At 46.9% G+C, this 72,089-nt stretch overlaps 1 protein-coding gene and 1 long non-coding RNA gene across 2 annotated transcripts; both read left to right on the top strand.

The window, feature by feature from the left end:
• Positions 1-27,802: 27,802 nt before the first annotated feature.
• Positions 27,803-62,356, top strand: LOC135374543 (uncharacterized). Its single transcript, XR_010416952.1, has 3 exons — positions 27,803-27,951; positions 32,608-32,733; positions 62,033-62,356. It is a non-coding gene; the product is annotated as an uncharacterized LOC135374543 (long non-coding RNA).
• A 3,738-nt stretch (positions 62,357-66,094) lies between these two features.
• Positions 66,095-70,021, top strand: LOC135392722 (uncharacterized protein K02A2.6-like). The gene has a single exon (XM_064623445.1). It carries the CDS (start codon positions 66,095-66,097, stop codon positions 70,019-70,021), a length of 3,927 nt encoding a protein of 1,308 aa, XP_064479515.1.
• The last annotated feature ends 2,068 nt before the right edge of the window (positions 70,022-72,089 follow it).

Here is a 72,089-nt window from a genome sequence, read left to right as displayed (position 1 = left end):
AAAATCCGACGCGAATTAGTAGAGTTGCTTCTGTGCAATTTGACGTTACGCATGGCAACAGCAGACAACGGATGTTGAGAGGATTTCGGAATGCCCTGTATGTAAACGTCACTTGGACAAGGCCAATCAGTAAGCAGTAGAGAGACCTTGGCGCCCGACTGCCGCGCGTGAGTGATAGCGTCTGTAGGTCGCGGAGAAGTCTGAGATCGGCTCGTGGACTGTTGTTTCTGGTTAGTGTTCTACGTGTTCGTACAGCCAAGAGCGTAACACCGTGTTTCACGGAACGTGGTCACGTCAGTTGACAGTCACACTGGTAAGCAAAAGCCGGCGTATTTACCGATGTCTTTTCACTTATTATATTGCGGCCCGAACTCGAAGCAGACGACTTCGGAGACAATCCCTTGCGCTGCGCTCCCATTCGTGTGCCCGGGTTACGTCATTCTGACTTAGCTGCAGAAGGAGTACGAATCTTTAGAACTCGTATACAGGGTGTCTTTTTTTTTGGGGGGGGGGGGGCGATACAGATTTTTCATTTAAAAAAAACTATAAGGGCTATAGACATGCTGTTTTCACTTCTACCATCTCTGGGGCGGCGGACGTTCTTGGCCATATGTTGCTCGACCGTCAAATGACTAATTACCTAAAATTCATTAATTAACTTTTGAATTATAAAAGCTACGAAGTTGTTCCAATGAGAACATCTGTTCCTTTAGATGACCGGATATCGTAGCCGTTTTCGGAACAAAAATCCGTTTGGTAGATCGTCCGCAAAACATTCGTGAAGGAACCCCATTTTTTTCTTTATTTTGTTCATTGCGCATCTTCCGAGACGCGTCTTTTCTTCATCCTCAATGTGATATGGTGAAGGAGCCTCATGCGTCGAAGGTGCCGCCACAGTGTCGCCTCATGCGTCGAAGATGAGCTTTAATTCGCGGAAACAAAACAAAAACACGTGTATCGGGTGATGCTATCGGAACTGCCCTTATCTTGTATTGTATTTTCTGTTAATCTTTTTCCAGGGCGCAAGAGGTGACAGTGTGCTCTTTCACCCTCTCCACATCGGGGGCAAAGGAAAGACGGGTCTCTGAAGATGCGCAATGAACAAAATAAAGAAAAAAATTCTGTTCGTTCACGAATTTTTTGCGGACAATCTACGGAACGGGTTTTTGTTCTGAAAACGGCTACGATACCATGTCATCGAAATGAACAGATGTTCTCATTGGGACAACTTCGTAGCTTTTATAATTAAAAAGTTAATTAACGATTTTTAGGTAATTAGTCATTTGACGGTCGAGCAACATATGGCCAAGAATGTCCGCCGGCCCAGAGATGATAGAAGTGAAAACAGCATGTCTATAGCCCTTATAGTTTTTTTTTTTAAATGAGAAATCTGTATCGCCTGAAAAAAGGACACCCTGTATTTAATATGTAAGCTGTTTTCGGAAGAGAAACGTGGCCAAGTGTACTGTGAAACCATGCCGAACATTGCCATGTCGGTCTCATACGCCCCTTTCGAGATGCGATATTCCCTTTAAGGTGCCTGAGGAAAACCGAATGGTCGTCCTTTACCTCCATTCGTTCTCTTTATATCGGCTGCAGTAATGATGCTCCATTTCATTGAAGGCAGGACCTTCACTATCCTGACGGATCACAAGCCTCTCACTTCCGCTCCACCAGTAGCCGCTATTCACTCCGTGAAATAATAATAATAATAACAATAATAATGCTTTATTCACAATGTCAAGGGGAGAAGAGCAAAAAGCCACAAAATGTGGCTTAACGAGACTCCACCCCTACAACAGTGCAGCAGCGATGCATTATCAATATTACTCATTAAACATCATCTGTACCATTAAGTAAAAAAAAAGAAGAAATGGGGTAAGATAACAGTAATAGCAAGGGGAAAAGTAAGTGAGCTAATAGCACATTATTCACATTTTCAATGACAAGCTAGTAGCAGGTTACAATTCCGTGAGGAAGTGGCTCAAAATTTTTTGAATACTGTCATACAAAACATCCATATTCATCTTTTCCATATCATTTATAAGCTTTGACATTGCAAACATCATCGTGTGACTGCCGTAACTGGTGCGGAGTTTGGGAAGGACCCATCTAGTCCTAGGGCGGCGAAAGTAACACGAAACCGACGGAACAAGTTTAAATAACGAAAGAAATGCAATTTTATTTGTTTTAACTGCTGTTCGGTACGATGTAGCTAATCTGTAGTCATACAAATTCAGAGTGTTAATGATCTTGTATTTCTCAAAGAGTCCTTGTGTAGTGTGACAGTGTGGAAGCGAATCTAATATACGAAGTACTTTTTTCTGTGCAACCAGAAGGCTACTGAGGTCGCTTCCCCTTCCCCACACCAGTAATTAAGTCGTGACTTTATTAGAGTATTGTATTTGATCGTGATTGTACTTGGTGTGAGTAGATACATACTACTGTGTAGAACACCAGTGACATTTGATATTTTCAATCTAACTTGCTCTACATGATATGACCATGACATCGGATCTGACAAATACACACCCAGTGTTTTAAATACATTGCACAATTCAGTAGTATTGGTAATACCAATTTTAATCTCGGCTGTTAAGACGGTCTTTTTGTTTCTCGGCTTAAATAACACAGCCTCAGTTTTCCGCGAGTTAATGTTTAATTTTTAAGCAATTTACTTTTGTCCAGAACAATATCTTCTCTAACAGTACATTGGCAGCCCTAATAAGATCATCACAATCAGTGCCGGAGAGGAGTACACTGGTGTCATCCGCGTACATAATAAAGTCTGCATTCGAATCTATATTAACGATATCATTTATGTAAACATTAAAAAGAAGTGGCACCAATATACTCCCCCCTGCGGCACCCCACACTTAGTTTTCTTTGGTCCAGACGTTATGTCGTACATTATGACCACGTGCTGATAACGGTTGTTTAAATATGAACAAAATAGTGAAAGTGGAACTCCTCTAACACCATAGCAGCTTAACTTGAGCTCCAATATTTTATGATCGAGGGAATCAAAGGCCTTGGTAAGATCCAAGAAAGTGCCAAGTGTAAGGCGTTTGATTTCAAAATTATCTAATATAATTTGTTTTTGCTTCAACAAGGCTAATTCCGTAGAACGTTGTTTTCTAAAACCGAATTGAGCGTCCGTGAGAATAGAGTGTTAATTTAAAAACGACAGTAACCGATTATGCATAACCTTCTCAAAGCATTTTGAGAATACCGGTAGTACCGATACTGGTCTATAATTTGAAACCTCGTCTCTCTCTCCACCTTTAAAGATAACAGGCACTTTGACTACTTGAAGCTTTTTTGGAAAATGTCCAGTTAAGAAGCATTGATTAATTATATATGCAAGAGGACCAAGTATGTAGCCGAGAACTCTTTTCACGGGGATTATCTGCATGCTATATATATCTAAACTCTTTGCATTATTTAATGTTAGGACAACAGAACGAATTTCATTTTCATCGACAGAGTTTAAGAACATCGTGCTTCTTACATTTACTCGCGACGTGACATCAAAGCCCACAGGTATTTCCTCTTTATCGGTACCACATGCATTTATAAAGTACGTATTGAAGTGCTCTACTAAGTCTCCGTTTTTAAGTACTTTGTTGTCGACATTAATTTGCTCAGGTGCAAGGGCCTTTGGTTTCCTGCCTAGAACAGTATTTAAATTATTCCAATACAACCTAGAATTCTGCTTTATATTAGTGTTAAATAAATCTGCAAAATACCTTGTCTTCGCACGCCTCAGTATATTTGTAACATTATTCCGAAAACGTTTATATATTGGTAAGTTGTCGCTACTTCTTTGCATCAAGAAATTTTTTGTACAGGTTGTTCCTCTTACGCACAAGCTTTATCATATCCTTTGTTATCCAAGGCCTGTGATTACCATTGGGAGGCTCGAATTTTTTCATGGGAAAGTGAGCTTTATATATGTTCAGAAACGTCTCGAAAAAATGGTTATAAGCCGTTTCAGCATCATCATAATGATGTACGAAATGATAATGTACGAAATCCCAGCTTATCTGCGAAATTTCCTTTTCAAATGCAACCAACGCTTTTTCAGTTCCAGACTGAGATAAAATATGTAGCTTTTGTTCCGATTTTTGTATTGGGTTACCATAAAAGCAGGTAGATGATCGCTAATACCTGTTCTCAGGGCGCCCGATATTTTAGCCTCAGACCAGTAATTTGTAATTACGAGATCTAACAGCGTGGACGATGATAACGTTATTCGTGTAGGCACATTTATGATGTTCCGAAAATCATAATCATAATCATTATGTGTAACATGTCCTTGTAGACCACTTGGGTAGAAGCATTCACTCATCATTTACATTTCTTACAAATTGAAATAACTACGCCATCTGATCAAGATCAGAAACAGAGCACACACGGATGGCTTTCTCTCCTGTTTTCCTTCTGACATAGATTGCACCGTATTTCGTCCAAACAAAGAGATACCCGTTTTCCTTCGTCTTCATTCTAGCTTGATAGTGCAGGTACTTATTTGTTGCCGTCAGATTTTCGTTAAAATAAATTATTTGTCCTTGAAACTTATTAGCCAGTTCCTTCGTTTTAGCCATCCAAGCGTCTCTTGTCCTTCTGTTTACAAATTTAACGATAATCGGCGGTATCGCATCTGGCCTTGATGACAGTCTGTGCACAGCCTCTATCGTTTCTGCCGTTCGTTTGGGCAACTCAAGTGCATGCGCAAGTTCCTCCAGCTTGGATTCCAAATTCTCCTTCTTTTCTTTGACCAGACCATACCCAAGCAGCAAAATGTACCGAAAGTCGAGTGCAATAGGGGTGGACGGGTAGGTGGAATGCCTTGAACAGACTCCTGAAACTAAAGAACATTGATAAGACATATACCGTCCACCCCTATTGCACTCGACTTTCAGTACATTGTGCTGCTTGGGTAGATTTCTATGGTATCGCGCCTGCCATACTGATCAAGATTGTTGATCTGTTTTTGAACTTGATATAGCTCAGCCGGGCTTATTTACTTTCTTCTACGTTTCGCATTCTCTTCTTTAATTCCTTAATATCGGAATCTTGTGCTGCTAAACGTGCCAACAGTTCATCGTACTTGTCGTACATGTGTTGAGCTGAAAGTTCAAGCCCAAGCAGCACAATGTACTGAAAGTCGAGTGCAATAGGGGTAGACGGGTTGGTGGAAGGCCTTGAACAGAATTCTGAAACAAAAGAACATTGATAAGACACATACCGGCCACCCCTATTGCATTCGACTTTCAGTACATTGTGCTGCTTGGGAGATTTTGGACACTACTCTTAACAGTAAGCAGATCATCAATTTTTGACTGAATGGACATCAAATTGCTTAACATAGTGCTAATCTCATCAACTTTAGTACTGAGGGTTTGATCGCCTGTTGACTCCGTTGGTTTCTGCCCAGTTCTTTGAACATGTAATCTACATGTGGGACACTTCCAGTTCGGTCTTTTGGTACGTGTTTCGCAACAATAGCCAAGGTGATAAGTATTTCTACATTCGGTACATGACATAACGCTATCGCCCTGTGAAACAGTCTTATATGGCATGCAAAACATATCTTCATTCACTTCGAAAAGGAATACGGCAGTCAGCAGCAAATATGTATAGAACAATGAGAGGCAGATATTTTTATCCTACCTGCGGGGAGCACAAACGATAATGCAAAAACAGTCGTGATGCTTTCGCTGCTGACTGCGAAGTTCGCACTAGTAGAAGCACTTTTTATATCCAGCGCAGTGTTGCCGTAGCCATTTCATTGGTAGATGGGAAGATAGAGGATCTTTTGGCTGACGTAGTTCAGAAAGAGGCGTTGCATGTGTCCTTGCGAAAGTTCCAAGACACGCGGCTTTGCCATGCCTGTTCCTCACAACCAGATTCCTGTGGGAAGCACAAAAGATAATGCAAAAATAGTCGTGATGCTTTCGCTGCTGACTGCGACAGCTGTCCTACCTGGCCGAGGTCTCCACGGACGAGGTCTCCTGCGACAGCTGAATACGACAACTGTCCTACCTGGCCGAGGTCTCCACAGACGTTCAGCATGTCAAGGGAACTCAAAACGGTCCTGCTGAAGCCTTAAGTCGCGTCGTATCATTGTCTGCCCTTATCCCGTCTGTTTCCCATGAGACGCTCGCGTCTTCTCAAACCTGCGACGATGACCTCAAGCGGTTCCGTGAGCGCCCGTCATCCTTACTCCGCTTAGAGTATTTCCCCGTTCCTGACTATACTCTTAAGATCTGTTATGTCTACCGGGCACCCCAGGCCCTTTGTCCCGTTGGTGGGTCGACGCGACGTTTTCTCTGCCCTGCATGACCTGGCCCATCCTGTCACCCAGGCTACACAGAAGCGAGTTGCTAACCATTATATTTGGCCTTCAGTGAACACCGATGTCCGCAAATGGGCGATGAACTGCGTAGCCTGCCAGCGTTTTAAGATTCACCGTCACACTATCACCCTGCTCGGCAAGTTCAACACGTCCGATGCTCGTTTTCGTATCGTTCATCTAGACATTTTCGGACCCCTTCGTCCCTCGTCCGGCGGCCGCTACCTCCTAACGGCTGTTGATAGGTTCACCCGCTGGCCCCAAGGAGGATTCAACCGCAAATACTGTCGCTGCCACGTTCCTTGCGACGTGGGTCGCCTGCTTCGGCGTGCCATTGCAAATCCCCACGGACCGGGGCCCGCAGTTCGACAGCCGTCCCTTCCACGCGTTTACAGCCCGTGGCACTTCCTTGGCACTTCCCGGTTAAGAACGACCTCGTACCATCCTGCATCTAATGGAATCGTTGGGCGTCTGCATCGTCATCTCAAAGCCGCCCTAATTACCTACCATGGCTGAAATCACTGGACAGGTCGCCTTTCTGTGGTCCTCCTCGGTATCCGCGCAGCTCTCAAACCTGACCACGGGCGCAGCGCAGCCGATCTCATCTATGGATGTGTTCTTCTACTGCCGGCTGAGTTCTTCCTGCCCTGTGACCACACTGATCTCCCTTCGCAGCTACTGGACTGTCCCCACCGTTCCTCCACCGGTCCCTACCCGCGCCATGTCTTCCCACAAGCCCCTTATTCCGCTGGACCTCAGCACGGAAACTCATGTCTTCCTGCGAACAGGCGGCGTCAAAAAGGCCCTCTGCCCACCTTACTCCGGTCCGCACCTGGTTCTGCAGCGATCTGACAAGCCCTTCCGCATCTTGATCAACGGTAGAAAGGACACAGTAGAACGCGCAGCGACAGACGCTCTAGCGCCAATCGAGAGGATCGGCGCGTGCTGCTCCAATCATTATCAGAGTTATTCCTCGGCATTTCTGTGGATTAAAACTACATTGTATTCTTTAAGCCTTCACGTCGTAGCACCTAACTTCACTCGGAAAACAGGGGGGAACAAAGAGTGAACCCTGAAAAACCGGTCAAGTCCACCGCAACTGTCGCTCCCGCTCTAGCTCTTTTGGCTGACCGACGGCAAATGCGCCAATATATGCACTATTTATTCATGAATTTTTGTCGAAAATATGAATTTGTATGCGAAATATGCCGTAACGTGCAGTTAATGCATTTATATGCAACATAAAATCACTGTAATCGGCTTCGAACAAGGAACAAAAGCATGTTTGGATGCCCACGTGCAGGACGACATCATATTTGCATGATATTTGCCCTCGCGCTAGATATCATATACAGCTTGTTAGACTCAACGTGAAAAAAATTGTATTAACAATCTACTTGTCTGAACACTATGTGGTCAACGCTATCTCGGGGATTTTGCCTTGACTTCTGAGCACTTTTACCAAATATAATTTGCGAGAAATTGAATTTTCCCAGTTGAACTTCGAAATTTGCCAAGTCGACCTCGCGTGTTTTTTATACAGGGTGCCCCAGAAACCGTGTCATTGAATTATAATAAAAAAACTACACCACCTAGAGTCATGCGGTCAACGGCATTTGTTCTTACTAGGTTTTTGCCACCTCATGATGTGAATGTCGTGTAACGTCAGTTTAATTATGTAAATTTTTGCGAGCTTAAGTCGGAAATTTGCCTAGTAAATGTCACTTTTTTACCTCACCAATGTGAAGAGCGTGTCTAATTTACTCAAATTAATGATAATTGACAGGGATATTCAGGAGCTATCCCATCGGAAAAAATAGCCGAACATCAGGCTCTACGGAGGTCGCACAGAATAGCGCACGGTGAATTTTTCAGCGCAATCTTTGTCAGTCCGACGAAAGGAGGTTGGAAATCCAGCTCGCCCCGGCATGGCAGAAAGAGATAACACAGGCACGGCTTATCACGTCCGACTTTCGTCCGATCCAGGGGCGTGACGTTATGGAAAGAGTGCTCGTGCCTTTTGTTGTTGCATACCTGCCCTTTCGCTTTCCCTTTTCGTAGCTTCCGCTGATAACGGCAGCACGGTTGCAACGCAAAATTATCTGCAAGAAGAGCGAGAAGGAAGCAGGAAGGGGCGGGTGACCATTTTTCTTCCGCCACATCTTGCCCCCCCCCCCCCCCCATTAACCGTTTCCTTACAGCGCACATAAATCGTCGATCACAGGTGATCGACGGATTTCATTCGGCGCTACTCGGCCTCCAAAGCAGATATGGGCAAATGGTTACGTTTGGTGGGTACTCTAGACACTACAGACTGAGTTTCGTTTTCAGTTTTTAGCTTTTCCTCGTGGTGGTGATTTATGAAGCTGGCTGTGCGCCAAGGAGGCAGTCTGGAGATTTTATCTTGGCGGCCGCTTGCATTCCCGCGGAGTACCTCCAGGGAAATGAACGTGTAGTATATTTCTATTGTCGGGAAAAACTCACGTGACCTCAGACGTCGGGCCAATCGTTGGGCCTCGGTAGAGTAGTTTTTTGCTTTGTTTTATTTTGTCTCCATGGGTGACGCGTGACGTAAAGCGACGCTGCCGAGGGGTTCTCTTTCCCTTTCCCCTCTGTTCTCTCCCCGCTTTGGCGGTTCTGGATTTTCGTTTGCATCCAGTGAAATAAATAAAGCGCGGAAGCGTTGGCTCTTTCTGTTGCACAAGGTGCTTTATTTTTCGGGATTGGTATTTCCAAATCACACATATGCAGTCTTCTGTATGTGCGCCAAACACGAACTTGACATGAACATTGTTTCTGAAGTTCGAGTAATATGCCGAAGCAACTTCAATTCACTGTTAGCTGATGTCTCAAGTGGAAGACTTCACAGTAGATCAGTAAATTCACTGCACAGGCACACACATTCACAAATCCAGCATGACAGGAAACATGTCCATATCCCTTTGCTGCATGTGTAGTGTCACATGTCAAGGCTGACCCGTCACAAAGGAACCTGTGCAGCTGCTAAGCCAAAAGATGATGTTCCAACCACTCAGAGTGGCATATCCATTCTATTGCGTCCATGCCGATGCTTTTCTGAAGCAGATATGAGTTGAGCAGTACCTAGTTGATACCTGGGCAAGAAAGACCAGAACAGGGATCAGAAAACGTGAAAAATAAAAATTCTACCGGCCGAAATGCTGAGTATATGCCACAGGTGCGGTGCTATGCTATGCTACGCTAAGCGGCAGAATGGAATAGGAACTGACTTACCTGCCATCGAGTGGGAAAACACAGTATTGATCCTCCTTGAATCGTTGTCGCGCCAAGCAAGCGAAGCAGACCTGCGCCTTCCACTTATCTATCACTGAATTTACTTGCAGAAGTATCCAAGAGGATTCGAGTTTTGCAGAGTCGGTATCGACGGGTACTAAAAGCCATCCAAAGCGGTACCGGCAAAGATGCTTTGCGTGCGTCCCTGCTGCACCATATTTCGAAACTTTACGGCGAACTGCTCCGGCACCCCAGACACGGCGGTGCCCGCTTTCCCGCGCCACGGAAAGGTTATAATTTCAAACCGACCAATGAGCGCTCGCATACCAGGGGAGCGGCCGCAGGAGCCAATGGGATGCTCTCGGTAGAGAACTCGCGCTTCCACGTAAAAATTTTGACGTTTGATGACGCGAAAGGCTCGCAGCGCCTCACTTTAGTCCGCAAAGGAACTCGCGAGTTTCATCCCCTTGGTACCTCTTTCGCAAATGGGCAATACTCGCATTTGAAGCATATTTGGGTTCAATTTCGTTTATTAGAATACAAATAACGACTCTGAAGGTTTTAGATAATCAGATTTTTGTTCTGAATGTGTGAATACGTATAACTTGCACTATTGTTATTCTTCCTTTGTCAAAACTAACCGGAAGGAGTTGAAAAGCGGTGAAATAGCAAAATGTGGCAGAAGAACAGGGAAGTTGAGTAAGAAACGAATGTTTTGTTGGAAATTATGATCTTCAGTTCTGTTTTACTCCTTCAATGAACTCGATCAATCAGTTCCATAGACAACATGAGTGTTATCGTTATTTTCCACAAGTCATGAACTTGGTCTAGAGTATTGATATCTGCTGATATTATTTGTGACAAAATTTGCCACATTTTGTGTATTCTGGAAATTCTGGATCGATATTTTTGTTCACGACACAGACGTACCTTCATGAGGTTTCTGCTGTTTGCACCAATTTTTGTGTGTTCCAAAATCAATTTTGGACAGCTTTGTTTCTGAAACTTACATGATTCATTCGATACGGCGTTCTTTTGGCTACATATTCCTATATAGCAACATATTTCGAAGTGATACTGTCAGCCACAAATAATATATTTGTCAAACAACCCAGGAATGGCCATCTTGGCGACGTTAAGAGTTAATTTGACAGAGGACCGAGCTCGGCCGACAATTTGTACGCCTCGTCGGAAAAATTCAGCTATTACAAAGGCAGTAGAGCTTTTTTTTTATGCAATGCAGTGGCGTGAATCCAACGTGCGCTTTCTTTTTCTGTGCAGAAAAAACACGTGAGGCTGACTCGACAATTGGCATTTGAATTGGTTGGAGATCTCACGCGAATTAAACTTCATAAAAGTGCTCAAAACCTCCCCCGAGATAAATAGGATAGACACATAGTATTCAGAGAAGTAGATTTTTAATTTTAATATTTTCGCATTAGGTGAATATAACAACGTTGATGTTGATGTTGGCGAAAAAATAATAGGGAGAAAAATGTTATTCTATTCCTCACTATTTCCTTGCAGCAATGACGCCCGCCGCATTGCCAAGCGAAGCCCTCTACAGTGCGTCTTAGGTACGTGCGCTAACAATAATTTGGCACATCAACTGAATGAACTTTTCAAACACCAAGCCAAGCCTGTGTCTGGTGGAACAGGCGCCCATAGCTTCGGCCGGCGAAGAAGATCTGTCCCTGATAGAAAGCAGCTTCTACGCCGCTTGAGTAACAGTGCAAGACACCAATGAAAGTGGAACCATCGGGCCATATCATAAGACGAGTCATCAAGACAAAGAGGTTGAACCTATTACTTTGCCACTTCCCGTACATTAAGAATAAATATCTTACAGTATTGTGAGAACACACTTTCTTATCCTTGGAATTTTATGGGAGGATGACTTCATCAAATTACCAACCCGTTACACTTTCTCGTAAAAACGGCTGGAAACAAATTCCTGCAAAAATTCCATGCAGATTGCAATTTCAAACACGGTTACATTGACGAGCTGCTCCTGGACATTCTCTGAAGATAGACAGCAGAAGACTGTGGAGACTGAAGTAGCTGATGTACTTGACAACCACTAGCTTGTCTATGCCCCTGACAAAGGAAAAAAATTAACACTTCCCGACACGGGTTGTGGGAATTTTATCGTCGAACCAGTTGTCCTGGAGCCTCAGTAGTGAAGTCTCCTCTGACAACCATGGGCATGCTGTGTTCCATCAAGCTTTCAGAGTAATTGAAGAGTTTGGCTGGAAGGAAGCTATTAAGGATGCACTATGTTGCAAAAATATTTCTTCGCGACATGAAAGATTCCGTCATCATTTGAGTAATGCAAAAGGAAAGAGGTTCACCCGTTGCGCCGTTTGTAATTAAAAGATGAATAAAGTTGCCAGTTTGGAGGTTCCTCTTTCCTTCCTCCAAATTCGCGCAGAACGTCAAGGATACGTCACCCCCAGCGCATCTAATTATCACAGCAAACATATTGCGGAAACTGCCCCTTCTTGCATTTCTTTGTCCTATCAACGCGGTGCCAGGGAAGCTCCGACTTGGCTGTGAAGTTTAGCCGGCGCGCATCTGTAGTAGCGGAAGCTTTACCGCCACACAACAAGGTAACAGGCACAGAATCAATCATGGTTCATGCGGGGCAACTTTTTTACGCAATTGTGCTGTCAGTCGGCCGAAACCGGGAACCTCTAGCAACCCGAGTTGCTCGGCACCGTTCCCCGAGTGAAACTTTGAGAAGTTGGTCGTGCACCTGCCATTCAGTGACGGGACCACTGCCACGTGAGTCCCGATAGCGTAATGTGATTTCGTTCGTGGGTTCACGGGTTCAAATCCTGTCGACTCAGCTGAGAAACATTTTTTTACTAATGCCACACGAACGTGTCAATAGCTATTTATTAAATATAATGATGATCTTTTGATGCACACACACACAAAAAAAACAACTAAGATTTCGTAAACAGCAGGTAAAAAAGATTCCACCAGTTAAATTCGAACCCACATTTTCCGATCGTCGTAAGCATGCTTTTAGGTGGAGCAGTGGGCGTAGCTACCGAGTCGCACGTGCGGACGCGATCTTGGAGTGACATGTGGGACGTTTCGTCATTACCACGTATCCATTCTTGGGCTCAAGATCGCGAGTTGAATCCCGGCCGAGGACGGTAGCAATGTCGTAGAGCCAAACATTGCTCCCCCCCCCCCCCACTGTGTGTCGAAGATTTCCGGCGCACGTCAAAAGAACCCAGGGTGGTCGAAATTCCTACAGCACGTGCAACATGTCGCCACACTGAGCAGACAAACCTTACGAGAGAGAACTGATGTTAACCATTATTATTATTATTATTCATTCGTCATTTTGACATGAAACTCCCCACAACACACACCTCACAATTAGCGTGCATTGCGAAATAGCGCGCACTTGTTATTCTTCGTAAGTCGCATTGCGAGTGTATTCAAAATAATGAACATTGAGTACGGAATATACCTGCTTCGAGTTGCAGATGAGACGCACAAACGCCAACCCCTTTGTTCATGTTCTTATAGGCACCCTGACGGCTGGGTTGGGTTCGTCTGTTTGTGTCCCAGCCTCAGAACAGTTACTTTTCAGGCAGTTGTCATGTGTTTGTGTTTCGTCTGTGTGTTAGCTGTGTGGTAAAATGTTCGACAGTAACCAAATAGCCCATCCTGCAGTTCTCGTTAGGTAATCCCGTTGTAATGTACACCAGTACGATAAAGATCCGGCACCCACGTAGTCCACCTCTATGACGCGCAGCTAATCATACTGGCATGTTACGGTGGTACAGACAGCATCCCAGTGAAGGCTATTGAGGGCTCATCGTGTGTTTCCTGTGGCCAGTGGATCACCGCTACTCCCCGATTAGCAGAGGAAGAGGGACCGCACACCGCTTCCTCACCTGTACCACCATTATCTTTCCCCTATCTCTTTCACCCTTCCTTCTTCTCCGTCCCCTGGGTGCACCTGGCCTCCACCCCCGAGCAGGCTGATCGTACCTTTCAAACATTATCCCCCCACCCTTCCTTTCGTCTCGTCTCCCTTCTGTTTAGCCATCAGAAGCTGAGTCTCTCTTTATTGACAACAGGAACAGGGCGGGTCCCAGAACTGGTGACTAGCATGTAATTCTGGTATACGAACAGGCTGTTCTTTCTGCAATGAAGGTGGAAGGAAACTAGGACTGCAGGGGCTCCTGTCGGAAGAAAAAGAGGAATGCGCCACTGCGGGAGATGAACATATTTTGGTTGGCTGCTTCCTGTGACCACTGAACAAAAGCGTCACGATATTTTGTTTTGGGAACTGGAGTATTCTCATTAAAGTCCTGAACTTAAAAGAGAATAATATCCAACATCAGAAATGAAATATTTACATAGGAGACGTTTCATCTCCTATGCCTGAGACATCATCAGTGCACGCCTAGGTCAGAAAGGGAGCACACCAACTAGCCTCGCCGGTCTTGATGCTTAACGACTTATGGATGCAAGAGAAGAGAGGTTCTGAAAGTGGGCCACGATGGGAATTGCAGACGATTTAAATATGCTTCTCTAGCTTTAACAACAGTATTATGTCATAAAGGACTGCAGCCACTGCATCACTCCAGATGTTTCACAATTTCTGGTGTACGATCCTTGTCCTGTACTTTTAGAGCGTGCTCTCTCAAACGATCGTTTAAACTTCTCTTACTCTGACCAATAACATAACACGCAAGCCAACGGAATTTCCTACACAATATCTGACTGGCAAGTGACAAAATTATGTCTCTAGCACAAGGTCTGAGGCTTTTCAAAAGTGGTGAGGTTGTGTAAGCAGAAATCATTCTTGAACACAGTTTTTATGGCCGGTGTCACGTCAGTTCAAGCACGGACGTCCCATCGACTTCCTGGATTTTCATTATTTTTTCATATTTAGAAGCTCATCGTACATGATGACCAAGAGCGGTAAAATGAATAATTTCTATGGAAGAGTTTTCGAGCAAAAATATCGAGAAAATCCGGTCCTGAATTCGAGTGTTTCAGTTTTGCCGTGTTTGCACGCGTATATCTCCCGAGTCTTAAAAGTTACTGCAGAGAATTTTTTTTATGCTTTAGTATGCCTGCAGGCCAGCAGTCCGAGCGCAGTGCGAGGAGACCGTCGTTCTATTCTGCGACGAGTCGTGACACCCCTGGCTTCCCACAAATGGACAACCGACATTCTCCCACTCCATCTCTGCTGAGCAGAGTTGATCCAACGATCGCTTTTCGCATGCCACGAAACGCCTCTCGTCAAGATACTGCATTAATTCATCAAATGCGTCTCTTAGTCAAAATGTCTATTAGTCAGCTGAACTCTCGCACCTTCTCTCTATCAAAATTGCTTGGTCCCTGGCTCAATCCAGCCCACCAATGCGCTGTGCTCAAAGCTCTTTTTACCTTATTTGACACAATATGACTTTGATCCTTGTTGCAAAGGGGCTCATTATTTCATTCCCCACATCAGCACCAGCAATGCGATAGAGTATCGCCCCTGGCGATGAAACTCCCTGCTGATAATCTTAAAATGAAGTTCTTCCTGCTACCTAACAGCAAAAACAACTTTATTATAGGATAACATCATTTATAAACACAGTGATCAATAAAGCAATATTTACATGCTTTGATGTCTGTAGAATGTATTTTACTGTGTAGTGGCTGTCTGGTTACTCCAAAAGGGTATACGGCATACCTCTATTGTGCATTTGTGATCAAGCAGACCAAACCATTCGTGTACATCTGTAAAGATACGTACCAGGCATTCAAAGCTGCCTACAAGCACCTGCAAAAAAGTGAGAGCTCAGTGAAAGCGAATAAACATACAGATGGTCAGACAGCACCTGCTGCATCACACCTCAAAAAGGCAAAAACCTTTGTATGCATCACAAGGAAAGTTATCTCTTTTGGCATGTACAGTACATGCTTTGAAAACTTTTGTGCAGGGCTTTCCTAATGGTCCCCAGAGCCACCTGGTAAACTGTTTGTAGGCAACATACCGAAGCTTCCTGCATGTAGCATGGGCAGTGTAAAATTATGATATGTAACTTTACTGATAACAAACTGAAGGCGCATGTGAATGAGCTCACTTGTTCGCTTTGGTGTCCCTCATAAGGGTGTAGTCGTCGCTTTCTCTCACGTACCAGTAGGACTCCTGGAGCGCTTCAGTCTCCAGCCACAGTCACAGTATTTCAAAGTACAGATTTCTTGAAATGCAGCCGCTGCTCTGCTTCAGTAGCATCTCATTTCGGGGCAACAAAGGCACTCGTCTGCCACCGGCATCGGCACGCATTTGCCGCAAGGACACCTGAACCGAAGGAGCAATACCATATTCCCGCTGTGAGGCTCTCAACATTTTCATTACACGCAAAGACTATTTCCCAAGCGGCCAGGGTGACGGCGATGACGGCAATTCATCCTCTGTCGGCGATTCTGCGGAGGAAATCGAGTCACCCGGCGTGTCTCCGGCGTGCCCTCGTACGAACAAAAGTTGTTGCCGGCGTGACTGCTGGACTATCAGAAGCTGGAGTGCATTCAGGTTTGGTATATTTATCAATTTATTACAACTACAAATTACAGTTTTGCTACAGACCCGTGAAAGGCAAGACTAGTCATAGCCAACACGAGCCAACCCAGTGTTGCTGCTGAGGGGGTACTCAGCTTTGTGCTCAAATGCAACCTTTGGAATTCGATTACTCAAAGAAAAAAGGGATTCCAAAAGAAATACTTCGTAACTGAGATGTACTCTTCCTAGGCTTTCATAAAATCATAAGGTTACCCTGGGTTGGAATTCACTTTCCAGTTCCTTTAAGGGGCGGAGCCCAGCCAGCTCGTTAGCGTAAACGGCTGAAGCTACAGTCGACCAATCATCAATCAATAGGATTAGCTTGGACTAATCAGTGTGAATGGGCGGAGCCAAGCCTGTTCATTCGCATAAAGGGGGAGCTACGGTCGACCAACCAGATGGTTAGAATTGGCTTGTGTTGGATTAGAACTTGGTTGTGTTGGACTAGAATTGGATTAGAATTTTTTTGGGGGAAAAGAAAAAGTGGCTAATGTGTGCGATGGCTCAATACTACTGGCGCTGGGAACCTACGCTATGTCGCAGCATCGGCCCCCTCATCACGTCTCCAGGTGCTACCAACTCTCGGTCATTGGGTTGGGCGGGCCCTGGGTTCCATCCGCAGTAGCCCTCCCCCTCTTAATGGCCGTGTGTGTACCAGTAGCCTGTTCAGTACTACATATTGAGAGATGCGCAGGATACAGAAGGTGCTGAAATCCCACACAATGTTCACAATAAATGGGACGAGGCATATATATATCCCTTATGTCACAATGGGAAGCAATGTAATACCTCAGTGACTTTGAATTAAAATTAATGTTGAATGAACTACCACTCCATAACATATGATGGAAGTAGCAAACAATGTGTATCTGATCAGGATAAACCCAGTTAGAAACCGCATAACAAATCACAAAGTAACCTACAATGATAATCGCTTTTCTGTTGCTAACAGCCACGGAATCACTCTCTATACCAGCCTTTCTTTTCATTCTTTGGTGACAGAATACCTCCACTTGTTTGGGTCACAGAGCACTCCTTCAGCTACTAAGTGACTGTCAGTCTTTGTTTCGAAAACCTCGAGCCTACATGTTTGTTACAGCAAGTGCAATTCTCAAAGTCTGTCTCACTTCATCGTGTCGATTGGTTGCGTAGTGCAGATGGTGTTCCTCTACAGGAGTCCTGACTGGCGGTGATGCAAAGTCCCCAGCGGACAGATGTTCGTGCCCCACGCTAGGATGGTGCCGGCAGAGGTGACGGGCTAGCGCGCTAACGCGTGGCAGCAGGGGCTCGTTACCGAACACTGTGCGAGTTTGCAAGCTCGCGATGCTCCGCTCATCGTCGGCGCTGCGCAGGTGGCATTCACACGATCAGTAAAGACCCAACCGCAAGAGCTACTTGTCCAGCGTTTTATCCAGCGTCCTACAGCGGCGTTGGGCGAGCTGTAGCCAGAGTGGCGTCGAACAACAGAAACGCGACGCTCCCTGAGAAGTACGAGGCGAATAGATATTCGGCGTTGGGCGATGGAAGAAGCAGATACGACGCGCCCACGTGGCAATCAAAGATTAGCCTCAGGTTAGGCCTATCCGGTCGCGGCAGTTTTCGGGAGCGCCCATAAATGGCGGCAGGCGAAATCGCTCAGGCTGCTCGAGTGGATCGCGTTCTGCAAAAGAACAGAACACTGTCCCCGATGTTAAAAACAACATTCTTGTGTGAGCGTCGGCTTGATGAAGATATGTCAACCGAAATGTTGCGTCCGGTCCGCGTATTTGGGTGCGTTGTAAATAGCGGGACCGGCATCCACTACAAATGGCTTCGTGAGTGCGCATTGCTGCAGTCTCTTGCTCGTTATAACATGTTCTCACTTAAAAGCAAATGTGTTTTAAATTCTTTCACATGTAATAAAAGTGTTTATCAAGTTACGTCAAGTTTCTTTCTTTGAGAGAGTACGGAAACGTTCGCATGGGACGCCACTCATCCGCCATTGTAGAAACGCTGCGTGCGGTTGGCTTTGGGCTTTTTCCGATAGCCTCGTTCGCCGCTGAGTAAAGCTCCCCCGACCAAAGGTGCCTTTCTTAAAGGAGCATGAAAGTGACATTTAACATGACATTAACAAAACCCTGCTTCTTTTGTGAAGCTGTCCACAAGGAGTCACCGTGCCAAATAGTTTCGCTCCGCGGCGTATTGTCACTGCGCAATAAAATTTAAAAGACAGTGGGTGAAAGCACTCGCGGAGACACGAGCCGCGCGTGAGGTAGAAACTGCGCGGACCCTTTTTCTTTGTTATTTCTTCTCTGCTCACGCGCCCCTTGTACATGCTTGACCTGTGCCGTTGGACGTCACTGGTCACGTGTCGGAGTCCGTGATAAGTCATGACGTCTTCTGCTTCGCCGATGCGCTCTTTTGATGTGGAGAGGGTGTTTCAAAGGTATGCGGAACAGAGGCGCGTTGCTCTGTAGGTTACCTGCGTTCATCGTTCTTTCGCAGGAGCTCATTTTGTTCGCTGCAGAAGACGTCACAGCGAAAAACAAAAAATATTTTTGGGGTCACTTTCATGCTCCTTTAATAGCAATAAAATAACAACAAGTTGAAATAAACTGTAAATGCGGTATAATTTTGTTCACATGAACAATAAATTGTGAATATATCTCGTAAGAGCATTCATTTCAATGGTTTGTCCTCCTCCGCAATTTAACCAATGCGAGAACATTGTATTGTTGTCTGCTAAAAGAAAGCCCTGAGATTCATAGCGAGAAAGCGGAGGCTGCTAAACTGCCTCGTGAGTATGAAACTATCCTTAGAATCATTTACATATGCTATCGCACAGTTGTGTACGACCTCGTGTAAGTTTATATCAAGACAAAACGTAGTGTAAACTGAATATGTAGTTTCTGGTTAGATTTCAAAGAGAGTCCGCATGGAACACCTTGCTGTTATGATGAGCTTTTCGCATAGAATTTTTCCCACTGAGTTGCATCATGTCGTGTGAGACGCGTAGTGACGACGTCACTATTGCTGTAGAGTTGCAGGTCAAACGTTTAAGTGCGTGGCGAGGCAATTTCGTTACTCTCGGTACGTGACACATACGACATGGGTGGTTAAACCCGCCTGAATTCTTTTTCAAGTGTCAGAAGGCGTGATTTAGGCTTGATTTAACATGAACCAGAAGCAGCATCGATGGTGAAACATTGGGACATGTAGAGACAACAAACGTTCAAACCATGAGTTAAAAGCAGGATGACTCTATTATTTACCAATGTCCAATCCTTCCTCCCGGGAGTAGTTGACAAAGATGTGAAGTAATGTCATTCACACTGCTGTTGATAAAAAGCATGTGTTACAACTGCTGCTGCATCAATGGATATACAAGGAATATTTCCATCTGTCTTCATTCACGTGCTCGCAACGTATTTACTGTCGCGTGCAAACAAAATAAACACATCATTTTATCAATCATGTGGCACACTCTAAGTCGTTTTACACCTTAAAGGGTGTAAATCAAAATGTTCATGGCGCACACCTTTTAAGGTGTATTTTAACGCCCTTTTGGCAATTGGGGTGTGAAGGGTCTAACGCCGAGTAAAACTGTTTGGTTTGTGGCAATATGCTGGTAACTGTGTTTTCACAATTACCAGCATATTGCGTATAATCACATTGAGGTCCATATATGTATGCACATCAAGGTGACTAAATATGTGTGTAAACATGCACAGCCGACATACAGACAATCATGTATGGCGTGGCAGCTGTGCATGGCAATGAAGCATGGCAGCTGTATATAGCTTTTCGCGAAACTGTAGACCTTCTCATGAGCAGGCACCTCCCCCATATGCATGTTCATTACTTAGAACGCTGCATTTATTCGCTGCATATTTCTTCAAGGCTTTGCAGTGTTTTACCCACAAGTATCTAACCCCTGTAAAACGCATTACGTTGTTCATTATCCGCGACTCATCAGGATGTTTGGTCCTTTCCTTTCTGTATGGTTGTACGCGTTTCGAAGGGAAACACCAGCATTTTAAAGATGTTGCTAGAAAAAATCGACATTTTAAGAACATAACCCTTTTATTAGCAGGAAGACATCAATTTTATCAAATGTATGTGTGGTCGCAGCCCTTCATGAGAAATGCCACATCTACTGATAGTTCCAAGGAGATACTACTTCAACATGCCCCAAAAGCAATTCAGAGTTACATTCATGACCGTGATATTCACGCAGAATCCATAGTCTATGTGAAAAGTGCAGTTGATAATGATAACACATTTGCTGTTGGCTTGCCAAATAATCTTCCGAGGAGGACTTACCCGTGTTCATTGAGACCGCCGGCATACATGTTATTAACTCTGATACCATTTTTCTCATACAAACATTAACTACAGTTGAGTATGATGAGCACTATACGGTATTTGTTCTGTCTTGCAATGAGGAGCAACGTGTTTTAAGAAATTTAAGCACTATCTCAACAGATCTTCTAAATCTGCATGCATTACAGATGGTAGACGTGTTGTAAATCCAGGGCATGCACTTTTGTAATGTAAGTTCCTGCTCCCTGTTGTTGTATATATTTACTTTTGTTCCTGTGAACGAAAACAAACGTACTCCCTTTCTACACCCAGGCGACACACTATCACCATATATTTCACCTGAGGGTGTAGTACACCTTTGTTACACCCTCAGGAACTTCCAAAACAAAGTTGTAGGGTGTGAAAGGGGTGTGATCTTTGTTAATACACCTATTTTACACCTTTAAAGGTGTGAAACGATTTAGAGTGCACTCCAAATTTTACATGTGTGATTGGACAATGTAAATCTTCCTTCTCTCCTCCCTTATTACATTTACATCGTTTTATCATTTACGTTTATATTATATTTACATCATTTACATCACGTACATTACATTTATATCACTACATTACACTTATATTATTTTCATTATTTATCGTCATTCCATCATTAAAACAAAATTACGTCATTTACATCATATCATCAATCATGTGGCAATAGAAATTTGACATGCATGAATGGACAATGTAAATCTTCTTCCTCTCCTCCCTTCGTACCTTGACACACATGGCAACGGATGGGCAAAGAATGAACTGCTCTTGCTACCTCTGGAGGAAGGAACAACCGGACCTCCCTCCGAGGTGAGAGAGCAGCCGATCGGCACACCAAGTGGGACCAGATTGCTGCACCCTGAATGGTGTTGGGTCATTCAGTAAAGACGGCAAAGTGCGGCTGCAGCACTCGAAAGACTGGTGCTATAGATTTCGCAACCGTGCACGCGAAATGACTTGCTGTTCCTGGCGCAAGTTGCTGGCGACGGGCAGAGCCAGTGGGTATGACGTAGTCTGTCATGGGGCAACTCTAATGGACACTGCTTCCCACCTGTCTAGGCTGGAGCCGTGGGTTGAGACCGCCACCAAGGATGAGACACTTTCTGTCGCTGCTCTAAGTCATCTACAGTCATCTTAGCCACACATGAATACTGAGGTATTTTGAAACTGCACCAGTGAATGCCGCACTTCATATTCCATCTTGTGGGAACACGGGTTTCCACAACTGAACCGAACGTGTTAATCGGAACCTTAAAATGATGTTGATTGCTTTTACTAGTCAGCACCACCGTGATTGGGATCTTCGCCTTGCTGAACTGGCGTTCGCTACACGGACAACAGTAAATAGATCTACAGGCTTCACCCCGGCGTTCCTGAACTTGGGACGAGAGGCACCTTTTTCCAGTGGAGAATGCTCTACGCCTCCGGGATGGCAGTACCCAGCCTCCTTATTCAAGGTTTGCTGAGGACCTCCGGAGTCGACTGGACGTTGCAGCTCGGGAGAATCTGGGCCTCGCAAGGTTGGACAGGGACAATTTTGTGGGAACTTCTCTACCTTCTGTCCCTCAAAGGACGGTAGTCCCACTCTGGGGGTCGTCTCCGACCCGTTCACCCTCCCGGAGGAAGCACAGACAACATCGTAAGGAACAAAGAAATTGTTTATTTTACCATTCGATGCAAACCGCAGGCTGGCTCGGCTCCGTTCAGTGACCCAGCTCCTCCCGGGAATGTCCCCGCGGTTTCTTCTCCAGTCTTTTTAACGCGTCAATCGCGCCACTCCAGCGTCCTCACCCTGGGACGTGTGTGGCCCCCCTCCGATTGCGAGCGACTTCTCCGAGCGTGCCGAGCAGCCGACGCGGCGTCAGGTAGCGGTAGCGCGTGCACTGCGGACGCTAAGCTGTGCGGAGTTGTGGATGGACCGAGGCGCCTTCTCAACTCCTGGCAGCAGCACACGTGGCACGAGACGTATCTTCGTCTTGGGGGCTCGGTCAAGAGCAGAGAGCAGCTCCTAGACGCTCAGAGAGCGGACGGCCTTTGTCAGTGGGTGTCTCAATGGCTAGCTGAGCAGGACTCGGCAGGCACCGGAACGACTGACGGCCGGCACGACTCCTATCTGCTGGGCGAGGATGGCATCCTGTTCAGATACATACCCCAGGCGGATGACGATGACAGCTCATCCCCATTCGGAGTCGTGGTCCACGGAAGTTCCGTAAGTCTTTCATACGTTACTTTCATGATTCGGCCTTGGCAGGTCACAGTAGTGGCAGGAAAACTTATGAAAAGTTGTGTCGTGTTGCGACATAGCCAGGAATGAGGCAGGATGTAACTAAGTATGTTCGTACTTGTCCCGTATGCCAGAGAGCAAAACCTCGTGCTGGTTTACCCCCTGGGCGCTTACAGCCTGTTCAGAGCAATAGGCCCTGGCAAATAGTTGCTTGTGATGTGATGGAACCGTTTCCTCGTAGTCCTGGAGGTAACCAGTATTTATTTGTGGTTACGGATCATTTCACGAAATGGGTTGAGCTGTTTCCTCTCAGGACGCTGACTTCCCAGAGAGTGTGGGAAAAACTACTCGACATCTTTTGCTGGTTCGGGTTCCCTGCTCAGCTCATCACAGATAACGCTACCTACTTTACAAGTAAGGTGTTCTCAGATTATTGCGCTGTCTTAGGAATTCAGCACAAGAAGACTTATCAGACGACCGTATCACCCTCAGGCTAACATTACCGAACGTGTTAATCGGAACCTGAAAATGATGTTGGTTGCTTTTACTAGCCAGCACCACCGTGATTGGGATCTTCGCTTGGCTGAACTGGCGTTCGCTACACGGACGGGCTGACGCCCTGACGTTGTGGAAACACTGGTTTCCACAATGTTTACGGCTTTCAAGAACAGTAACCTGTTGTGCTGTTTTCTTTTTGTGTTTTTTGTTTGTTTTTAAGAATGAGGTAGAACTAGTGCCGTCCAGTTCAGACGGTCCTGTTGCTGTTGAAGAGCGAACTCGAACGGTAACGTTATTCTAGTGAAGACTGTCTTGCAGCAATTCCACAGCCCTGTGATTATACAGCTTACAGGAGCCTACACTGACACAAGCATTGATGATCTCGTAGCAAAGTGGACCGTATGGTACCCCAGGAGGCACCGGAATCGCATCTTCAACACCCCGAAGCACTGTTCAATGCGCACGCAGGTGCTGCTGCGACCATGATTGTAGTTGTTTTTTTCTTCTTCTGATGTCGTAGGTGAGCGTACTGGTGTCAGAAACCAAGGTTGGAGGGGGCAGACACTGTCACCTGTATATAGATGTAAAATTCTCCTCATTATCTTAACAATGCGCATAGAGGTCCATAAAAGTATTTGTATTGTGGCCTCTTATGTCTCCGTGTTCTCGCGTCATAACCCGCATCATGCCTTCCAAATGAGGCAAGGTCGACCATTCACGTTACCGCATGGGGGCGCCAAATTCCTTGGGTCGGAACCACTACTATAGTCAGAGCAGTGACAGCCACTGCCTCCCTCGTAGGCGTACACTGCTGTGCGCTGTCTCCGAGTGTGAGACGCCGCCGATTATAATCTACACCCTACATGTAGGAGGATGGCGTCATGACCGATACGGCGGATATCGCATCCAGATAACTCTCATCATCCTAATAATTTAGCGGCAGCATTGTGGCCTGCGAAGAGGACGATATGGTTGGTCATGCCCTCTCGGTGTAGTTAGTAGTGTTAGTGAGTGTGTATCCTGGCAAAGATCTGTCCGATTATCTTCAACGTGCTTTCAAAACGATACTACTTTATGGATCGCTGGCTCTAAGAAACTCCGAGGCGTTGGCTCCATTAAACAGTTGCATGGCGTCAATCTTAATATGATATATTTCCACGCCAAAGAAGTGTATTCTTCCATCAAATACGTCGCTGCTTCTTCAACGTATGTCTAACCTTACCTTATCGTACCTTACGTATCTCTGGGTACCTTACACCTGAATATGTACCAACAGACCCAAATATTTCTTCTTTTCTAACCTAATTGAGGATTTGTTATTTAGTTGGCATGCCGACAGATGACTTTTTGACTATCTTTCAGTCTTACCTGGAATCCACGGTGGGAGAACGGTGGATAGGAGAACAAGTCTTTCATTCAAGGCACCGATGCCTGCATTTATTCGTCAGTGCCTCCCAGTTTAGCTTATTTTTACTTGAATACGCCTGGCAACGCATTCAGGGGTTTCATGTCTCGTTTTGCGAATTCGGTTTTCCTTCTCCGTAGATACGCTCGCGTTTATAATATCCATGGAAGTAGGGAACTAAGGAGAACTAAGGAGATGCTCTATAAGCGATTCTCCCAATGCAAGCGGGCGTGCTCTGGCCCGCGCAATGCATTGTGGTTAGTTGAACACACACGTGACCTATAAACGTCACGGCAATACGTCATAAAACATGGCGTCCTCCACGCCTGGGGCGTATCTTATCTGAATACGGAAACGAGCTGCGGCCGAATAACTTGCGTCTGCATTCATAACATCTTTGGAGTTATCATACCCGTTGAAACACAAAATAGACAAGTGTGGAAGCAATGGGTCATTAACTCTCTAGAAGACATACGTGCGTCGTCGGTACATTGCCTGACTTGTCCTTTTTTTTGCTAAACTTTTGCTGTGATTTATCACGCGCCAAATGTTGAAACACCTCATAACCTTCAAAGTATTGCGCAAATGGGCTCCTTGAAGGTAAGAGGTTTGCTGAGGATGAGGTCTGCTAAACTTCCAAGCCTCCGCGCAGACCGCCATAACAACGAAACATGTGGGGATCACGTGACCGGACAACTAGATGGGCGTGGTACTGCCAGGAGCGACCGCAGGAGGAGTCCCACGGCCCTCCGTGCTTATAGCCCTCTCTCTAGTTTCTTACCTCCATGATAATATCATTGTAATCGTTCGTCTTCCCACTGTACCGCCTCAGGGCTCGGTTAATACCCTCACTTCATTTATATCTGAACGAAATTTTCATTCGAATATCATTCGTGTAATATTTGTAGATTTCACCATTCAGCCTCAGAACGGCTTATGTTGGTATTATGGAAAGGACGAAGCCAAATCTCTTGTACCCTATTCTAGTTCACGCTCGAAAATTGTCAAGTTTCGAATTTATTCCTCTGTACTTACTGCCTCAATATCAAAAGGTTGTGTTCACTTCGTTAGCTCTGGTCTGTCAAGCCAGTGTATCAGATTGCTTTCAACAGGTTATAACAAGCGTCTCATTGCTACTAAAGCCTTTCTGTTGCTTCGGAACTCATGCTGCCAAGGCCCTCTTAAGGCAGCTCAGAAAGCACTTCAATCACTACCATATTTTCAAGCCAATCTATTTGCTTGCCTATTGGATTGGACGATGATTCAATATTTCAGGATTTATTAAACGGGCTTGCAACTAGGATATTTTCTCAATCTGCTATCTCGCTTTTGCGCAAAATCCCCAAATCAAAAGGCAATTAGTGAATTGTAGGTACTTAGTCATCTTGTAGTTGCACGCTATCTTTGAGAGAATGTCCGCCTTGCCGTAGAACTCAAAAAAACACATCTATGCTGCTCTTCATAGCTTTTTCATTAAAAAATTCTCTAAAGGCTAAAAAACACCCTGTGCCTTTATTGCATCTCCATCGAACGATTCCCATCGTCATCGTCATCTTTGCGAGTTTTACCAATATTGTCTACTACCCCACCCACCGTTATCGTTGGGTTATGAGGCCCTTTTACCCTTTACACAAACTTGCAACTTTTTAGAGACATTGCATATTTAAGCGATTTAATACAATTTTATCCTATATCATATCAGGATCTACGTTTAAAACATGCATGCACTGCTTTTAATTGAGTCGTTTCCACTTAACGAGCCATATCACTCATCATAGAATTGGAACACTACAGCCTCAGTTACTCGTGTACCATAAACACTCCAATTCACACTCACACTTCCAGTTGCGCATATTGAAGGCTAATTGCAATGTACTGCGTAGGCTGAATGACTTAAAGTGCAGCTCCGCTGCTGTTCCGAAAGTATGAGGACGTTGTGATATTCAGAACCGTGGTCCCAACTTCATTCATAAACGCACATTGCTTTCCAAATTTCCATACTCCTTCGTGAGAAATTTGAGAAAAACTACCGGGCGGCGGTTCCACTTGTGACGTCATACTTGGAACTGCGCGGATTGGATAGCCACACCTAGCCAGCTCTGCCTGGCAACCAGTTTGTGTTTACACACCGTCATGGCCGCTGTATCGTGCTGAAATAGCTGTCACGAGCTATCGGGGACCACCGCACCGTTTTATCATGTTTCTTATAAGGAATACTTCGTCTTCGAGCACGTTCTCGTCCTCAATAGCTTTGGTGGTGCTTTCTGCACGCGCAGCAAGTCCGCGCATAGTGCGCTGCCAAAGCTATTGAGAATCCGTAAGTGTACGTCACACGTTAGGTGTTAGGTCTTGTTGGTAGCATGAAGCACAGTGCGGGCACAGAATGTCCGCTCACGACGGCCGTCGTTGCACAACGAGGCCATCCTGTAAGGCTCGTTAAAGAAGACCGGCAAAACTATCGTTGAGGCTATTAACGACAGCAGTTATCACGGAACACACCCAAAACATTCACCTTCGCCATAGATCTCCGCCATCGCATCGACGATTTGGCGCCAGCCAAGCCACGAGCGCGCCTAAGCCAGGACGAAGCCGGGATTGGTCAGGGTTTGCCGACCACAGGACCGCCGTGCCAGGGAAATTTAAAAAATTGTTTTCTTAAAAACTACAAACAAATGGGTGGAAATTTTTCACATGTATGCTCCCTGTGCGGAAACGAACGCACAGCCCAAGCATGGCTCCATTCTGTCGCAGTCGAAAATCGGCGGAGCTGAGCTTCAAGTGACAATCCACTCCCAATCACGATGAATTGCATTATCGTGTAAGTTTGACAGAACAATACAGAATAAATTATATAATGCATTTACAAGTGACGTAGGAATTGATCCATATCTCTCCACCGGATCGGTCATTAGTACACGGATAAAGCAATGAGTGAGCAACGGGAATCAGCCAATATGCCTCCAATTTCATGGTAGCATATTGTAGGATGCCTTCCATTGTCTGCAGCAGGTAATTACGTTCGTTGCAATCTGTTTCAATATGATTACCACATTTTCTAAGAGACTGCTTCATTTTCGTGTGAAAACGAAACAACACCTCGACGGCGGCGAACTTATCACCGAGGGAGAATACGACATCTTGCTCCACATTCTTCCTCTCTTTTTTTCAGTCAATCACACAAGAGCAATCAATCATAACATGCGACCGGTTATATAAAGGTTCCTGTGGCCTAACGTACAGCACACTTTCGAGAGGTAACGCTGTTTGTGAGAAGAAGACTTGGCCAAAGATATCAGGTGAGGAGTTGATGTGATAAAGATCCCACGACGATGTTTCCCGAATGTTCTCGCTGCTTCGCGCTGTAAGTTTCGTGGGGCCAACGAGAGAGCCACACGCCATTCGTGATCTGGAATCCTTCCTTTTCAGGGTGATAATTCTCGACTTTGTATTGCAAAAAGTTCTCAATAACGTTATCCCAACCAGACTCAACCAGAAGTCCGGCAGAAGGAGTCACGCAAGTTTTGTGATACAATGGTTTCTTGGAACAGCGAGTGACACTTACTGCATTCCTTAGTATGGTATCTATACGGAATACTACAAGTGCAGTGTTACGATATACCGTGTAACGTCATACATGTAATACCGCAGTAGTGTAGATAAACGGTGGGGAACATGGCAATGGGAGTTGTGGGACAGTTTGTCTAAACCTCCGACTCGCTTGCGTGACCTGCCGAAACCAGGAATCTCAGACAGCGGAATAAATTTTTATTATCTTATATTTGGGCTTTCTGTGCGCGGATGCAAAACCTTCTGTGACGTGCTTTTGTGACCATGACTTCAGAATCAAAATAATAATTGCAAAACTCATATTCATTGGGCTCTATATAGCAAAAACGACCAGCAGACGGCAATCGTCTACACATGTATCCACACAGTCGACACACTTACTTCCTCGTCTTTTCTCAGCAGCTGCTATGATGCCGTCTTCATATCTACGTTGCTGCTTCTCTTGCATTTGCTGTACAACATTTAGCGCTACATTGAAGCATTGATTGTAGTTTCGTAGACGAGGCTACACATCCTTCGTGTTTGTTGTCCACGCCGCTGCTCTTCCTTCTCAGCATTCTCGCTCGTGGAGCGTGCTGACTGGCCCACATTCGCGACTTCTCCGGCGTTCACGGCAAGAGTAAAGTAATTTCAACACTCGCGTCGCGTTGTTCGGTGCAATTGTGGCTTTGCCGGCTCTGGTGGCGTGCTGTGTGGACGTGACAAATTTTTCGCCATTTCCGTCGTTCGCGGCGAGTGGTGTAGTGTGGACGTAGCATAAGCCGCCACCAACTTCCTGGCAACAAAAGAGGTTAGGCCCTAGTTGCTCTAGCCAGGTGCAGGCCTATCGAGCAACGATGCCTGTGCATGGCAGCAGCAAACCGGCATCCCGGAATTCATGTTTGAAATCGATACCGATATGTTCGACTTTGATGTACAACATATTTGTCTCATTTTTCGTCCGAAAAGTGCTTGGATCTTATATAACGGATGTTGAAGATCGACGCTGCTTCCGCAGCTGCAGAGGCTACGGCTGCGTGACGTCACACCGTGAGCGGAGGATTGAGAAGACGCCGCTCTCAGGAGAAAGGCGCCGTCCAGACGTCCCGTAACACGTATAATGTCGTACACGTAATTCAAAGCTATTTAATATTTGAAATTGAGTAACTGAATCATTCCCTGATACACGACGTACCTTGCAACTTTTTATTTGAAATGATTTAATACAACGTTTTTTTTTTTTTTTCCTATATTATATCAGGATGTACAGCTTTAAACAGGGTTAACTGGAACGCCGCTTCGACCTTCGAGGCGGGAATAGAGCCACTCTAGCGCTGCTTTGGTGAAATAAGAGAAAATAATGTTTCGTCTGCCCCATTTGTGCTCCGAGGTTGAGCAAAGTACCATCTTGACAAATTTTCTCGCATGGCAAACGCAGCTTCAAGCTCTCAGAGTAGCTTATCCAACATGTTCATTCAAGGTGTCGTGCTCAGATACCTTGAGTATCTTTGTTCCCATCCTGCTGCTTCTCTTTCCACAAGTGGTTGCATGTGGAATCAATGCAATCTTTAGCGTAGCCACGATTTGTCAAAAGCTGAATGACGCTGCATTCCTCAGATGTTAGAAGTTCGAGGCTGGATGAGGCATGATCAGCACGGTCGAAAAGGGTTTTAAGCAACAGTTCGCTTATATTCGATAGGGTGGCGGGAGCTGACACTGAGAAAATTGCCGGAATCATAGGGTTTATTGTATACGCTAGTCGTTCGTATCAATTCAGTGGAACACCACACCCAGGAACGGTAGAATGTCACCCTGTTGAACTTAATGATCAGGCTGAATAGGAGGTTAGCTACTGTTCAAAGTGGTGTTGGTTGTCAACATGATCACGGTTGACGATTAGAAACGTCCACGTATCGGCGACATAACTTTATAGGACAATATCTTGGAGATACCCCATGTCAAGGTTGGTCATAGTTACAGATATGGGGCTCCCCATAGGACAGCCCTTGACATGATCATGAATTTCGTCCTGGAACGTGAAGTGGCACTGCTTGAGGCAAAATCCTAGAAGAATGACGACTTCATCAGCGGAAGCATGAGTCCCAGCTTTTGGAACATTCTTGCCTTTTTATGTCCATATTCTTTACCAGCTTGTGGAGGTACCCAGCTGAAAGGGCCCGTCGCAGCTAGTGTGACGAAATATGAAGATGCCTTCAAGCGTTCCCAGTACCTTATCCAAGCATATGCTTTTCTGAATCGAATGTGGCTTCAGTGCTTATGTCTGAGGAAGAAAGATCGAAAGAGCGAAACAAATGTAAATAGAGTTAGCTGAGGCTTGCACATCTTTTTCAGTGGTCAGCTACGAGCTTGTTATTCAGTGCAACATTGGTGTAGTCTTGGGTAGTACGCTACAAGTAACTTGTAAGTAGTTTCTCTTTGCATTAACTAGTTACAATAACTAGATACGCTTCTACAAAAGTAACTTGTAACTGTAACTAGTTGCTCTCTGCAGTAACGGGATAAAATACCTAGATACTTTTCTACAAAAGCAACTTGTAACTGTAACTAGTTATCGCTTTTGGCTGAAGTAACTGTAAAACGTAACTGTAACTAAGTTACACAGGCACGGCAATATTTTCCACGCGTGAGTTCTCTAGCGTCAGTTTGTCGTGGCTTCAAGTCCCCTGCCGTTTCTCTCAAACACGAATTCCTGTTCGCGTGCCGCACGTGCAAAAAAAAAAAAAAGTCTTTTGCATGTAGTAAAAGTCGGGTCCCGATTGCCATTTCTTAATATAATCGTCCTACACGTCAGATCGGAATGACATTAAATGCGATCATGTCGACGCAGGTAGCCGCGTAAGAGATGTGTAGTGGTCGGAAGTGAGGACGACGACGACCGGCCTAGTTTGAAAAAGGAACTCGTGCTTCGGACTTCTTTGAGTTAGTTCCGAAGCGCTGGAATAAACGTCTTGGACCCAGCTGTGGCCTAGTCCGCTTCAGTGGTGACACGAACGAAGGACACCGAACAACAGGACGCTCGTTTCGTTTCGGCAATGGACAGCAACAGGGATGCAAGCGACCTTCCTTCAAGGTCCCCGCGCCTACCATTGTACTCCATGGGTTATGTTGCTGTCCGTCTCCCTCCCTTTTGGCCTCGCGACATCAACATTTAGTTTATTCAAGCGGAAACCCAAATTCAGCTGGGCGGTATCTCTTCCCAGCTGATGATGTATCTGCACATCGTCGCCGCGCCGCCGCATGACATCGCCATGGAAGTTTCCGACGTCCTACAGTCTCCTCCCGCTCAAGACCCGTTTACAAAGCTCAAGTCAGCTACTATTGGGCGCAACACCATGTCCGAGCGAAAGCGCATACAGCAGTTGCTGGCAGCCGAAGAGCTTGGGCAACCGCCGCCGAACCTAGCTTCTTCGCACCATGGAAACCTTCCTCGGTGATCGCGCGCTCGCCTTCGACGGCGATGTCCTCCTGGAGCTTTTCCTTCAGCGGCCTCCTCAGCAGGGGCAGATGATCTTAGCTCCCACCAGAAGCCTGTCATTTCAAGATCTAGCTCGGCAGGCGAACAAAATCATGAAGGTAGTCGACCCCGCCGCTGCTTCCCCCTCGGCCGCCTCTTCACGACGTCCGCCCAGTCAGCGTGGTTATAAATGCGCCTGAAGGCTCGCTGAACTCTAGGCTATACTCGCTCCTTGAGAACATCTCCAAACTCAGCGAATATGTGGCTGCCCTCTCCCAAGCTCAGGGGCGATCCCGTTCTTCAGCCATCTTTCGCTGCCGCTTTCAGTTCGCTGCTGTTCCCGTTGCCGAGGCATTTCATTGTGGGCGTTGATAACACCTGTCACACGGGCTAATTTAGTGTCACCTTCGTGAAATGCACTCCAGCAATACGAATCTCACTTTCACTACGTGCTTGCCACACGGCTTAAATAAGTGTCACTATAAGCGATGACCGCAATTAAGATAGATATAAGAATAAACCTCCCGTCGAGGCTAAGCACTCGGTCAACCGAAGAGAAATGAAGTGAGTCTGGGGAACTTACTAAAGGCGTTAGTGCACTTATACTGCCGAGTGTCACTAAAAGATGCCGTGTGACAGCACACGAATGGCACTACGTGCAAGTGTCATTCGTTGAAAATGACACTAAACTAGTCCGGGTGACAGGTACATAAAAGAAGCCGCTTTATTTGTCCGGTCGTGATTCAAAAACAAAACAAAATAAAAAGCTTCACACGAAAGACCTGGGCGGTGCAGAATCACAGGACAGCAACTGACTCCGTCCTGATCTTCCTTGGCGCCACTGCAATATTATACTTAATATACTTTAATCGAACTAATACGTTAAGCTCATTTGGTTTTTCTAAATTACTTTGTCCTTTTTTATTTGTAGGAGTAATTAGTCCACCTCTGGGACCTGATCCAGGATGGCACGGACTTACGTTATTCTGTTACTGATAAGCTGTCTGGCTGTGCTGATTAACGCTGTGGGCGGCGCAGCAGTTGCTCCAAATGAAATGTAATTTCTACTGTTGTACTTGTCTATTGATGTGATGTGGTGTGTATTGTTAAGGTAATACTTAAAGGGACTATCGCATCCATCCCGATCGATTCCGAACCTTCAGTACCCTGATAGTCCTCGGTGATCTCTTACAAGGGCAGCGAAAGCGTATGTACTGAGCCTGAATACGTTGCGTATGTACTGAGCCATGTGATGAAATACATCGTAAGAGCAAAAGACGAATTGCGGAAGTCCCTCTCCACAAAAAACCGAAAACGACACACGGAATTGCACCAATGGGAGCACTTCTTCTCGCACAGCTGATCGGCTGGCGTCGGTGAGTCGAGGGAGCCGGCGAGAGCTGGTTATGAAGGGACCATCGGAATCGGAAGGCGACGTCGCTTCGCTTGCAAGCGATTCTGAGCATAGGCATACCGAAAGGGGGAAAGGAGGGGGGCGTGCCCTCCCTGGAACTAAAAGGTCGCTTGCAAAAATAGTGCGCTCTTTAGTCATAGGTCGTAGTAATGATTCTCAATTGTCATGAGAGGAACCTCTTAACACCCACACAGTGCGCAACGTCCACCTCCAGAAAAAGATTTGGTAGGGGGTGAAGGTTTCCACTCTTGCCTTCCCCCACTCCTGGAAGCGCTTTGCCCCCCCCCCCCGCCCTTGGAAAAATCTTGGGAACGCCCATGGAACAAAGCGCGCGATGACACTTTCGTGTACGCGTCACATCTGATCGCTCATGATTGTGCAGAATACAATCAAGCGCTTTTACCTTTGTCCATTTGAAACTGAAAGATGCTTCTGTGCCCCAGTAGGACCTGACAACACCTATGCTGTAGTTCTGTTAGCTAGATGTCAGCTGTATTTGACGTGCGTCTTAGGACGGAGCTCCTGTTGGTTTACGCTGCGGGCCTATCTTTATGTGAGGTTGCCTCAGCACGCGCCTTCTTGAGCCACTTCGCAGTTGGTAGAGTGACAAAAACCATATCATACGTACGACTACCTGTGATTCTATACGAACACGCCTGATTCATTTGGAGCACAACGCTTTACTGAGAAGAAAAATGTCCCCGGAAAGAAATGTCCCCAGATAAACATGTCCCTGGACTGGCGTCTTTATGTAGGAGTCGTGTGCCTTTGGGAAAGTGAAGGGAGCAGTTGCAATCGTATTCGTAGAGTTTGAGACTGTACTTAAATTTTTTTTTTTTTTTTGTAAACTACGCTCGGGAATTTAGCAAGCTCACGCCAATGTCCCGAGGGTAGAATTCTAGCAGCAAATAAAGAGTGCTTGATGCTTATGGAATTCGGTACACATTTACTCATTCATATTATTACATATTTATTGACCCACTTCCCAGGCACGTACAATTCACGATACTACATTCACGTACTCATTTATCAAGGAAACACCAGCAGAAGTGTACACATTTTGATCCATTATCTTCGCGTGCACTAAAACCGGATTGTTCTTCCGATCCCGCGAAGAAACTGCTCGACGGTTTTCTCCTGCCCCATGGAATGCATACAAAGGTTTCGAAGCCTTGTTTGAAAATTCACGGTTGCCAGTTTTACACACTTCTTATGACGTATTCCCACCGCCTCTTGATGAAAAGCCGTTGACACAGCAGCTGAGTCCATGCGCAGAGCAGCAATAAGCCTGTGAACTGATGGGTGGCTGTGACCCAGAAAGACTAAAGAAGCTACGATTCCAGGCTTCGGAATAGTTATTCGTCCGATGTCCGCTTCCGACAGTAGCATCGTGAACGTTGCAGACATGGGGCGGAAACTATGGTGCCACCCTCCTCAGCACCACATTGCCATTCCTGCGAGTTACGCTGCGAAAAGATCCTGAGACGTAATACCTCTCGAAGTAGCACACCAGTTCGTCGGCGTCTCCTGGCTGGACTGTCTTCAGAAAACGAAGTCCATCCTCCACTTCCTCAACTGGGATAAGCGCGAGTCCATCGAGCATTCCTACAAAAACACGGAATTCTTCGTCTTCTCTATACCTTCCAGTCTGTCCCAGTCCCTGTACCTTTCTTCACGTAGACTGCGTCATGTGAACGAAGCAACCTTGAGTTTTCACCTCGCTTCCGATTACTTCCTTCACCGCGTTCATTGACGCCTTTTCGAAATCTGTAACGACGATTTCGGGATCCGGAGTGACACCAAGGGAGGTACACATCACAGCTCGGAGTAGCTCCTCGCAACATGCTTGCGTCTTCTTCTCCATAAGTGCATATAAGACAGGCACCGCCGCTTCCCCAAGAGGGACGAGAATGACGTATAGCTGAGTGAAATTTTTCGGGGCGACGTCGAAGGTACCGTCTATGAACCAGTAGTCACTGTTAGCTAGAGCACGCAGACAATCTTCCGTTCCGAAGACCAGCAACCACATATCAGCTGCTGGTCTATTGTCATGAAACAGGAACAGCTCCGGCTGGGTACCGCCGGTGGTCCTCCACTCCTCCTCAATGACAAGGTCCGCCAGCCTCTTTGGATCGGGTGCGTAGCTCAGAGCGCGTTGCTGGCGGGTAGCTTTATACTGTCCTCTGATGTCATCCGTGCTTTATCCTCCGCGGTAAGCTCTTGTAGCACTCGTCGCACAACGCTTGCTGGCTTTTCATTCGACATTGCTGTAATTTCGTTTGTTTTGTTCCTAGCCTTCAGAACACTTACTGCAGCGTCGTCTCCCGGGTGACTGTGTGTCACGCTTACAAAGTAGATTCCACAGCTGTCGATGACGGCTCCCTTGCATTCGTCACGTTTGACGCATCGGCATCGAACCCCTGCCTTCAGGGTTTTCTGCTTGGTATAAACGAAACCGTCAAGCATGAGTTTCTTTCTCCATTTGTTCGACGAAACGTATTCGATTCTGAAAGGTATAAAAAAAACACGTTCTTAAATACAACTGGATATAATTAACGAAGTGCAGAATCATGTTTGTAACACCCTTGGCAGATAAGTGACGACGAATAAATGTGTATGTTTGGTTTACTTATATAACGCGCCAAACACGCATTCGTATGCAAAGACTTACATTCGGTTTCCAAAGCGCCTGGAAAGCCGTTCCTAAACGCCAAGATATAAGTACAGGGGAAAACATGTGTCTACATGCAAATCCAGAAATTACTTGCATAAAAACGCAAAATTTGCAACAAAAAAAAAGGAAAAAGAAAACATGTGCACTTACCTGCAACTCAAGCTCCACCTTGGCGCTCACTTACCACCTCAGCCTACGACACCTGACAGCACCGAGTCACAATGAGCTCAGTGTAGCCTCACTACACTTTGTTTATTGTTCTCCTCCCTATCTGCCCATGGTACAGGTCACCGTTTGTTCCACGACATTCTTTCCGGATCCCACCTCCCTATCTCCCCGTCGTACAGGTCACGGTTTGTTTCTCGGTCACCTCTTTCCCAGGGACATTGTTTCTGGGGACATTCTTTCCGGAGACATTTTTTTCAGGGACATTCTATCCGGATCCCCTTGCGTACAGCTCTTAGTAAATATTAATTCGATAAGTTAGTTTCTTTATTACTCTTTCACACAGGCGTCTGCGCTGTGGTGCCTCCATGAACTGGGTTTATGGCTACCTTATGTAACCGACGGAAGGTACCAGGCTCTGGTGTGCTCACAGTCAGGACTCTGTACCAATCAATTTCATATCGTGGATGTAAAATAAGAGTCAAGCCGCATTCCCACATTCCGCCTCATGTCGCAGTTATGGAACTGGTCTAATCATCTCACGCGTCACGATGATGTCATCGTTCGTTTTCCCAGAGGTTGCACTGATCGAAAAAAACTAGTTTATTTGATACCCGAGCATTTCTCAGTAGAAAAAAAAATAGCCAAATTGATTGCCCAATGGTGCCACGCGGTCTCGTAACTGCTTCCTGCCCATGTGCTCGGATGCGATAGTCTCTTTATACCTAGCATTGCAGTGCGGTGGTGGTGCCGCTTGCTGTAGTCGGCCACGTTCAGACTGGCAACGTCACGAATGCCGCATTGGGGATCCTGTGCAGACGTGGGTTCACAAGGAACTGCACAGAAGTCATTTTTCCCCACCCAAGGAAACAGGTTTACCGACTACAAAAGCATAAAGCCCTAATGCACAAAATCAAAAGATAGGCGTTAACCTCAACTGACCGCGCAGATGTTATGACGTCATAGGTCCTCCCTCATCTCCTTGTGAGGGGGGCGAGTCGAGAGTTAACGACCACGGCTGTGCTTTTGTACGTTTTACTTTTAATTTTTTAACTACAGCATTAAATCATTTTGTGCTGTTCGGCAAATTGATGCATATACTTTCATCAGGGGACTCCACAACAAAATCAGCACAAAGGTTGCGATATATCCGTAATCTTTGGGATGTCAGGAACATGTGTACAAAATATCACGGTCCAAAATTGCGCATATTTTTCTCAAACGAATTATTACGAAGCGTGCGCTTTGCCTCTGTGACGTGGGAGGGCGCTGAAAACAACACACTGCTGACATCATCCGGCATCCGGCAAGAGAGAAAGATGGAAGCTTGGAAGCAGACGACAATGTTGAGTGACGTCAGGGAATCCTCCTCGGGACGAACCGCCGTAGAATGGAGATCTGTTTCCTGCTCATCCAATTTCGGTGTCGGTTTCCTACTATCGTTTACGAATTAATTACTCTCACGAAATGAATGCGAATTTTGTATTCAATATCGAGGGGGTGGTTAGAGTTCGGTATGATGCTCACCTTTTTTTTTTTTTTTTTTTTTTTGAATCTTTGCAAAGTCTTCATTTGAACTAAAATATTTTGGATGGCCCTCTGTACTCCTTTAAGGTATCTGAGGAAAACCAAAGGGTCGTAATTTACCTCCATTGGTTCTCTTCATATCGGCTGCAGTAGTGATGCTGCCTACAAAACTGAAGCCACCGACGACGAGCCCGTCTACCTCCATCAACACCACCACCAGTGTTTGAAATGCAGAGGGACGCAGTTTTCAATGAGAGAGCATTTCTTTTGCGCACTTTTGGGGCCCCGGTGTCACCCCTCTTGGAGGGGTTTCTTTATCGCAGTTCAGTAGGGAGATTTAGAAGCATTGGAAGGATTAGAAGAGATTTAGCAGATTGGAAGATGTTTACAACTACAATGCCGAAAACATGCCAAGCCAGACAATCTGCTTCCTTTTAAGTGCATGATACCACGCTGCTGATCTTGGATTCGACAGCCGGGTGATTCCATCTCAACTCAGGCAAGGTCGTACTGGCACCATCAGTAATTTTTATTGAAAAAAATATACGATGTAGCGTGGCTCAGATGGAAAATGGAACAGCAGGCATTTTTTTCTAGTTTCGATAGTTCTCGAGAAAAAAAAAATCCGGAAGGATATGGCAGGTCCGGCGCACTTTCAGGCATAGCGATTTTGGCGTTCAATATCTTTCCAGCGAAAGCGTTTACGGCTTTGAATTTTTTTCCACGCACTGTCAGCTATGTTGGCTTCTAGTGCCTTGAATCACGTCCGGTGTGGTTTTTGCTATTTTGCAGCTAAAAATACGCAAAGTTGACAGCGACGACGAAAATTCTTCGTCTTCTTGCACTTATTGTGGCACCGGTGTACATGCCAGTGAAACAACAAAGGTAGGCATGTAGCGGACGCTGAGTTCTATAATTTGGTATCAAATTTAGCAGTATAGGTCAGGCGGCTTATTCGTTTCATCGTCGTTACGGTCGTTACAAGCTACCGAGTGGCGGGGAATTCAAAAAGGCGGGCGGGAAATTTAAAAAGGTGTGCACATGATAAAACGCGTGCACCGCTCTTCGCGCGATACGTGAAGGCCGTGGTACACGTCACGCGCAATGTGTCACGTGCCCAAATTTTTTGTATTTCTCGCCACTCGTTAGCTTGTAACGACCGTAACGACGATGAAGCGATGTCGAGGACTGAGGCGTCTACCACACGCGACATTGAAAAAAAAAGAGGTTTTTGAGCGCCCATATCTAAAAAAACACCTCGAATATCCTTCAAACTCTGTAAGCACATCCTTCCGCATGTGATATTTCAGTGCACAGAAAATCAAATGCTTTTTCCGTGCACAGTAAAAGTTAGAGTGTGCCAAAGTTTCATAGCGAATTCCACTGGTCGTTCTGGTGCACCGTAGAGCAGTGTAACACCCTCGCCACAATGAGGGGCGCTCTCCGCCAGTGCAACTACACTAATCCGCCCAGCGGAACATCCGAGAGGGTTTCAGTGCAGCGGCGCTGCCCCAAACAATCTTCAACGCCACCTATGTTGGCAGCTGTGCCGTTGACCAGGCAGGCAACATTGGTAAACCGCGAAAACCGAAACCGAGAACAGCATGGACGGTGTGTATCAACTGTGCTTGGATAATGACGAAGCGCAGCGTTTGCTTTTTTCAATGTGCAGCACAAATGGTAAGTTGAAATAGCTGCATTCTCTACCTTTCGATATCTGTAGCGTATGTTATGTAGCGATATCTGTAGCGTTATGTAGCGTATGTTATGTAGCGATATCTGTAGCGTTATGTAGAGGAAGGGAAAAGAAAGTTTCGAAGGCGTTCAAATACGCCGATCCTCCTTCGCTACTACTACAGCTATCTCTGCTGCTGTCACTGCTTTCGGAATCCTCAACGAGACCGAAAACCACTTCCATTTCGTCCGCCATGTTCATTCGAAAGAGGAGGAGGGACCGTCCGGAAGCGGGCGCACTCCCGTGTTCCGGTCTCCACCGCCGATTTTCTCCGTGCAGGCAGAGTTGCACTGGTGTTGTACTCGCCCGGTGTAGTCGCCCCGTAACGACCAGAGGAATGCGATGCGCTTTGCATTGAAACGACCAGTGGAATTCGCTATCCGACAGTGGTACCTGTATAGTGGCCGTGGAAGCGCTGCGAGAATTTCACTAGCCGGACGATATTCCCGTTTTTCTTGTGACAGCCGCCCGTGCTGTTTGTGCTGCTATTTGAGAACCCAAAGAGTCGAATATTTTCCCCAGGACCTCGAAACCGGCACGACGGCCTCACAAGGACACTATAGGGAAATGTAGGTTGAGTGTATGTGTCACTGCTTGCGCGGCACGGGCTTGAAAATTCCATGTTTTCATCCAGCTTTCTAGATCATGCCAGTAGAGATGAGTCACTATTTATTTACATTTGATTGACTACATTAGCAGCTGTGGCAAAAATAATTCAGGCACGTTCAGGCGTCAGAACGGTTCTCATCAACGCATCGTCGAGCGAAGATACGCGGGCGAAGTTCCTTTGAATATTGTGTGAAGGAAAAACGAGGCGCCCGCTCCGCTTCCGAGAGGAAAAGCTTTAATGAACTAAAAACCGAAAAGCAAAATGGCGAATATGGGCCCGTGACCACGAGACCCACACCGACCTCCATTAATCCGCAACATCATCCCCGGCCACGGGTGACGAAACGTCTGCTTCCAAACGGCAAAGCCTTTGAACTGGACGGGTTACGGTAGTGCTGCTTGCCAGACGTACTGAGCATGCCCGCACTAACCCATCTCTGCCTCGTATCAACTTCGCTATGCGTCCGAGCTTCCAAAAAGGGGGACGGACATTATCTTCCTGAAGCACCACCACATCCCCTTCCTTGAAACGACTTTGGGTAGGAGACGCAGTCACGTGGGCAGACCTCAGCTGCAGAAGGTACTGGTATCTCCAGCGCTTCCAGAAGAGTTCCTTCGCCTTCAGCATTTCTCTGAAGTTGTGCCGGAGGTCCTCCGCGTCAGGCTGTGAGATGGCAGCGTGTTCGCCCGGTAGAGAAATGGCTCATTTGCCTATCAGGAAGTGGCTTGGCGTGAGGGGTACGAGCTCCTCGACATCAGATGCGACGTGGGTTAACGGGCAGGAATTTACGAGAGCTTCCACCTCGCATAGGGCTGTAGTTAGTTGCTCGAAAGTAGGGAGGCTTCTACCGAGACATCGCCTTAGAGCAGCCTTCACGGTGCCGATGAGGCGTTCCCACCATCCGCCCCACCAAGGTGCTCACTCGACGAAGAACCGCCACTGTATACGGTGCTGAGTTGCAAAATCTTGTACATCAGCTGTGGTGGGCGCAGACAAGATGGCTGCGCACTTGTAAAACGTTCGGGCGTTGTCTGAATAGACCAGGGTGGGCACACCACGTCTTGAAACGAAGCGACGGAAGGCCAGTAGAAAGTCTACAGCGTTCATAGACGATGCGAGCTCTAGGTGGATGGCTCTGGTGACGCCACACGAGAAAAGGACGATGTATGCTTTTCCTGATTCGGCGTTCGTGATGAACAGCGGCCCTGCGAAGTCCAGACCAACTACCGAGAAAGGGTTGGCCTCTGTGATTCTCTCGCGGGGGAGGGGGGGGGGGGCGTTGGAACACTAGCGAGTTCGGCGCGCTGCCGGCGGCAGGAGGCAGGAGTGTAGGACGCGACGAACCGTCTGGCGTGCCCGGAGGACCCAAAATCGGTTCCTGACTTGGGTGATAGTATCTTGTACTCCGGCGTGCAGGGCTTGTCGGTGAGCGTCGAGTATTGCGAGATGCGTAAAGTGATGCTTGGATGGCAGAAGAATGGGGTGCTTTATGGCGTCGACCACGTTCAGTTGATGAAGACGGCCGCCGACGCGCATGATGTCGTTGGCGTCTAAAAACGGTTGGAACGCATGTAGGGACGACGATGGTTTGACGACGTTTCCTTTGCTGAGAGCGGCAACCACATGGGGGAAAGCATCAGCCTGCACGCGACGGATCCAAAAGTTCTCCACATGCGTGATTTCCTCAACTGTGAGTGGACCAGACACGGATGGTCTCGCAGATCTAGCGTTGTTCGCAAATCTCAGCATCCATGCGGTGACCCGAAGGAGCCTTGATAACGTCCCGTAGTCCGTGATCTCCATCCATTCTTCAATCGCGACGACTGCCGAAACGGAGGCATGTTTGAGCACAGCTGGACATTCACTTGCTGGAGACGCTATGTCATCGGCTAATCGAATCCCTGGTTGGCAAAGCTTGTTTTCTGTACTCACGAAGGTGCCAAACGACGATGATGGCCAGCCGGGACCTGTCCACCACAATCTGCAGCACTTCAGTGTGGTAGCGGATACGCCCCGAGTGAGCAACTCCGCGGGGTTGTCACTACCGCTGCAGTGGAACCATTGATCAGCGCGCGATGAAGCCTTCGGATGAAGAGCTTCGGAAGCCAGATTTCGGTTATTCGATACTGAACAAATTGCTGGGTTTTGCTACCAGATCCATGAATCCACTGAAGAGCGATGGTGGAATCTGTCCAAAAATGTACAGGCACTTGACAGAGAGTCTTCAGTGCGGAAACGTGACGGTAGAGACGTGTAGCTAAGAGGCAGGCGAGGAGCTCGAGACGAGGCAACGACACCTGTTTTAACGGTGCCAGACGAGCCCGTGCTATGAGCAAATGGACCAGAAGAGAGCCGTTGGGAGAGAGACTCCTCAAGTGTATGGCAGTGCCATAGGCTTTCGGACTGGCATCTGCGAAACAGTGCACATCGACGGGTGAGTTATCTTGAGGGAGAGCGCAGCGCGGGAGTCTGAGCAGGTTCAATACCCCCAGGCTGACCTTCCACTTCTCCCAGATTACGTTGTCTGATTCGCTAACTGGTTGGTCCCACGATAGGTCATTGCGCCACAGGTCTTGAAACAGAATTGTCGCAGATATAATGACAGGTGCGATGTACCCCAAGGGGTCATACACAAGTGAAAATGCTTTGAGAACAGTGCGCTTCTTGACAGGGTGTGCGACGGCGAAGTCTGCTGCTCGATGTGGTTTTTTTGGTGTGGTGGTGGTCGTTTTGAGAAGGAGATCGTCCGTGCTGCGATCCCAATATAGGCCGAGAACCTTGACGATGGGGTCGCCGTCGGAGGCATTGTCATAGGACGTGCCGTCCATGAGAAATCTCTCCTGCAGAACCGGAGAGTTTGAGGTCCACTTGCGAATATTCATTCCAGCCGATTTCAGTACTTCTACCGTTTCTTGGTATACCTGCAACGCATCACTGTCTGACGTGCCGCTGACGACCAGATCGTTGACATAAAACCCCGTCCGGAGGCGGGATACGGTGTTGGGATAATCCGAGCAAACTACCTCAAAGTGGTGTTGCAGCGTTGCTGCTAGCAGAAATGGACACGAAGTAGCTCCGAAAGGGACTCTAGTCATCCGCCACTCGACAAGTTCGAGACTGCTGCCGTTGGATGCCTGCCGTACAGCCTTTACCCACAGAAAGCGAAGGGAATCTCTGTCTTCGGGCGAATGATGATTTGCAGGTATGCCTTCCTGATGTCGGCGGTTAAAACCGTGGAGCTGCAGCGGTACTGCAACAGAAGATGAAGCAGATCTGCGTTTCGCTTCGGCCCTTTCATCAGGAGAGTATTCAACGATTGCTGACCTGGCAAGAACACGGCTAGGTCGTCCTCACCAGTGATTTGGCACCCTAGCTCCTTCAACAGATCGCGACGTATAAACGTTTGTTGACTACCCGTGTCAAGAAGCAGCCGAATTCGCTTCTTGCCCTTCTTGCCTGCAGGTGCTGCTGCCCAAACCGAGACTGTCTGGAGACGTGCCATTCCAGATTTTGCATGCACGTTCGAGGGTGATGAAGACGTGACAGTCTGTGAGACGACGTCGTCCAAAACATCGCGCGGTGCCTCCATGTCTGCAGTCGCGGGGAGAGTGGTCGAACAATGTTGAGCCTCCGGACGTCTTTGAATGTCACACCATATGGAAATGTGATGTCCGTCGCACTTCGCACAAGACAACCCACCGCAGATCGGCAAACCCATGAAAAATGTCCGAATTTGCCGCACATGAAACATCTTCCCGCTCTAGAAAAACGATGGCGCATATCGGCTGCCGGTAAAACCGCCGTGCAGGACTGCAGCGGATGGTCCGGCCAATGACACAAGGGACAGGGTGATGAACGTGCGTCAGCAGTCCGCTTCGGAGGTGCGGCGTTTGCAGCGGCTAGGGCAGCGGCAGTAGGAAGCCGAACCGGCTCGTTAGGACTCTTGGTGCGAGCAGCCGACGCTGGCGAAACTGCCCGAGTGAGGAACACCTCTTCCCCAGTCTCCACCTGCACCTGAAGAAATGATAGCAGCGCCTGAATATCCTCGGCGGCCTTCCTATCCCAGTGCTTCCATTGTTGCCTTGGGGTTGAGGTGCTGCGACTGTATCCCTTCTCCGTTGATGAAAAAGTACACAGAGGCTTTCGGGCAAGCATCGTGTGATGACGCGGTACAAGATAACCGCATATTTGTCCTTAGTTGCCCCCAAAGAATCCAAAGCTGCCATTCGAATGGTCACATCGTCATGAAGACGTCGGAGCTGGGGAATGTTTTGCGAATTCGAGATGGGACGAAGAGCAAGCAAATGGTCGATGTGCTCCGCCGTAAGGAGTTCCGGTCTATCGTACCTGTGTGCGAACAGAGTGACCGCAGAGTCGTAGTAGTCGCCGCTTATCCTGATGCTTTCCATGGATCGCTTCGCGTCGTCAGTGAGGTAGGAGACCAAGTACTTAAACTTCTCGACCGGAGCCAGTGCTTGGTTGGAGTGGATGGTGGCATAAAAATGCTGCTACAATTGTTGCCATTCCTCTAATTTTCCCGAAAACTTGTGCACCTGAAGCTTAGAAAGAGCGACGTATTTTTGCCCCGCAGGACGCTGTTGATCCAAAGGTGCAACATTCTGCTGCTGGCGAAGCCTACGACGTGCCCTTGTGATGATTCCTTCGAGACCTTCCTCGTACTGGAGCACACTGTCAAGTTCCGCTCCCAGCTGATCTTCGGGGGTTTCCTGGGCGATGCTGCTATCGAGGTCGTAGAGCGATTGCGCTTTTGCCACCAAATAGTCCAACGAGGGCTTCAATCTCTTCGACGGACAAGTCCTGCTGCTGCAGCAGGTCGGAGAGCCGTGTCATGGTGCGCGTCAAGTGTGCACGTAGTCCACATCTTGTACGCTTCAAGCGTTCCGTGGCAAGTCACGACGAGATGACCTTCGAAGGAACAGGCGAAGGAACAGGCGGCCTACGTTCACGGGTTTCGGCACCAGAATGGTGTGAAGGAAGAACGAGGCGCCCGCTCCGCTTCCGAGAGGAAAAGCTTTAATGAACTAAAAACCGAAAAGCAAAATGGCGAATATGGGCCCGTGACCACGAGAGCCACATCGACCTCCTTTAATCCGCAACATATGGGTCTTCTGTCTGTGCCTGTTGATGTAGCTCGCGCAGTAGACAGGGACTTTATTTAATTGCATGTTCGTGGTAGTACTATAGATCCGGGGCAGACAACAACCACTTTTTTCTAATCCAGTTCTAGGGATTTATAATCCAATGGCAGCCAATTCTAATCCAGGTCAACCAACTTCTAGTTCGTCTGGTTGGTCAGTCCCTTCACGCTGATTGAGCTATCCAGGCTCCACCCCTTCAGCTAGAGGTAATGTGACGTTGCATGCCAACACCACTGGGTGTGAGTAGGCTCACCGTGTCCAACGCGTCGACGTATTTGTACTGCTGCGTGTACTGTATTTTAGCAAACTCTACAAAATTCTTTCCCGGCTCACAAAATTCCAATAGGATTTCATTTACGTCAGTGCGCAGGCGTCGACGTTTCAACATGCTCCTTTCTTCTTTAAAAGAGTGCGCGCAACGTTTACATACGAAACGGTTACTTCTTTTTGTCAACAAACGCTCGAGAGACTTGATTCCAACAAAAATGCTCATGAACCTCTAAAAGATGAATTCGCTTTTCGGGTTCCAGTTTTGCGGGTCACGACACGTGCACTCCCTGATCGACGTAGGCATACACGTACACGAATATCTCATTTTGGATTTCAAATTCATCCAGATCGGAGATTGAAACAGGGAAGCGGTTAGGCCACCAGTACTCTGTTGCATAATTTTGATATTTTTTTATATATGTTACTTTCCAGTGGATGCAAGAGGGTGAGCGTATTGTATTTAAAGTGCTCGCCCTCCTTACGTGCTCGTAAAGGGTCATTCGTTAGGACGTTCCAACGATTAGCCAAATTAGTGGGAAGCACCCCATTGCACCCGAATTTTTCACAGCAGAAATAGACATTTGAACTTTTTGGATGTCAGCGGGTACAAACCCACTGCCCTAGCGCTGGTAATTTTCAGCGCGCCCGTTGGACTCCTGAATCACGTCCATCAACCTATTTGCGATAGCTTCGTCGCTGTGGACTTGGCGAGCAAACGCCATAAAATGAGCCATGTGTATGGTTATATTCCCTCGATTTTCTTTCATCGATAGAACGTCACAACAAATGCAAAACCTAAAGGGTATTCTTTGTGCCCGCATAATAGCAATCATATTGTGGAAGTGATTCATTAAATATTGTCGCAAATCCTCTGCTCCCTGACCGTGAGCAGATGCCAATAGCACGAACGCTTTGACAATACTTCGAAGTGCGCTATTAGTTTGAAAGAATGGCAGGAAGGAAATGTCCATGTAGGGATGTGATCGCTCGAGGTGAGCACACAATGTACCAGATGGAATGTCTGGAGAAGGTGGTGAATTCTCTTCCAATGGCTCATCATCCTCGGTATCATGAGGACCAAAAAAGCAGAAGATGCATCTAGGCACGAAAAAAACAAGCAACACTAAGAAAACGTGCACCACAGACCGTGGATGAAAAATACTTACTTTTCAAGCGAGCTCCGCACACTCTCGAAGCGATGCGAAGACTGCTGCCTCTCTACACATCCTCCCCACGTATGTAGCGGCGACCTCGCTGCATGCCCCAACATGCACGGGCGTAGGGAGTCGTCATAGCCTAAAAATAACTCGCTCTGCATGTTGAAGGTCACAGCTTGCTCTTAGCTTTACTCCCTCCGCCTACGCCAGTGCCGCACCCGAGTTCAAACTTCACTCTCATCACATGTCACTCCAATTTGCAAGCTGCTTCCACGAGCAGGCACACAACCATCCCTTTTCTTGTTCACAGTGGCTGTGGAATTTTAATAATATTACTTAAATGAAACAAATTGCAGTGAAATACAGATTAAGCTCTGACAGGAATTTCAGCGTTAAACCCTCAGATACCCGCGTTTCTTCTCGAATAGCAAAATTCCTATGACTTCAAAACTGAAGCCTACGCTAATAAATTGAGAAAAAGACACCCATTTCTGATATCAGATAATTCTTGTATTTATTTATTTATTTCAGAATACCTCCAAAGGTCCCTTGGGGACATGGGGACATGTATAATGCTACATACACAGCCGAATTGTCCCTGTGTAAAAAAAGCACAGAACAAAGGGTACACAAATTCTCTTATAAGCAAGCAGGGAAAAAGCTTAAGACGGAGAGCTCAGGAATATCAGTAGGGTCACCGCACATCGCTATCAAGCACAACAGCTAACACAATATGACAACAACAAGATACTAGCGGCGGGTAAAATTTACCACAAGAAAGACAACTGCTAAACAGGTTCAGACATGCCACAGCGCATGCAAAACATGTAATGGGTATCGCCAGTTGACGTCACAAATCAGAAAATGACAAACACAACAGCTCAGGAATGCATAAAGAGACGTGCTTTATAGCAGTCTCTGCTCCTGGCTCAGATACCAGCATTTCTGCTGAAATGCCCGTAACTGCAAAGTTAAGCACTGCTTACTTTAACAACATATCGAGCAGCCAACAAAAGCTAACAAACAAACCCACTTTCCCTGATAGAACACTATTCAGCTTTACCAAGCGGCTTTCTTTTGCGTAAAAGCAGTGAAAGAACAAAAGAGCAGTGAAGAATGCGCACGCACTTTCGTTCAAATAGCAATAACCGCAAAAAAAGCCGAAGCACACGCTACTAAAGTGAGAAAATGGCACTCATTTTTGCTATCAGATAATTCTTGCATAATGATGCATACACAGTCGCGTTGCCCTGTGTAAAGAAAACACAAAACAAGGGTACAAAGTTCGATCGGCGGGAAAATCACTTCTGGTCGGACAACATAATACAGTCGACCCCCGTTTATCCGGACTTCATTTATCCGGATCCCGCGGTATTCGGACAAAAGGCACGGGAACGGATTTTCCTCCATGTATTTTGTTCTCGTTTATCCGGACTTCAGCTTCCGGACTCGGACAAGAATTCCAGGGAACGAAAGTCGAAAATTCTTGTAATCCAGCTTCAGTTATCCGGACTACGTTGAGTAAGAGGAGACGCTGACCCCGCTTCGTCACCCTTTTCGCTGTGTTGGGGTTATTCCCGTCACACGTCTGGGACCTACATTCCTCCGTAGGGGAGACAACCGTGCACGATGACCCCCTTTTCTATTTGTGTGCGTTGGCTCATGTTGACCAGTCGAGTCATTTGGAAATATCTCGAGCAACTGTCCGGTTCTAGAGGGGAAAACTCCAACCCGAGGGCCTGCTGCGATCCCTGATGCAGAGGCTCATTGCGACCGCCGTAGATGATGCTGTAGTCCAGTAGTTTCTCACTAGGTTGACGTTGATAAGGATGATGACGCGTGTGCAGCTATGACTGATGACGGTGTGATTGCTGCTATTGCCTCCGATGATATGCAGCAAGACGGTGCCGATGACGCCAGTGAGAAACAAGACTCCGACATTGACACTTTGCGTCCGCACTGACATTCTTCGAGCAACGCAACAGCGTGGCTCAACTCTATGCAATTAGCAAAAGTTTGCAGGAATCGAGTGCCTACACTACTATGTAACAGCTGTCATTGACGAGATTTCTGTGTTTTAATTAAACCTTGCTCTAGTGGGCGTTTCTATTCGGTCGTTTCATTTATCCGGATGCCCCGGTATCCGGACGATTTCGCCGGGAACGGCACCGTCCGGATAAACGGGGGTCGACTGTACTATAAAGTCTGAATTTTTGCCAAGAAAACCAAGCTTGAATACTGCCACGAGTGTGGCAGACACATACTAGCGGACAACAAACAAACACTACTATTCACCTCTGCTGATTGAATTGGGGCTTAAGGCATGAAACACAGTATAAGAACAAAGCACACCGCTTCAGGTAAGTATATGAGGTGCAGCGCAACAGGATCTCCCTTTCACGCCTAAAGCTATGGCCAATTTCCCTCTTTGGCTTGGTACAAAGAAGCTTGAACCGATACGCTTTCACCGCTTCCTTGGCGTGATAATCGACTCGGACTTGCGCTGGGCTCGGCACATTAAACACCTTGAGACTAAAGTGCAGCGATGGCTCCCCGCAATTCAACATCTTTCTGGCTCAGGATGGGGCTGTGATCAGCGTTCCCCGCTCGCGGTTCAAGCGGCATTGGTGAGGGCGACTGTGCTTTACAGCCTTCCTATTCTGCACAGCATATCAACAACTTCATTAAATACACTTCGGTCCCTGTTTGCTCGAAGCTTTCGTCGATGCCTCGGAGTTCCAAGAATGGCTGAAACATGGCAAGTACTGGCTGAAGCTGGTGAGCTCCCGATTGAGGTTCTCCGTGAACGGGAAACGGCTCGGCAGTACCTCCGTTTGCGTGTATCCTTGTATCGAGTAGCGCAGAGGACACGCCAGACTCTCACTGGCTTCATAACTGAGGACATTATACCGCCGGAAGCCCCCTGGTCTCTACCGGTACCACCCACTTTTGTACGCCTCCCAAACCTTCTGGAAAGAAGAGATCAGGTCCCCCGTCAAGTAATCCGAGCCCATTTTCATGCTCTGGTAGACGAGAAGTTTTCTACGTTTACGGCAGCATATACCGATGGCGCATCCTGAAACAAGAAGTCCGCCTCAGCATTCGTCATACCATCAGAAGGCGTAGTGCACGGAAGACGCCTTTCACATCCAACCTCCTCCACAGCTGCGGAACTCTATGCCATCCTTTTCTTTCTACACCACATCGCTGATTTTACACCCCGGTAATGGGCAGTCTTTACAGACTCCAAATCTGCACTTCAAGCAATTGAAAATTCCTTTCTGTGTCTTATCAAACAATGATGTTGTGCACGACAATGGGCAAAAATATGGGGGTTATTTTTCACTTTTCGGTCCCTTTAAGGAGGAAAGCGTGGCAAAACATCGACGCCTGTGCACTGACGTAAATGAAATCCTATGGGAATTTTGCGAGACGGGAAACAATTTTGTAGAGTTTGCTAAAATACAGTACACACAGCAGTACAACCAAGTCGTCGCGTTGGACACGGAGACCGTACTCACACCCACTGGTGTTGGCATGCAACGTCATATTACCTCTAGCTTTCGTGCTGTGCTTGTGTGCACCCACGATTCAAAGGTGGTGCGTATTAGAACACACAATGGGGAAGACGCTGCGGAGTAGTGTGTGAAAGCACTCATGGAAATGCGCGATGAGATGATCGCTTTGAACCCTGCCACAATACCCTGCCACTATGATGTTGAGCGATGAGCAACACACAGAGCACAGTGCCACTACCCACTGAGCATACTGTAAACAGGAGTTCGCGAAAGATCTACCACGTGTCCAGCATCATGATCATTCGAAGCATTGTACCGCGGGCGTGACAAGTTATGTCGCGACATTGTGTAACCCCTGCAACGTCGTGTGCACTACCAGGAAAACGTTACTGATCATGGTACACAATTTGTCTTATGATTTGGCTGGACTGTTATGGAAATGTCACGTTCTCGGGTAGAAGCGACCTGCCGTCATTGCGGCTAGCTCCATGAAAAAACTTCTTTCGATCGAAATTGCCACCTTTCTCTTCAGAGATACTATGCAGTACTATGCTGGGGTTGCGCGTGGAAACCGTCAAATGCATGGGGGTGCAGAGGTGTTCCAATCCCTTAAGCAGGTATTTGGAGACGACTACGAAATTTTGCTTCGTAAAGGTGTATTCCCGTACAGATGTATTAGCTCTGTTGCAGTGTACGATGAATTGGCCCTACCAGAAAAATCCGCCTTTTGAAACGATCTAACTGGGGAAGGACCTCAGACCTCATATTTATGACGCGTGTCTGAGAGGGGGGGCAGGCGGCGGGTTTTACAGAAAAAAATAGGATTAGTCAGAGTGCCTGGGAGCGTGATCAGAGATGTTAGAAGAAATTTGCCGCATAATCGAATCGTCATTCCAATGCATGCGGGTAACGAGAGTAGACAGGAGGTCTAAATTATGGCGGTGAGTGCTTCGTGTTCACATTGATGGCGTGTGTCCATGTATGCTGGCGCCATTAGGGTTAGCCAGAGTGTCCGGGCACGTGATTAGAGATGTGGTGCTAGCAATGGCGGCAAGCGCAGATTGTTCATATTTACGACGCGTGTCTGAGAGGGGGGGGGGGCAGGCGGCGGATTTTACAGAAAAAAATAGGATTAGCCAGAGTGCCTGGGCGCGTGATCAGAGATGTTAGAGAGAAGAAATTTGCAGCATAATCGAATCGTCATTCCAATGCATGCGGGTAACGAGAGTAGACAGGAGGTCTAAATTATGGCGGTGAGTGCTTCGTGTTCACATTGATGTCGTGTGTCGATGTATGCTGGCGCCATTAGGGTTAGCAAGAGTGCCTGTGCGCGTGATTAGAGGTGTGGTGTTAGCAATGGCGGCAAACGCAGAGTGTTCATATTTACGGCGCGTGTCTGAGATGTGAGGCAGGCGGCTGATTTTTCCCGAAAAAATAGGCTTAGCCAGAGTGCCTGGGGCGCGTGATTAGAGATGTGGTGTTAACAATGGCTACGAGCGCAGAGTGTTCATATTTACGGCGCGTGTCTGAGATGTGAGGCAGGCGGCAGATTTTCCAGAAAAAAACAGGCTTAGCCAGAATGCCTGGGCGCGTGATTAGAGATGTGGTGTTAGCAATGGCGGCAAGCGCGTACTGTTCATATTTACGACACGTGTCGGAGAGGGGGGCAGGCGGCAGGTTTCCCCGAAAAAAATAGGCTTAGCCAGAGTGGCTGGGCGCGTGATCAGAGATGTTAAAGATTAGGAATTTGCAGCATAATTGAATCATGCGGATCGAATCAATCGAATCAATGCATGCGACTAACGAGAGTAGACAGGAGGTCTAAATTATGGCGGTGAGTGCTTCGTGTTCACATTGATGGCGTGTGTCCATGTATGCTGGTGCCATTAGGGTTAGCAAGAGTGCCTGGCCGCGTGATTAGAGATGTGGTGCAATGGTGGCAAGCGCAGAGTGTTCATATTTATGACGCATGTCTGAGAGGGGGGCAGGCGACAGATTTGCTGAAAAAATAGGCTTAGCCAGAGTGCATGGGTGCGTCGTTAGGGATGTGAAGATAACAATGGTGGCAAGCGCAGAGTGTTCATATTTACGACGCGTGTGGCTCGGAGGGGGGCGAAGATATATCTTGTGTAAATGAATGATGAAAGAAATTGAAAGTTCCCATGTCATTTTATCGAATAGTGCAAAAGGTATTGATGCGTGCAAATTGCTTCCCCCCCCCCCAAAAAAAAACGTGCGTAATCATGGCTCTGCGCCTTCACCCTTAATTTCCAGTCCCTGTATAACGAGAAGAATAGTGCCACGTCACCGATGACGTTACATTGCAATCGCGTTCTGGTTCGCTGGTCAGTGGGGGCCAGCACCCTCTTCCTCTGCCGCGGAAACCAGTTTTGCCAGTTTTTCCGGACAGTTGTGCATAGCAGGAGCGCCCGAGCCATGAGCCAGTCTGGAGCAATGCTTTTCCGCCCCGTTGCCCACGGTCGTTTTTTTTTTTTTTGGCCTACTTTCACTTCAATATCTACAATAGATAAGCCTATATGGCGGTGAGTGCATTGTGTTCATATTTAATGCATGTGTCAATGTGTGCGGACCGACTGCTGTCATTCCAATGCTAGCGCGTAACGAGTCTACGCGGGCGCGAGATTACACAGGAGGTGTAAGCTATGGCAGTGGTAAAGTGTACTAGAATATAGGGGTAGTGTGCTCACTGAACGAAGGCGCCTACGGGGAGAGTGACGCCGCGGATGACGACAGCGTTTAGTTCGAAACTGCCCCGCAGGGTGTCGCGCGCGTAGTGTTAACGGTAGAGTTTTCGTGAAGGCGCAATCGGATGAACGCTTGGATGTACCGGACGACGTCGACAACGTAGTCTGGGGTCCTCGTTAGTGCTGTTTTTATTCCGTGTTCCCTGTTGGGTCCGTCCAGTGTGTATTGCGATCGTGTTGAACCAACCAGATGCCCGGTCGGCAGAATCGCTGCTACGCCCCTGGCTGCAGAACGGGGTATGTGCATAACAAGAACGGCCCGAAGGTAGCTCTTTTCAGTGTTCCAAAAGATAGCATATTGAGAGAGCTGTGGGAAAGGAACCTCCGCCGGTCGGACAAAAGACTCGACGACAGATGTGTGTGAGAGGGCACTTCGAACCGCATTTCGTGCCCCGGTACTATGTCCACGTTGTATCCGGGGAAGAAGTTCGAATTCCCCGCGGGAAACCTGCACTGGCGCCCAACGCTATCCAAACGCTCTTGTCGGATCTGCCGGCCTGCCTGTCGAAAAAAAAAAAAAAAAAACGCCGCGTGCAAGAGCGTTTAGGAAGAGGAAGACACCTTGCGAGGTTGGTGATGACACCCATGCGTCTGATGACAGTATTGTGTCCATTGGAAACGAAACTAGCATCATATGGGAACCAGTCGCACTACCGGAGCTGACAGAATTCTCTGCACGATTCAGTGCATGCATCACAACTGGGAGACTGATTCTCGGCCAACCACAAGCACCACATATGATCAAGGCTACAGTGGAAGCCTACAGATGCCATCAAAATTTTGGTCAATTGACCAAAATTGCTTTAAAGCACGTCTTTCTAGGCTAAGATATAACTCAGTGTTTTACTGTACGTCAGTGCTGAGTTCAGAAATGGAGGTCAATGGAGGTTTTTGAAACTTGTATGTGGAAAAAGAGGAGCTGGTGGTCAGCTGACCTGCATGGACTTTTAGCTTCTTCTTTTAGTTAACCTAGCGTGGACTCGCTCACTTGTTCTGATTAAAGCGAAGACATAGACCCGCTTTCATTCCTTCTGTTCTTCACAATTGTGCTATTTGTTCATGGTGCCGGAGTTCTGTGCTGTAGTAGAGTGTACGTGAGGGGCGCGTCTTGCTTGAAGAGAAGTCTGTATCCTCTCGGACGTATCCTCTCGCATGTTCCCTAAGACGGTCATTCAGACAGCGTCCTGTTTGACCTACATAGCACATGTAGGACATGTACATAGCCCAATATATAGTGGGTTGTCGTCAATAAAATCTTTGCTGTGTTTGAGAATTTTTGTGTCCGTCCCTATCTCCTCCGTGTCTCTGGTTCCTCCTTCTTCAAGTATGCACCAGCTTGACAGCGTCCTCTCTCTTTTATCAGTCATACTTTCCCTGTACAATTTTCGTTGGTGCATCACTAGTAGAAGTAATTATAGAGACCAAACACAAGAAAATGGTCCATTGAACTGCATAATAAACATTTTAGGGCACTGTTCTGATCTGCCGCTGGGCAACGCCGCGGCGGCTACGTTTCCCGTGAATGCGTACGCAGCGCCACCAGCTTTCCTCCTCTCCACGTGACATGAGCAGCTTCAGGAGCCGGCGCCTGTGAGCACACTACCCCTATTCTAGTACACTTTAGCAGTGGAAGAACGGAAGAACGCTTTTAAATAGATTTAACATGCGGAACATTCGAGTAGCCTTCGATGTGGAGACGGCGAGTCGCCTCGGAAGTCGGGCGGAATGCGTGAGGATGGAAATTTTGTCCCGATTGTGTCGTGTACGAAATGTGCAAATGGCAAGTTTGATACCATTTCCCACTCCAGATTGGCTTTACGATTTTGGAACTGAGTAAATTAACCATGTACTCATCCTACTACAAACCCTGTTGAGTAAGCTCACTTGTCCAGTGATTACCTGTTACTTTGACAATTATTCTCTGATCCTCGGCCTATTCTGCAAGGACTACGAAGATCAGTTACGAGCGATCGCTGACGACCATTTATATTTGTCTTCCTTCGACCAGGATCCACTGTACAGTGCAAGGAATTGTGGGAGACTTGAGGCTATCGAAGCAGTAATAAGCTTGAGAGCTAAAATGTACTCCATCAAACTAGCTGGAGAAAAGCAAATTGCCAGAGCTAAAGGGGTAAAAAAAGATACTGTACAGAAGCACCTCCTCCATGAGACATACTGCGATATCTTATCCAACCACACGAGCGTATCGAATGAGCAAATGTCGATAACTGAACAAAAAAAAAGTGCATGTACATAGTGAGAAACATCAAAAGAAGTCTGATGGCATACGACGACAAGCGATAGCTCTGCAATGACATGGACTCCTACCCTTACGGAAGCTGTGAGTATGGTAAGTCTAAATAGGTGATGTAAATGGTGGAGCTCATAACTTTCTTTTTCGCTTCAGAACATGAGCAGGTAAGCAACTGATACTTCAGTGACATGCTGTTCTTTCGTGCGTTTTAGCATTAAACCGCGGAAGGAGAGGCATGAATGCCTGGGTGGTTCAGGTGTATCCAGTTTGAAACCATTAAAAATAATTTGTCAAAAATAAACGTGTAAGTACCCACTGTTAAAAATATATCTCCCAGATTATTCGCTTAAAAATCAACGCACAAAAATAATCGCCGAAATATCCCCGTTTAAATAAAAACGCTAACGTATCCACGGTTAAGAATATATCGTTAAATATAAATCGTTGCAGAATCCCCCAAATCTACCCTACAGTTGCTGGAGTCATGTGGTATGGCCCAAATCAAGGTGAACTGCAAGCAAGGGGCTTAAACTAACCTCACAGGACCAAACTAGCCTAAACTCTCCCAAACTAACCAAAACCAAACTAAACTAACATAACATAACATTATATAACACGGCGTAAATTGCAATCAGTCCGCCTCCGTGCTAGATGGTGAGGGGATTTTGAAACAGTTTTAACATTTTTAATGGTGGATTATTAAACAGTGATCTCTAAGCGGGGATAGTAAGCTGTTTATTTTAGGAGATATATTTTTAACCGTGTATTTTTTAAGCGGATTATTCTTGAATGTTTTAAATGGTGGATATCGAGGACCCCCCGGTGGTTCACATGGTACCAATGCGAAGACTGCTATGAATGTGAGCGGAGATGTACAGTGTGCGTGGAAGTGCCCCAGAAAGAACTACAATCTCTCTAAGACTGCCATGATGTCCTTGATAAATGTGGAACGCTATTTCGCGTGTTTTCCAATGTTCCTACCGTTCTGAAAAGTCATCCAGGCCTAACGAGAAAGCACCCTTAGTCAATATGCAATTTGGGGGGGGGGGGGCTCTGATATGGCCCAGAAATGAATCGTATTCACCCACGACTGGATGTCGATGTTGCAGTTGTAATTATGAACCAATAAGCAATTGAAAGCATATGAGCGAGTAATCTGTGTCTGGAATTCAGTGAGCAGCATATTGAGCATGTATGAGAGGCAGCCAATAGGATCCTGAGCCAATCACTAGGTTTAGAAATGGAATCCCTGGACCAATAGAGAGGTGAGCAATTTGGGGGCCTATGAGCAGACTTAGAGTGAATAGAAGAGACTGTCCTGATCGAACCACAAGGTATAAAAATGAACGGAAGTGAACATTTTGGTGCCTACGAGCGAATGAGTTGAGAGGCGGCAATGAAGGGTAGCCAATCAAGTAGGCATTGTATGGATCACTGTGAAGTGGTGGAGCTCTGACCGACCAACCAGAGGAACTAGAAGTAGCTTGACCTGGATTAGAATTGCCTGGCATTGGATTAGAAATTCCTAGAATTGGATTAGAAAAAGTGGTTGTTGTGTCCCCCGGATCCATACTCATGGTGAAGATACAGACGGCAAAGCAGCGGCGTGTCGAAACAGTGTCAAAACACAACTGTTACAAATGAAATCACTACTGGCAACAGCTAGAGCAACCACTCACTCTCGCAATGACTTCAAACTAACTTGGGTTTATACCTGAAGCCAGATATGGCTCCAGTGCGGGTGGCGCTAATCTTGTTACTCATTACTGTCATTAGCAGCGGCGGCGGCTCCTGACATGGCAGTGTACTCGCCGAAGAACACAGAAATCGCTCTCTGTGCTTCCATGCTAACTGAAGGGCGTCTCCTTGGGTAGACTGCAAGTACCACGGTCCGCTGTCTCAAGAAAGACGCGAATATCGACCAGTGAAATTCTCCCAGCACTTCCATGGTTATTACACGCACCACATTCCGGCACTGAAGCTTTGGCGCGCTCTAACTTTAGTTGTGCATGGAAAAACCTATTGATTTTCTGTGCACTCAAATATCATATAAATATTATCATCATATAAATATCATATATAGAAGCATGTGCCTACGAAGTTTTAAGAGTATTCGAGGGAGGGGTTTTTTAGATATGGGCGCTAAAAAACGCATTTTTTCAAATGTCTCGTGTGGTAGACGCCTCCGTCCCTGACAGCACCCTGGCCCAGGCTCCTAAATTTGGTGCCGAATTATATAGCTCTGTCTCGTGTCAAGTCTCGTGTCTGTGTCAGGTACCGCAATAAGTGCAGGAATATGAGCGATTTTCGTCGTCATTGCCAACTTTGCGTATTTTTACCTGCAAAGTAGCAAAAAAATCCGTGCCCGGCATAGGCCAGCGTACAGATTAACCTCCCCACAGGGTACAGATAAACCTCCACACTCTCCAAAGCCAAAATAAAGTAGTTGTTGTAGCAAAAAACCCACTAGAAGTGATTCTATGCACTAGGAGCCAACATCGCTGACAGTGCGTGGAAAAAAATTCAGAGCCGTGAACGCATTCATTGGAAAGATATTGAACGCCAAAATCGCTATGCCTGAAAGTGCGCCGGACCTGTCATATTCTTCCAGATTTTTTCTCTTGGAAACTACGGAAACTACAGAAAAAATACTTGATGTTCCCCTATCAACCTGAGCCAGGCTGCAACATATACATTTTCAATAAAAATTAATGATGGTGCCCGGACGACCTTGCCTGAGTTGTGATGGAATCACCCAGCTTCCTTTATCGTGTAGTTTTCCTAGAGCACATCCGATGTGCTGAAAGTCCCTAATGCTTGCTTTTCGAGTGCGTGTTAGCGCCACGAAGCAACTGTGGCTGTGAGCGGTGTACTGACGAGCACGAAAGGAGAGAGGAAAGCGGAAAGAAGTGGAAGGCACGACTGTATCGTGTAGTTTTCATTAAGGTACAGAGTGTGTTCAGTCTCTTGCATTGTCCAGTTTTTTTTATCCCCTCATTGTACATTGGAACGTTACGCAAGCAAGCAATGGCCGATGGCCGACGGTTGGCAAAAAGTCGGATGACAGTTGGCCAACGACCCTCTTGGCCATCCAACGTTGCCGCAGTGTTGCATTATGACAGGCAGAGCGAGGTTTGGAAAGCCGTCGGCCAGGGTACAGATCCGTACCACGAAACGAGCTCGTTGGCCAAACACTTGCCAAAGTTTAGACCAATCTCGCCTGGGGGAGACGGTAACGCGGAATGGTATAGCACTGCATAAGATCGACTTTCGGTGGACCAAACGCATTTCTCAAACCAAAAGCAGTAAGAAACAGAAGTGTTATCTCCATGACGAGTAAAAACGACAAGCAGTTCATCATTTCAGTGTTCTTTGTGTAAGCGCCAAATTGAAGTTAGACACCTCACACTTCATTTTGACTCACAGGCGAACAGGAAACTGAATTTGACATCACCATACGATATACCGGTCGAATGTCATATACGAATGTCGGCACAGTTCCCCCTGAAGTCGGCCCAGGACGTATACTAACCCCCCTGTCACCCACTCCTTCCCGCAGTCCTCTCTCCATCTGTCCACATCTGCACGCTGCTCATTGGCACAGTTGCTTACGTTGATAAGGAAACAAACAGAGAACAACAACAAAACAACTTTATTTTGACTTTGGAGAGTGGGGAGGTTCATCGCCAGAGGCGATACTCTTCCCCATTGCTGGTGGAGATGTGGGGAATAAAATGACGAGCCCCTTCACAAACAGACAAAAGCATTCTTCATCAATCATTATCACAATGAAGGCATGCTACGCGCATGTTCCTTATCTTCCGTCTCCCCACCTGTGAACCAGACGGATGAACACGTAATTGGCAGTCGGATAGTTGAGCTAAAGAGCGCATTGGAACGCTGCTCCCCGCAAAAAAATGTAAACCGAAACCAATTCATTACTCTAAAAATCAGCAAGCGTCGACGCGTGTTTTTTTTTTTTTCTCTTTTTTTAATGTGGCAGGTTTCTCGCTGAAGGTTCCGGTCAGTGGATAGGCTCCCAAAGCGTCCGAAGTTTAAAACTGACGGCAAGCCCTATCGCCATCACCACCACCACCACCACAACCACCTGACGAGCTTTATTTAATTAATGAGCGTATTTGGGGTGAGGCAAAAGGACCGCTCAGAGCTCAGTTCTTCGCCCATGTCGTAAGGGTGATGACTAAAAAGAAAGCTTTTCACTACCACCATCTACGCAGTACTCTGGGGTCAACGCTATCTCGAGGATTTTGCCATGACTACTGAGCACATTTATTAAATTTAATTCGCAAGAAACTGAATTTTCGCAAATCAACTTCGAATTTGCCAAATCAACCTGGCGTTTATACAGGGTGTCCACGCTAAGTGTGAACAGATTTTTTAAAAATATATCAATCACTTTTTCCGAGATGAAATCAATTGCAATATAGCATATGCTGAAGGGCACTCCCTAGGAGGGCATTAACAGACTCCTAAGGCAATGTCTTAATTAACTTTCAATAATTAACTTTTTAATTATAAAAGCTACGAAGTTGCTCCAATAAGAACATCCGATCTCTGCCGACGGTCACCAGATACCAAAACCGTTTTCAGAACAAAAATCCGTTCGGTAGATCGTCCGCAAAAAATTCGTGAAGGAACGCCATTTTTTTTCTTTATTTGGTTTATTGCGCATCTTCAAAGAAGCGGCTTTCCTTTACCCCCAGTGTGAGAGAGTGAAAGAGCACAGTGCCGCCTCATGCGTCGAAGATTAGCTTTAACTTGCGGAAACAAAACAAAAACACAAATCTATCGGGTGACTCTATCGCGACTGCCCTAATCTTGGGCTGCATTTTCTGTTTTCTTTTAATCTTTTTCCAGGACGCAAGAGGCGATAGTGTGCTCTTTCATCCTCTCGTATTGGGGGCGAAGGAAAGACGCGTCTCTAGAGATGCGCAATGAATAAAATAAAGAAAAAAATGGCGTTCCTTCACGAATTTTTTGCGGACGATCTATCGAACGGATTTTTGTTCTGAAAAGGGCTTTGGTATCTGGTGACCGAAGAGATCAGATGTCCTCATTGGAGCAACTTCGTAGCTCTTATAATTAAAAAGTTAATTATTGAAAGTTAATTAAGACATTGCCTTAGGAGTCTGTTAATGCCCCCCTAGGGAGTGCCCTTCAGCATATGCTATATTGCAATTGATTTCATCACGGAAAAAGTGATTGATATATTTTTAAAAAATCTGTTCACACTTAACGTGGACACCCTGTATATATGCATATACATACAGAAAGCGCACGGCGGATTTACTCCACACCATTGCAAAACAGATTTTTAAAACATACACTAAAGGGACCATGAAAGGATGTTTGATCATAATCTGTTCCCCTGCACTAAAGCACTCAGTCTGTCAAATATGAAGCTGAAAATCGTTCAAATAGCGAAGATTCTATATTAACCACGGGCGTGAACGGCAGCTGCTACGGCCCGCCTCCGAGGCGAACTGGCCAAGACATCATACACAGAACATGTTGCCGATTCGTGGACGGGCCTTTGCGGGCAAAGTGCAAAATTTGCAAAGAAGCTTGCATACTTCGCCTTGAAACATGTTTTAATGTGACCTGGAGACAAGATTGCATCTAACCGTTGACACAGAATCCTACGAAAAATGTAATATAGCCGTTGACTGTCAGCATGGTTACCGGAGCACGTTTTCCTCTTTGAACTACTTCTTCGTCAGAACATACCTCCGTCGGTGACCTTTTACGAGCTGCTGAGTACCGAATGATCCATAGACGCTGTGTGTGTCGCATAATCTCGTCCTCCAATGCTGACAATTTGCCTTTCGCCATATTTCAAGTGATTTCGACGGCAGATATACGACGTCATTGTTGTCCAAACCGAAAGCATGCACCCACATGGTCCCGCACGGTGTGTCCTCCTCGTCGTTCACAGTTGGCTGAGAGTAATAATGTGGTGTTTACGTCTCGAGACAACTGAGATCATGAGCGACGCCACAGCGGTCGGTCTGTGGATTGCTTTTGCCCACCTGAGGGTTCTTTAACGTGCGGTAGTTGGCTGAGAGAATTGGATGACGAAGACGTAAGCCCGCTTCGAAGGCATATATCCAACGGTAACGCCCCGCTATTCTTGTCTGATAACTGCATCCCCGTTGCACTGAATACGGTTAAAAGTCGATGTGTGTACGATAGTCATGGATCATGAGAACGGTTTCCTCCAGAGTACTCGGAATTAGCGAAAATCATTTCATAGTCCCTTTAAAAAACAGCGAAACCCGTCGTTTCGAGGAGCGCCAATCGCCGGCCGCGCTCAGACAATGCCGCCAACGCAACAGAGGGCATGAACACTCTTCCCCGAACAGGACAATGCTGTCGCTGTTGGCGATAGATAGAAATGACGTCACCCAAAGAGCGAAGAAGAGAAAAGCTATCTCATTGAAAATACCTGCTATGCGGTTCAGGTGCGTCACGTTATCGAAAGAGTGCTCGTGCCTTTTTGTTGTTATGTGCTTGACCTTTCACTTCTTCGTTTCCAAACTTTCGCTGATAACGACAGCACGGTTGCAAGGCAAATTTCTGCGAAAACAAAAATACATTTTAAGAAATTTGTCTGAAAGAAGAGCAAGAAGGAAACAGGAAAGGATCGTGTGACCGTTATTTTCTTCAGCCCCATCTTGCATTAATTTGACGGAGAATTGGGCTCGACCGACAATTTGTGCAACTCGAAAGAGGAAAAAGGCTCACCTATTACCAGAGCAATAGGGAAGGTATTTTACAATGCAGGGGTGAATCCGATGTGCGCGTTCTGTTTCTGTACAGAAAAGAAACGCGAGGTTGACTTGGCAATTGGCAGTTGAATTGGCTGGAGATCTCTCGCGAATTAAACCTCATAAAAGTGCTCAAAAGCCATGCCAAGATATCCCTTGAGATAAATAGCACAGACCCCATAGTATTCAGTCAAGCAGATTTTTAGTTTTAAATATTTTCGCGTTAGATGAAACACACTGTATATAAAATGGTGATGTTGATGATGAAGAATAATAATAGAGAGAAAAATGCTACTCTGTTCCTCGCTATTTCCTTGCAGCAATGACTTCCGCCGCATTGCCACGCAAAGACCAGAACACTGCTTCACAAGTGTGTGCAGGCGCGGTAAATACGCACATCAACTGGATGAATTCTTCCAACACCAGGCCAAGCCTACATCTGGTGGAACAGGCCCATATAGCTACGGCCGCCGCCGAAGATCTGTCTCTGATAGAAAGCAGCTTCTACGCCTCTTGAGTAGCAGTGCAAGACACCAAAGAACGTGAAAACATCGGGCTATATCCGAAGAGGAGTCATTAAGACAAAGGGCTTGAACCTCCTTTGCCACTTCTCGTACATTAAGAATAAATGTATTGCAATCTTGTGAGAACGCAATTTCTTATCATTCGAATTTAACGGTAGCATAACTTTATCAAATTACCAGCCCTTTGCACTTTCTCGTTAAAACGGACAGGAAAAAAATCTGCAAAATTCACATGCAGATTGTCAATTCAATTGCAATTACATTGATGAGCTCCTCGTGAACATTCTCCGAAGATAGACAGTAGAATCCCGTGAAGATCTAAGTATCTGTACATGTAGCTTGTCTATGCCCCAGAGGAAGACAAAAACATTTAACACTGTCTGCTGACGGAGCTCCTGCTGGATTACGCCAGACACCCATCTTTTGTCGCGGTGACAGCAACATGCGTCTTCTTGAGCCACTTGACAATCGGTAGAGTGACAAAAACATATCATACGTACGTCTACCTGTGATTCTATACGAACACGCCTGTTTCATTTGGAGCAGAACGCTGTACTGACAAGAAAAGTTTTTGTGAGACGTGATTTGCCTACCGCTCTTAGTAAATAAATCGGTACTTTATTTTGTTTATTACTGTTTCACAGAGGCATCTGAGCTGCCTATTTCCTCCATGAGCGGGGTTTATGGCTACCTCATGTAACCGGAGGAAGGTATCAGGCTCTGGTGTGCCCACAATCAGGACTCTCTACCAATCAATTTCATATCGTGAATGCAACATAAGAGCCTGCCGCGTTCCCACATTCCGCCTGATGTCGCAATTATGGCATTGGTCGAATCATCTCATGCGTCACGATGACGTCATCGTTCGTTTTTTGAAGCACTTTGCAATCATTAGCTTGCCTATGCCCCGGACGAAGACAAAATCTTTAACACTGCCCGTACGGAAATCCTGTACGGATATATCAGGAAATCCCGGAATCCCGGCCAATTTTTTGACGTTCCGAACTCCCTGGGAGTCCTTGAGGGAAATCCCAAGATTTCGTGAGATTAAATATGACAGGAAAATCAAACAAGTGTAGGCCATCGGGTGTAAGGAAATAGCACTTTTTATCCCTGGAGGTCATCGCAGAGGACCGCTGCCTACACGTGCGTACAGATATTTGCAGATATTTGTAGCTTCTTCCAGAGGAAAAGCTGAGTGGACCGTCAGTTCGGTATAGCCAGTATTTGCACAAACGTTCGCTCCGATCCAGGGAACATCCCCCCCCCCCCTAGACGCAGTGTGCTTTCTCATGTCGTGTTTTAATCATTGTACAATATGATAAGCACGCAGCGACGGTGCTGTAGCGTTAAGGGTTTCGTTTCCTTCCATTCGCTTTCTTGTTGTTGTTGCTGCTGCTGTTCTTCATTCAAGTGAAACGTTACAGAATTTGAGGAAATTATAAATCAATATTTCCTGTTACTTCAAGCGTAGCTGAACGCGCCGTTGCAACAGTCAAATGCAGATGAATATGTGGGGACGAACGACGACGCCTACCGCAACAGCGGGCTCGCGCTGTGTGCCCGCAGAATAAACAGTTGATCTCTGAGCTTCCTCCTGTGTGGCTGTCTGCTAGTTAGCTCCCACAAATACAAATGGAGTGGCATTATCATACCAAAAAAAATGAAATAAGATGCACCCATATCGCCGTTACTACCTTACCAATGTGGTCACACTGCGAATTTTCAAGTGCTTTCCTTTTGGATGAGGTAGAACTGACAAACCGCACAACACGCCGATATAGTCAACTGAGGTAAATGGACTTGGAATGAAGTACAGTCACGTGTGGCGGCCCGTGGATGACGATGAAGACGTGACTCTGCTGCCGCGTGCCACTGCGCCCTGTAGCCAGTTCTACCGGCACCATCCTAGCGTGAGGCCACGCACATCTGCCCGCTAGGACATTCCATCATCGGCGGTCAGGACTCATGTAGAGGAATACCACTTCCTCTACATTTGGTGACCCGAACAACGAACATCATGTTCGGCGTAATTCGGTCATTCATCACCCTGATTTTTCGGCACACCAGCAGCGAACCACCTTCTGGCAGGCAAGTCGCACCGGGACCCCAGTTCCACCGGGGACACGCAGGGAGATCACAGCAAGTTCACTCTCCGGCCTCCACCTGCTTCATGATGGTCCTCCCCAGCACTTCTCTGGCGACAAACAGCACTTACTCTCTCGTACCAGTCGCGGTGCTGTCGCCCACTCAGCAACGCACTCACTCAGCAACAATCAATGCTCGGTAGCAATCACTCAACAAGCACTCAGCGCAACAACGTCCGCAGATGATACCCATTGTACGAAACAGTCAACATGCGTTGTAATCCCACTGTAACATTCACTGCGACTCAACAACTCAACTTTCCACTTGCTGCAAACAGCTGCCATCTTGCTCCGCGATGCCAATGCCAATCGGTCGAGCCGACTGAGAGCGTGGTCGTTTGAGCCAAATCACCCGTCCTACAACTAATGCACATGCGCGACACTCGCATCGAATGCTTCATTCGGGCTAAAATGTCGGTGATTGCTGACAAAACGACGCAAATGACAACAGAAGTGTGGCAGGTCAAGTAAAAAACACAATGTTTGATAGGAAGGGATGTCTCTTCCGTGCAGTGTGAGCTGTTGAGGCGTATGTCCGTCACAGTCACGAAAGTGTTTCGCTCCTTTGTACTCTAGGAGCCGAATGGAAATTTTTGGTTTATACACTATTGCGATCCCAATGAAGGCTTCAGAGGGATATTTGGCATTGGCAGTTCCGTGGTACTGCCTCGGTCCTTCGACGGGCGTAGCACCTGTTATTCGTCTATAGGGCAATGCAGTGTGATTTGTGCGACGTTATGCAACGTGGATCAATAAGATATGCAGAAATATAAAAGCAAGAAGAAAGTAATATCAGTGGTGAATATTATACCGCATAATGCTTAGTTATTACATGGACATACTTTATTATATTGGCATGTAACATGGCATGTTACATTATTATATTATTATTGGCGCAATATGGGCAAAATGTGCTTGCCAATTGGGTAGCCCATATTGGTCCAATATGGAGCCTGGTTGCACTCCCCATATTGGTCCCATATTGGCTGCCCATATGGGTTCAATTGGACAAATATTGACGTGCTGCTTGGGAAGTCATTCACAAGACGTTGCTCATGCCAACCGTCGAGGAGAATATTGCTCAAATTTCTGGTGCAAAACTATTCAGCAAGTTGGACGCCAATATCGGATACTGGCAGTTCCATCTGGATCCAGCAGCACAAGAACTGAGTACACTTATAAGTTCATCCGGTAGGTTCCAATTCCTAAGGTTACCCTTTGGTATCGCCACAGCACCAGTGTTGTTACAAAGGGAAATGTACAGAATCCCTGCAAGGTCTCGATGGCGTAGTTTGCCACGTAGTTCATATAGTTTGTTGTTTCAGCATAGTTTGTCATGGACGATGCCATTGTTTTTCGACAGGATAGCAAAGACGATCAAGAAATTCGCGACTATGGCAGCGGAGATGTCAGTCTCGCACGGCTTGCTAATGTGAGGTTCGAGGATCGTGATATCCCCGAGTCTTGGACAGGAAGTTCTTGAACGCCTCCATACCGGAGATCAAGGAATTGTGCGGTGCCGAATGTAGTGGATGACGCATCGACAAAGAGCACGCGCTATGAGCATCAGCTGTGCCCCAGCTGATAGAACAGCTGACCGTGCAGTCGTGGCCTAGCCATGACAGAATAAACATGTTCCTACCCGGACTTTGGTAGACTCCTACAATTTGGCGACGAGCGAGCAACAATCTTCAGTCGACGACCTTGGAGCATGGCTACCGGTGGAGCTACAGGAGACCAGGTGGATGGCCATTTCACTGGTGCTGCTGCTCTTCGTTTTGAGAGGCCGGGAGTCTTCGATTCCGAGAAGGATGAGTGGAAATTTTACTGCATCCGATTCAGAGCAGCCCTGCAAGTAGCTCGCATCACATCGGAAACCGACAAACGGAGTCTTTTGATTTCTTCTCTGAATGCTGCGGTTTTCAAGCGTCTGTACCACCTTCTTCAACCGAGGAATATTACGGACGTTCCATTTGAGGATTTGGTGACTGCGCTGGATGAGCATTTTGCTCCGAAGAGGTTCAAGGAGTTTGAAAGGGCCAAGCTTTTTTCGTGTCGACAGGAAGAGAACGAACCCGTAAAGGATTTCCACAATCGCCTTCGTGCAATTGTAGCAGCTTGTGAATACGAGACTGAGACTGACATCCGTTCGTGTTGCCTGCTGACAGCTTTCATAGTCGGCCTTCGAGATCAGCGCATTCGGGCGAAGCTGGTACTGGAGAAAAACCTTACCGTTGACATAGCACTACGACTTGCCGAAAGCAGCCTAGCAGCTGAAGCTGGATCTCGTGACTTGGACACCTCATTCGCTGGAAACGTTGGAAAGGTTTTTCTACCACCAAAGCAGAATACAGTTAAGTGCTTTCGTTGTGGGAACCACAACCATGACGCTGGTAACTGTCGGTTCCGCAATGAGTCGTGTCACGATTGTGGAAAGCGAGGGCACATCGCCAGTATGTGCCAGCAAAGAGGGCGTACATCGCAGAAGCCAAGGAACAAATCTGCTTTAGCGAGAAAAGTCCAATCTGTCACGATCTCCAATGTCTTCTCCGTGGACGAGAATGACGGAAGATTCATTACATGCCGGATATCGGGCTACAAGATTTCTCTTCAGGTCGATACAGGGTCCAAAGCAACGCTGTTGAACAAAGCGAGTTGGGAAATGCTAGGTATGCAAGAACTTCTGCCAGTGCAGCACCGCCTGCAGTGCTTCAATCAAAAACCGATCAACGTCCTTGGAAGAGCACAACTGGATGTCCGCTGGAAGGGACACAGTTTTAAGTTGGAAGCAATTTTCACTGAAGCTAATGCGATCAACATCTTGGGCAGAACTTGGATGTCCGCTCTTCGGCTCGACTTGAACAAGCTGTTCGTTTGCGTCGCGGGAAGTTCCCCGGTCTTGGGAAGTAGCCTCCAAGAACTGGTGACGAAGTACCCAGCTGTATTCCGAGACGGTCTGGGAAGATGTACAAAAACGAAAGTTCATCTTGAGCTCAAATCTGACAGCCAGCCAAAGTTCTTCAAAGCACGACCAATACCATTCTCTATCCGTACGGCTGTAGAACGCGATCTAGAGCGACAGGTGGCTAATGGAGTGCTATCCCCGATTGAAACGTCCGCTTGGGCTACGCCCATCGTCGTTGTCCCCAAGCCAAACGGCGCAGTTCGCGTATGCGGTGATTTCAGCGTGACGGTAAATCCGCAGCTAGACATTGCACAGTACCCTCTTCCGCGTCCAGAAGAGTTGTTTGCTAAGCTGAATGGAGGGGTCATCTTCTCGAAGCTCGACCTATCAGAAGCATACCTTCAGATGGAGCTAGACGACGATGCAAAGAAGGTATTAGTCGTCAACACTCACAAAGGACTTTTTCAATTTCATCGAATGCCTTTTGGCATAGCTTCCGCACCTGCCATATTCCAGAGAACGATGGAGCAAGTTACTGCTGGACTGGACTATATAGCATGTTACTTGGATGACATGATCGTCACTGGAACTACGTTAGAGCACCATCTTTCCAACCTAGCGAAGGTTTTCCAGCGTCTCAGTGATTTTGGTTTCACTTTAAAGAAAGAAAAATGCGCCTTCTTCAAGCAAGAAGTCGAGTACCTGGGCCAAATCGTTTCAAAGGAAGGCTTTCGACCATCGCCCAAGAAGATTTCAGCTATACTGAATATGCCCGAACCACGTAATGTTTCGGAACTACGAGCGCTATTGGGCATGATTCAGCACTATAACCGGTACATACCTGGATTGGCAGACATCTGCTCACCATTTCACGAGTTGCTCCGTAAAGAGTCTCGCTGGTACTGGTCTTCCGAATGCGCCGAAGCTTTTGAGACGGTGAAGCTCAAATTATCAGCGCCCGAGTCCTTAGCGCACTACGATCCAGCAAAACCACTGTTTCTTGCTACTGACGCATCATCCGAAGGACTGGGGGCAGTCATCTTTCATAGGATTGATGGCAAGGAGCGTCCCATCGCCCGCGCTTCCAAGACGCTCACCTCTGCCGAGAAAAAGTACGCTCAAATTGAGCGAGAAGCGCTTGCCATCATCTTCGGCGTCAAGAAGTTCCATGAGTACTTGTGGGGACGAAGGTTCACTCTATACACGGACCACAAGCCTTTGACAACCATCTTTGGTCCGTACAAGGGTATACCGGTAACGGCCGTCAATCGTTTACAGAGGTGGGCCCTCATCCTAATGAGTTACTCATACGACATTATCTACCAGCCAACGACAGACATTGGAAATGCTGACGGCTTGTCACGCCTAGCAGTAGGGCCGGATCCGCAATTCGACAAGTTGATCCAGGAGGAAGTCAACCACGTTGATGTTCCGCCGTCTCATCTTGCCGATATCAGTTTCCCTATCCCTGCTGATGACATTGCCAAGGAAACAGCTAGGGATCCTCTCTTTTCACGCCTATACCGGTACATTCTGGAAGGATGGCCTTCTCATGTACCTCCGGATGCTGAACCGTTTGCTGCCCGACAAACTGAGCTCACAGTGCTTAGCGAGTGTATCGTCTGGGGGATGCGAACGGTGGTTCCGAAGAAGTTCAGGTCTAAGGTCCTAGATGTCTTGCATTCCGGTCGCACCGGCCAGACGAAGATGAAGATGCTTGCCCGGTCTTACGTGTGGTGGCCGAAGATAGACAAGGACATTGAGACCTTATGCCGTAGTTGTGAAGAATGTGCAGAGTTCAGTGAACAAAAGCGGCCTGTTCCCCTCCACCAATGGGAGCCTCCAGCTGGACCATGGGTTCGCGTTCATTGTGACTTCGCTGAATTCAAACATCAGCATTTCCTCATTACTATCGACGCCTACAGCAAATGGCCTGAGGTGGCGTACATGCCGACAACTTCTGCCTCCGCCACCACGACATCGCTACAAGACATTTTCGTCCGCCAAGGGTTTCCTGAGCAGCTGGTTACAGACAATGGACCCCAATTCACCAGCCAGACCTTCAAGGATTTTGTAACACAGCATGGCATTCAACACGTTCTCACACCGCCTTACCACCCAAAGTCAAACGGACAAGCAGAAAACTTCGTCCGTACATTTAAGTCCGCCTTGCGGAGGGGAGGAACAACCAAGGACGGAATTCAAAAGTTCCTGACGCAGTACCGCGTCACACCACATGCAACGACAGGCAAATCTCCATCTATGCTCCTCATGGGAAGACAAATCAGAACGGCTATTGACCTCTTGCGACCCGCCTTAGACACGCACCGCCTACATGCTGCGACCAGGCAGAAACGGAATTACTACCGGAGTGCGCAGGACAGTCTTTTTGAGGTTGGTCAACCAGTTTGGGCTGCTGATCCGATGGACAGGCGACACCGGGTTAAGGGATCCATAACCGGTAAAGTGGGCACGGTCATCTACGAGGTCCAATTCGCTGGTGGCCGGCAACGCAGAGTTCATGCCGACCACTTGAAGACTCGCCTGACAGCCGATAGCTCCGAACCGTCACAGACCCTTCCCTGGCCGGAGTCAGAGACGTCATTGGCACCAGCCCCACCTACACAAGAGCACGGCGATCCTCCCAGACCACCACCGGCACGCTATCCCAAAAGAGACCGGAGACAGCCGTCCCGCTACGTTCCTTCTATAGGGAAGGAATGTAGTGGATGACGCATCGACAAAGGGCACGCGCCATGAGCATCAGCTGTGCCCCAGCTGATAGAACAGCTGACCGTGCAGTAGTGGCCTAGCCATGACTGAATAAACATGTTCCTACCCGGACTTTGGTAGACTCTTACACCGAGCAAGGGCACGATAGGCGGTGTGGTGGCCAGGCATTAGCAAGAATATACAAGAATATGTCGCCGAATGTCCAGTACCAGGAGCGCGTGCTCAGTCAACCATCGAACAGAAATGTGCCCAGATTGAAAAAGTAGGTCCGGTGGTAAAATGGGCGTGCGAACACTTCAGGAATGTATCTCCTGCGGCTACAATTCACTATGGAAACAGATCACAAACCTTTGGTCCACTCTTTTCAGTCAAGATGATTCATGAGGGCACCGCGGCTGCAGGGACTTCGAATGTGTACCCTCGAGGATGAATTCAAAATAGACCATGTTCCTGGAAAATGCATGTATATAGCGGATCATCTGTCTTCCGCATCAGCGGGTGGAGGAACAAACGCTTAGCTGGAAGCGGAGGTACAGGAATACGAGACGTTAGCTGTGGAACAGCTCCCAGCTGTACCTGCGATGCTTCAACGTATTCGAAAGGACACAAGAGTTGACGAAGTTGTGGCCAGGTCCTAAAATACTTCCAAAGTCAGTGGCCGAATGTAGATGACATGGGTTGCCCAGAAGTCAAGAAATTCACGACTATGGCAGCGGAGATGTCAGTCTCGCACGGCTTGCTAATGCGAGGCTCGAGGATTGTGATACCCCCGAGTCTTCGACAGGAAGTTCTTGAACGCCTCCATAGCGGAGATCAAAGAATTGTGCGGTGCCGAGCAAGGCCACGATAGGCGGTGTGGTTTCCAGGCATTAGCAAGAATATACAAGAATACGTGGCCGGATGTCCAGTTTGCCAGCAGTTCAAGCCTCCACCAGCGGAGACACTTCTGCAAACCTATTTACCTAACAGGCCGTGGAAACTCATTGGGATGGACCTCTGCTACGTAAATGGCCGGAACTACTTTGTTGTAGTAGACTACTATTGGAGGTTCTTTGAAATGGTCAAGCTACGGACGACTACTACTCACGGCATCATCCTTAAGCTAAAAAGTACTTTTGCACGGTACGGTATACAAGATACAGTACGTTCCGACAATGGACAACAGTTCGGATCTCAAGAATTAAAGAGGTTCTATGACGACTGAGGAATTGGGCTGACCACATCAAGTCCTTACTATCCAAAAAGCAACGGAGAAGCGAAAAGGGCAATTCAGACTGCTAAAAATCTTGCGAAGCGATCACAAGACCTGGGACAAGCCTTATTGGCCTAGCGGGCGACACCTGGTGCTCAGGAATTTTCACAACTGGTAAACTCCTGATGGGCAGACGGCTTCAAACATCGGTCCCTACGACTGAATGTGTTTTGGAGCCTCGTTGGAAGTACACACGGGTATACGCGGAACGTAATCGCCGTGACAAGGCAAGGCAGGCCACATATTACAACAGGCCCCAAAGCTCCAGGGAATGTTCCCCACCGGACCCCGCACGAGGGCTCTCATGCACGTTGGAGCCACACAGTCAGGGACATTGCTCGAACCAGCATAGAAGGAAAGGTCCTATTTCGTAGAAACTGAACGCGGTACGCTAGGACGTACCAAATAATTCCTTGCATCCAATCGGACAGGCGGAAAGCATGCAGAGATAAAGTGTCGCGGAGGCCACTGACAGCTGAAGGTGTGACAACACGCAGTGGTAGGGTTTCTAGACCTCCATTGCGCTTTGGGTATTAAAGGGAGGGGGGGTGTAAGTGCCCGTGCTATTGACATCGATGCACGAGTGCTGATGCAGCTCACTCAGCGTGACCCAGTTCGGTTTTGAATGCTCGAATGAGCAGACCTAATAAACGGTTTTTTTACGGACTGTTTGTACTCTTGTACCTCGGCAACACTACACGACATATCAGGTTGAATAAAGCTACTAAATTTTGGGGCAATGCATGCATTTAGTCCCCAAGTTTAGTTCTTAGAGCATACTGCGATTTTTCGTAAGTACCGGTTAGGCTGCTTTAC

Source organism: Ornithodoros turicata, chromosome 1, assembly GCF_037126465.1.
Source record: "Ornithodoros turicata isolate Travis chromosome 1, ASM3712646v1, whole genome shotgun sequence".
NCBI classification, from domain to species: domain Eukaryota; kingdom Metazoa; phylum Arthropoda; class Arachnida; order Ixodida; family Argasidae; genus Ornithodoros; species Ornithodoros turicata.
The sequence above is the reverse complement of the archived record's forward strand: the minus strand, read 5'-3'. Positions and strand labels throughout refer to the sequence as shown.

What these genes read in the sequence shown, in the direction of transcription:
- LOC135392722 (XM_064623445.1), top strand. Translation starts at nt 66,095, where the DNA reads ATGGCTACCGGTGGAGCTACAGGAGACCAGGTGGATGGCCATTTCACT.